The sequence below is a fragment of the Platalea leucorodia genome (genome assembly GCF_965183815.1).
Source record: "Platalea leucorodia genome assembly, chromosome: 7".
NCBI classification, from domain to species: domain Eukaryota; kingdom Metazoa; phylum Chordata; class Aves; order Pelecaniformes; family Threskiornithidae; genus Platalea; species Platalea leucorodia.
The window spans coordinates 5,329,200-5,401,288 of record NC_138829.1 but is presented as its reverse complement, the minus strand read 5'-3'; the positions used below and the strand labels follow the sequence as shown (position 1 = coordinate 5,401,288).

Here is a 72,089-nt window from a genome sequence, read left to right as displayed (position 1 = left end):
TACGCACAACCAGCAGCCACACTCCCTTCAGCACGCATCAAGCCAGGATAAATCATTCTGGCTGTGCCCATCTCCTCTCTTCATTCCTGCCCCAAGTTCAAAACAGTCCCCTGTTTCTGTTCCCATTTGATGTCCCCAGTCTCAAACCCAGAGAGTGCACCAAGGGAAGCTCATGCAAAGATCCGTCTCAAAAAGCAGAGCGTGCTGCAAAGAGGAGATTCTGTCTTTCACTGCAGAGATGAAGTCAGGGTGGACAGATGTCCACAAAGCCTCCAAATGTTGGGATGGTTATACCAGCCAAATGCAGCCTTGAAGATGTTCATCCTTCGCAGAATGTTTCTGCTTCCCACAGTCTAGGTAATTTTGGGATATTTTCCTAAGCTGGGCCAGGTGATTGCTGCTCTCATTGCAAATGTTTTGGAAATGAGTTTCACGAGCAGTCTGGCTCTGGGTTGCTCGCCTGGTAATTGGGGCACACTTTTTTTTTCCACTTGATACAAAGCCCAAATAAGCCAGCTGTGCAGGTCAGCAGGAATTTGTGTTTCTTCTTTTTTTTCTCTCCTCCTGTTTTGTTGTAGTACTGGAGGCACTGGTTAAAAATAACTATGTAAACCCACTGCGGGAAGCGAATGTCCCTCACTCAGCACTTCCAGACAAGCCTCTAGCACGCTCTATCCAAAAGCATTCACCAAAGCTGCATGCGCTTTGGGGTCAACCCACTGGCCACCATTCAGCACCGGGTGTTGGTAGGGCAGCACACAGGCAGGCAGAGCAGTGCTGTGCACCCTTGGGTGTCCTAGGAGCGAGGCCCCCCTGGGATAGGGGACTCAGGGTGGGAACCTGCCATCATGACCCGTGTCTCTCCTACCAGCCGATCCCATTGCTCCCTGTCCTTTGACTAACAGCAGTCATCGGATAATTAGTCTCCTTAGGTGGATGCTAACCCTGGTGAACACCTTGAGCCCCCCGGATGAGTTCTCAAGGTTGGAGAGGAATTTGGGATAGAGTCAAGAAATCAGGATGGGCTTTCCAAGACCTAGAAGGCCAGCCTAAGCACCTTCCTCCTCTGTGACTGGTGTGCCAATGGTCAGTTAGCCAAACTACCCAGCAGGAGAGAGCTGGTCCTCAGGGCTTCACCCCTGGGACAACTCACACAGGAGAAAAACAGCACCCCTAGAAATGCAGGGCTTCAAATTAAGAAGGTGACCAAGAATCACCAAATTCCTTCCTAGGCATTGGCTTTATTTCACTGCTGCTTGAAGGACCTGTTGGTGGAATTTCAAACCCATTTCTGTATTTGTGTCAGGTTGATCACACTCATTGCAATCAGGATTTATCTGAATTTGAACAAGGATTGTTGTGAGCCGTGGTAAGGAAAGATCACTTCTGCAGGCTGTCATCTTGCTCACAGAAAAGTAAGTTTAAAAAACTACAATCAGCATCAAGTGGATTGCTTGGGAAATAATTTTTGTTCCAAAATGTAATCATCTATATTGGATATGATGTTTATTTGTTTAAAAGAAAATAAAAATGGAGTTTGGGAGCTCTCATGTCTATAAAAAGACTACTTTTCCTGGCATTTATAAATATTAATATGGAACGCTAGTGAAGAACAATACATAATAATAATGAGAATCACCAAATCCCATCATTTTTGACATTGTCATATCAACAGCTTAAGGATTAGCAGGTGAACTTTAAACATATTTCTTCCAAATAATAATAATAACAGTAATGATAATAACATCAGACTGAAAAAAAAACCTTACTGCATTATATATTCTTGATGGCTTTCTTCTTCTAATAGCGTTTACAGGATCATTGCTTTGAATGGTTGGATGACATGCTTAAAAAATTAACCTGAAGAAGGGGGAGGTCTTCTTATCTCTTTCCATTCTTGCAAAGCTTTGCTTAGCCTCGTCTTTGTTTCCCACTAACCCCTGACATTGACAGAGTCAAAGGCCTATCAACTAATACCCTAATTTCAGGAGGATTTTATATATACATATATCTATGCGTGTCTGCAAATGTTTTGTGCACATGTGTACGTATATGCATGAAATGAAGCAGTGTTTTAAAAGATAAAGTTGCACCAGGTGTCAATTTTCACACCTCTTACTAAATACGCATGGTAAAAAAACGATGCCACAATTTCATTGAAAATCCAAGCTATTGAGATCTAATCACTGCTTAAGCTGTGGCTTTATTCAAATCTGGATCACCAATAGGGCTCGGGATGTAAATGAAGTGCAAAGAGAAATAAAGCAAAGGAAAAAAGAATCTGTGATAGTCCTTTCCTTCAGCCATTTGATTCTCAAGTCCTTATCAGTCAATTAATGCATACTAAAACTTTAGTGGCAGCCTCAGTTTAACAGACCTAATAGCTACAGCAAGTCCCAAGCATTAGCCAAACAAAACACACTTTCAGCAGCCTTAATATGAGACTGAAAAAAGGTCAAAATAGACAGGCTTTACAGAATAAATCCTGAAGATCCATTCTAATTTCCACTCAAGGATCTTTTAAGCAGTTCTTGGATGCTCTTTATGGTACTTTGATCCAAGCATAGTTTCATTAAAACTTTGTGGCTTGGTATTTTTAAACCTGATAGCTTCACTAAACTAGTTCTCAAAATGTTAGCTAAGCCGCTATGCATAAAACTACTTTACTGTCATGGTGTCTTCTAATATCACCTAAGTACAGGCTGTTGCAATTTTGAAAATGAACCTTTTCTACATTCACTAGATCTCAGCTTGGGAATTTTTGCTTTCGCACTTGAAGGCTGTCTCGCAGTATAAAGGGAAGGTGCTGCCTTACCCCCTTCCTCTCCCCCTCCTTGAAACCTAAAACTAAAATTAGCTGCTGTACCTTATTTGTTCTGGAAGCAAGTTACACAGTACTTTTATCCACTGTGGTTTCCAATTGCAGGATTAACACTGGATGCTAAAAAAACACCCCAGAAAAATAACAAAACATTAAATGGTGGTTTAAAATCCAGTTTAATGATGGCAGGATAAATTCCCTAAAGATCCAGGAAAACAAATGTTACTTCCCACCTTCATAACGTGGCATGTTAATAAATCTGATTTAACTGCCACAGATAAAAAACCCCGTGTCTCCAGAGATTGTCCTTTGCTCCCCTGAAAATGAAGATGGCTGAAAGGTTAGGCGACAATTTTCTTCCTTTTGCCTGGCGTTCACAAAAGCCTTGATTTCTCGAGGAGCTTTTGTGGTGAGTTTGCATTACAGTAGTTAAGAGAATTACAGAAAGATGGCTTTAGAAGAGGCTGGGCTGAGTTTTTGAGAGAAAATATAAACAAAGGATTATTTTCAAAAATAATAATAAAATGGAGGAGATGGGCTTCACACAGGCATCCTGTCCAGCCCTGCTCTGAGCTGAGCCAAGGGCCAAACTCCCACTAACTTTCACGGGAGCAGTCTGGCCGGTACTGGGAAAAAACAGCAAAACTTGCAAGGGAGCCCAAAAAACTCCTCTGGGCTGTTGGGTGGGAGACTGCTTCCACGCATGGTGGACTTCTAAAGCCAAGGTGGATGTTTAAGGCCAAAACAGGAGCTTATTTGTATAATCATACGTGGAAGTGCAACTTCTGTTATCTGGGTAGTCACTCCCCGTCCCGCATGGGTACAAAATATCACACTGAATTGGGCCTGATGCTGGTTTTAACCACAACCTGGTGGCTCTCTAGGGCTGCCCCATCCAGGGTCTGAGCCCAGGATCCCACCATCTAACCTCACCTCTGTCCCCAACACCGCCAGCAAAGGAGGCAGAAGCGAGCATGAAACCTTTTGGCATCCAAAAACTCATGAGATATCACAGGTTTGGGAAAAAGCCTGTCCCATCAACCACTTCTTAGGCAAGGGTTGCTTTTGACTATGTTATGGAAAAGACCGCCAAATCTTTACTCTTTAATTCCCTCAGATGCTCTCTCAAAAAACCCTGTGAATTCCCGATTTTACGAGCAGCCGCTGCCCGGTGGGTTGGGATGAGACTGTCCCACTTCTCCCTGGGTCCCCATCACCTGGCAGAAACGGATTGGTTGTTTTCACGGCTTCACACACCTCCGACGGGTCAGCAGAAAATCCTGTCAACTGAACGTCTGACAAAAGCGTCCTGATGTCAGGTATAAAGAATGCCACCTACAGCTTAATGTCTGCAAAAAAACCCTCCGACTTCGGGCAAACAATGAACGTTTTTGTCTTCTTAATGCCCAGTATGCAATCGAGTGGAAATGCTACTTCCATCCTTAATCTACAAATGAAATTAAAGTTGTTGAAAGACACATGATAAACCAGGATCCTTTGTTTCTTACAGAAGAGGGGAAAAAATTGAAACCACTAAATATTTTAGCAGATTTACTAAATTTCCAATTAAATCTGGAATTATGGCAGAGCCTGTATCTCCCTCTCACTCCACCACACACATTTTCTATTTGAATAAAGTAGGTTAGACGCAGCGCTCCCTCCACCCACCCACCAGAGCAGGAATATTAATGAAGCAGATCCGTCGCTGTAGCGCTGGGCCAGCGGGGATGCTCGGGCATCCCTGGGCCCGAGCGTGTGGGAAGGGCTGGTTTATAGGGGAACAGCCTCGGCTATCCAGAGGGAATGGGATATGCTAGGCAAGAGCACCCTCTGCCCGCTGGCAGGAGGGTCTGGCTCTATTAACATGCCCCCCATCCCTCCCCCTTCTTCCCTTTGCTGAGGAAAGGTCACGGGAAGCAGCTTACACAAGCCAGATGAGGTGGAGACCAAATCAGAACCAAGATTATATGTCAGGGACTTAAAGGCAGGAGCGGAAGAACAGCGTGCAACGCTGGTGCATGCTTCCCGCCTCTCATCCCACAAAGAATCAGTCGTGTCGAAAGTAAGGATAATGGGCATCCCCTTGCTCCTGGGTTTCCAGTGCATGTGGCCAAGTTGGCTCAGACTTGGCCAAAAAGGTTTGAGAGACACGGATGCGCTTATAGCTCTTCCAATCTGGTCCAGTCCTGTTTGAAATGGAAGGGAAAACGGATGTGGTGGTTGGCCCTCGCGGGAGACACAACCTCACTGTCCCCTCGCCTCCTTGGGGGAAAGGTGGGGATTTCGCCCCACCACAACAAGGGACAGGCAGACCCGCAGGGAGTCGCTGACCCTGAAGCCTAGACCAAAGAAAAGGTAACACCAGCTGTAAGAACAGGGTCAGGTCTGTACTGGGTCAGGTCTTGGGTCCAGCTGGTGTGTTGTCCCCCCTCCCACACCAGCCACGCTTCAGAAATGAGGTGAGGGAAGAAGCACAAAGCAAACTTCCCCGGCCACGTCCCTCAGCTCCCAGGAATTAGTGCTTTAGAGATGCCTTGAGCTCGGCTTTTGCATTTAAGACCATCCCCTCTATGTTTTGGCTCCACGTCCCCTCTGACATCTGTGGGGATGTAAACGCAGAGACGTCCAAACACCGAAGAGGCCAGGGAGACTCTCACCAGGAGCACTGCCTGCGGCGAGTGACACCCACTGCATGGGTACCACTCACAGGCACAAAGCTCTGCTCCACTCCTGCATCCTTGGACATCCCTTCCCATCTGCAGGGACAGCTGATGGATTTCCTCCAGGCTAATGCTACGGCAACATGCCTCAATGGAAAGCAACATGCAATTTTGGAAAATGTTTCCTGTCACCTGGTGAAAGCTGTGCTCCGGAGGAGACCAGAGCATTTACCCACCCACCCCTGGCTTTCTCCTCTGTTTCTCAGCCTCCAGGATGAACCAGGACACGCCACTCGCTTCTCCGAGGCGTTCGGAGCTGGGTTGTGCAGCTGCCTGCTCAGCGCACACCTTCACCATGACCCTGGGCAGCTCTCAGCACAACAAGCCTTCCTCAGAGGCACTGGGAGGCAGTTGCGTGGGACAGGAGAGGCTCACAAAATTTGCCTTTGCCTCATCGCTGACCACAGATCACTTACCTTTCTTGTGCATTAGCTCAGACTTTCCCTCCCTGGACTCTCTGTGCATCGCTCCCTCCCGCTCGATCTCTGTTCTGGTCGCTTGTCGCAGTGCTCGGGGCAGGCCCCTCCTCTTTCGTCTACTCTTGGGCACCATCTTGCACAGGAGAAGGTAGCTTCTCGGTGCCACTAAAACCAAATAACAGAGAGGAAGATTCTTTTTTTGCCTTGTGTAGCAGCTAAGCCCATGCAAAGTTAGTACAAGGCTTTGCCATGGCACAGAGCAGTTGAGAATAAGGCCAAAGAAATCAGCAATTGCGCTTATTTTCTCCTCTTAAAAACAGCTCAGTTGGTCCATTGCAACTTATTCCTGCTGCCTCTATTCATATCTTTTCTTCTAGGCAGCTGCCAATTGATGCTGCACGTTTGCTTTGAGTGGAATATACCAGCAGGCCTGAGCTCTGAAATGTTGTTTCGGTCATATTTCAATATTTAGCTTATACACATGTCTGTATAAGGCCTGGTTTTTCACAACCTTGTACGCCAAGAGAGCTAAACAGTGTTATATGCTTGTGGTCAGAAAATGCAAATTGCAGCTGCAGAAGGGTTTGCCACCTTGTGTGGGATTTCTTACACTGCAGATGCCCGCGCCTGAGCTGGGAACCTGGGCTCCCTCCAGCGCTGACCGAGAGAAGGGGACCCCCGACCATGCGCTCCCCCCGATCTCCCTGGTATCGCTGCATTGGGATGGGACGGATCACCCCGCGCTGTGCCGGCTGGGATGCAGCCTGGTCCCCTTCCAGGAGAGCCTCCCCTGGGCTGCTGGGGAGAAAGAAGGCTGAGCTGCAAAGGGGGTCCTGTGAGGGGGGATTTGGAGAGGTGCCTTCGTACCCCGCTGTTCGCACCCTGGAGATCCAGTGAGGAGGCAGGTCAGGATACGTCCCATTTTCCATGAGACATCAGTAAAGCTGAAACAGAGGCAACCGTAGGAAATTCAAGGGAAACCTGCAGAGATGTGAAGTTACTATTGCAGGGAGGTGCTGACCTTCCAGAGTCACCTTCCAACCCGAGCTGGGCATGGATGGAAACCATGGAAGGGTTCCCATCCTGTACCTCAGGGTCAGGGCCGGAGCGAGAGGGCAGCGACGTGTAGGGGTCCCAGCAGACAGGAGCGGTAAGGCAGTTTGGGGGAGCGTGGGCCAGTAATGACAGCTCAGAGACAACTCCTGTTAGCAAAGTCCTCATCCTCTCCACCATCTCCCTGCATCATGCTTGTGACCTTGGAGAAGACCATAAGGCAAGTAAACTCATTTTTATTCTTCTTATATTTTTGTATTTCTCTGCTGTAGTAATAAAGAACTGGGAAACAAGGGCCTCAAATCTTGTTTGCAGTGGTAGGTAAAGGTATATAAAACATTTTGAATAGCCACTAGCTAAATCAAAAATAGACCTAGGACACTAAAACCATTGCTGTATTCATGTTGATTTCAGGACATCTTAGCCACAAGAAATGCATCAGAAATGTACAAAAAAAAAAGCAAGCCAACATGTAATTATTACGATTTTATATTTTCAGAATTTAGGTCTGAAAATTCAGAGGTGGATTTTTTTTTTTTAATACCAAAATGTATAACTTCTCATTTTGAACATGGATAGTTTCCATTTTAAAATGGACCTATTAGGAAGAAAGCTGTGAAACCAAAAGGCTCAAATAATCCTTCAGATGAGGCAAATCATTTCACTGCTGGACGAAGGAAATGTTTCAACAACAGAAAAGATAACCTAGTCTAATCTGACTGCCCTCCAAACCCAATAATTTCCATAATTCCTTGTGGGAATTCCTCCTTGTCATTGCCATCTAAATGGTAGAAATACCCACTACCATCAACCTGACCTGGATACCTCGGTGGGAAGTGGACAGCCCCGGACACCAGGACATTCACCTTGGCTAATGCTGGAGGAAGAGCTGCAGAGGAAAGGTCTCCGACGGAGGACGCGGACAGGCTAATGAGAGCCCTTTGCCGGAGCAAGGGTCCCAGTGCCATGAGCTTGTGGAGGGCAAACAGCCTCTTCTTACCAAGGGACGAGGACACAAAACCTGCTTCTAATGGGTTCAGTCAATCTCCATGGCTTTTACTCCCTCTAAGAGGAAAAGTAATTACCTGCCAGTGGGCTTGCGGGGAAGGCACTCCTGCAAATTTCCAACATATTGGATGAAACTCCACCAAAGGGAAGGGCAAGAGCAGCTTTCCCTCCTCCTCCTCAGGCCCCGCACCTCCAATTTTGGGGGTCTCGGGTCGGTCACAACAGAATAGCAGCACCCATTGCTTTCCTGCCTTATTAGAGCTGTGGGTTTCCACTTCTCACCAGTCTCAAGCTTGGTAGAAGGTGTGGGAGGCAGTTGGGGTCTGAGGGACAACCTTGCCAACCCAACAACGATTGCACAATGGCTTGGGATTGCAAGAGTTCTTGACATCTTGTAGAGATCTCCAAGTAGATCTCGAACCCCAGCCTGGATTGGGGGACTCAGTAATGTCTGTCCCTAAAATCAGAGTCAACAGAGGTCAAGGACAACTTGCTCCTGCAGGTCTTGTAGGCACTACCACGGGTTGTGTGATTAAACAGCAGCACTGAGTTTGCAAAGCTGTCAATCCCATACCTTTCATCAGCACTTAATTCACACACACACAAAAAAAAAAAAAAAAAAAAAAAAAAAAAAAAAAAACCACCATACCAGCCCTTAAAAGCTTTGGAGCTGCATTTCTCATGGCTGCAATAATACTTACTTACAATATGGACTCTAGCTGCTTTTTATGTAACTGCCGCTCTTAATCAGCTCAGTATTAGCAGCTCTAACCTGCTCTTGCTTGATTTATTTTATTTTATTTCTAAAACAAACATAGATTTACAATCTCTCTGATTTCCCAGCTTTTATGCCACTCCACTGAGGCGCTTTAAACATCTCATTTATCTCCCATACGTTGGGAAATTACAACCCCCTCCTCTCCAAAACAAACAAGCAAGCAAAAAAACCTCCAGCTAAAATCTACACAGTTGGAAAGTGTTGATTTAAACAATAACCCTGAAACAAGATAGGGAGAGACTAGAACATGAAAACAGACTTTTTTTTTTTCCTTGCACAGATTGAGCTTTGAGGTTTTTTGCATCAAATGTTGACTTGTTCCAAGACAGCATCTATTTGTATGTTGTGAAACTGGAAGGAAGCAACGTGAAATATATTTTTTTCAGTCGTCTGAGAAAGACTGCGCTGTTGCATTTGTTCTAGTACACGTTTCCCTCTCCTTCCCTTCCTGCCCACTTCATCCGTACTTGTGCAAAGGGGGCTGGAAGCAGTGGGAATAATCTGAAGTATCGGGCTTTCCAAACGAGGTTTGGATGGGAAGCACGTTAGCATTTTTTCTGATCTGTATCATTTATCAAAAAAATTCTTCCCTAATCAGACAGATGATTTAAGGGTTATGCGTGTTCCTGTTTGAGGTGTTTGCTGAATACAAAGGGCTGTACTTAAGAAGAATATCTACCCATTTTGCGCTAGCGAAAGCAATGCTGTGCACCAATGTCCTAGTCCGTTTTGCTAATTGCATAATTCATTGAACAAAAATAATGGTTTAGTTTTTTTTTTTAATTTTTGTTCTTTTAGACTTTTCTTACGTCTTTTCCCCATCTCTCTCCTGCCTAATGCAATCATAGATTCTTTATGCTGTAGTATGCGAAACTGATGGGAAACTTTCTCTTCCCAATTGCTATTTTGTTACATATAAACAAACAACTCTTATTTTTCCATAAATAAAAGGGATAATATTCCCCTCCTTATAACTGTCTTCAACCTTATTTTTTTCACTCTGTAACGACATTTTTATTTACCCACAGAAAACCACGCAAAAGTACTGCTGGAAGAACATGATACTACAAGATACATCACCTCCCTATTAGCAATCAAGGTTTGAATTTTTAATTCAAGATAACATCCAAACACTGAACCAGTTCACTGTACTTTAACGAGCAAACCCAGCAATTTAACGAAACATAAAGCGGGCGAAACATGAAAGTCTCCTATGTATTGATGGAGGGGGGGAATAGTTATAAATCTAAACCCTCCATTCCAGACCACATCCCCAAATGTAAATAAGCGCACAAGCATGTTGCTACATATTTTGACAGAAATAATTACAAACAGCCTTATCAGCGGCGGCGAATTCGGCAACGCACACATCATTTATCCGTTGTGCCCTCTGCTGGATAGAGCACACAAGGCAAGCAATATTATTTCCAATTAATTTTTGGCATCATCACTTGGCATCTGCTTTAGGAATGCAAAGCGTGAAATTTGTAGTAGCAGGTTTAATATTTGATCCAGCCAAAAATATTTTTGCTACAAGGACTTACCTTTGGTAGTGTTTTCCTCCCCGCTCCCCCCTCCTCCGCTCCATGTTGTTTCGTTGCCACCGAGCCTTGTTTACGGTCCAAACGAAAAAATCTGCCACCGAACGCCATACGTGGCAGGAATAATTTCATGCTGTGCAAAATTTGTTTCATTTCACATCCTGTAAGAATAATTACTTAGCATAATGCCACTTAAGCTGTATTTCTAGCTGCAAACATTAAGGAAATGGTAAAAAGCTAGATCCCGGTTGGGAGAAAAAAGGGTATTTAGGGGTCACTGGGGTTTCTTAAAACTAGTCACTTTTAACACCAGGGAGAGCAAGGAGAATTCAAATGCTATAAATGATGTCACTGAATTTAAAAACACAATAAAAGCCAATATTTTCAATGATATTCGAGGTCACCCATGTGCTGGGGCACAGGGATAGGACACTGCCTTCAGAAACACAGGACAGAACACCTGGGCCATATTGCCCACGTTTCTCCTATTTCCCATGTTTTCTGTAACTGAGTTTATTTAAAGGTGACAATTACCCAAACAGTCCTAAATAAAATAGCAACTGAAGAAGCTGGATCCTCCTCATGTCATGTCATTGACTCTAATTTTTATGTGATGGAAAATAGGACTCAGTAGGTTTGGAGGAGAGTCGATGTGATGGATGAGCAGGGTGTATTGACCAAATACCAGCATAAGTTGTGCAAAAAATACCTTAGCACTTCGGGGCAGTGTGATACACCGTGCCAAAGGAGGCTCCGACCTCCCTCCTGGGCCCCACAAGAGAGAAAAATCCTCTTTCATATATAGTCAGAATTATTCATGGTTCGCTCTTACCTTCTAGAAAACCAAACTGCAGCCTTCAATCAAATGCAAGATTGGCATCATCTAATTGAATTAGTTCAACGAAGTTTAAGGATCAAAATTATGATTGTGGATTTTTAAAAAAATCCAGTTTTCTTTATGCCAAACCACAGCTTGCAATCAAGTAGCAAATTCTTACCTTTTCTTTCCCAAATGTTGGCAGAAATAAGCGCTTACAGAGAACTTCTCTGCAGAAGTACTTCATCCCCCTTGGTTTTTAATGAGCAATGGCAACGCTCATGTACGCCAAGTATCCAGGCTGACCTTCATCTTCCTCGAAGCCACTGTGTCTCTTCCTCACTCACCAGCAAACCCCACTTTTGCCATAGTTTGACCAACAAGGATTTACTGACAAAATTCACTGATAACCAGTATGTTTGTTCAACCTGACGAAAGGCGAAATCTCAGATTGGTTAGAAGCAGGCAGTGAAGGATCGCTGGATGGATGGAGGCTGTCAATCACAGCGCACCATCTCCAACCAGCCCCCCGCCGACACAAATTCCCCCAGCTCCACTCATCTGAATAAAGTTATTCCAATTTATACTCATCCCTTGTTTTCACTCTGTTTTGAACAAGCCTTTATTGAAATGTCAAGTTTGAATATACCAGGAGTGTGAAGAGGCAGCAAGGGAGAAATAATACATTTTAGGAAAAAAATAGCCACAATTTGGCCATGCAAGTCCTTCTTGTGGCCTGAAACAGGCAGCAGATCCTCCCTGGGGAGGCTTTATGAGCAGCAGAGTTCTTCAGGTGCCGTTTTTTTAAGTGGCTTTACTGCTAAATCAAAGGCCATGACAAAAAAGGCCCCCAAATCCATCCAAAACCATACTCCTCTTAGGTGTTTTTTCCCCAAAGTTCAGCAAGCTGCTGCTGTATCTGACTGGCAGTGATGTGTTACAACTCTAAAATATCCAAGAGCACTCAAACATTCCTGTAGAAGGGACAACGCATGGAGGACGTGGTGCTACCAGTGCCCTCCATCCTTGTTGTGTGGCTCTTTGTGGCCACGGAGCCGGGCAGTGTCTCACAGCCACCTGGCAGGGGCAACACCGTGAGCGCTCGCTCTGGCTTCGTTGGGCAGATCCAAACCAAACAGCCTTTTGGGGGGTACTGAACATGGTGTCTTCCTTCCCTACCGCGACCAGTGCAGGAGCTTTAGCCACCTGTTTGCTCACATAGCGCAGTGCCAAGCTCCCCGGAAAGGTGGCTCCGGCTCCAGCAGGGGTGGGCTTTGCTGGGGTACACACATTGGCATCCCAGTGGAAGATGGGGCACCTTGTTTCACGAGTACCCCAGATGCAGAGGCTGGGGAACACATCAATAGGATATTGTGCTCTAAAATCCCCAGCTCAATGTCTTCCAGGCTGAGGTGGCCCACGATGTTGTCATTTATCATGCATTCACAACTTGGCAAAAGTCTTATTCTTTATTTACAGAATGCAATGGGGGACTTAGGGAGAGAGGGCAATAGGTATGTTCAAAATAATGCAGCATTTACCAACATTAAAAAACAATTCACGCGAGAACATCCAAGTGCCTCCAAACTGAAATATTTCCCGTCTATAAATCCCATCACCAAACCCAGGGATGACTCGAGGGCAGCCAGAATCATCCCTGGGCATATGCAAACCTCAGCACTGCCCCGCTCGACCTTCGAGCAGTTGCAAACTGTCAAGGACAAGGATGCCACCTTACAAATCATCTCCCAAGCTGCTTGCAGGAAGCCTGGCCCATGAGCAGGTTTTGGGAACGCACACGTACACGTGTAAGACACGTGGATTTCAACGGCGTTTCAGGATGGATCGCCCTGCACGGCGTCTGGCTCCATGACTCTCTTTTACAGAGCAAATATAAGTTGCCAACATCCTCATGAAGGACAAGCCCAACGATTTAGCAGTTGCCTCTTTTTTTTTAATATATATATGTTTTTTTTAAACACCGCATTGAATCGCAGTGGGATTTTGGGGTTTTGTTTGAATGGTGAGGCAAGAATTTGCTGATCCTCCCCGTGGCAAAGTTACTTTCTAGTCAGTGAAAGTTCTTGGCCCGCGATGAAAAGTCTTTGCCAATTAGCGCTCAACAACTTCAATTCATCCCTCCTGGTTCAAGATGAGTAGGAACCTAATAAGGCTGCGATAAAAGGGCAAAAGGCACCGAGGACCCAAAGGGGATTAATGGGCTCTTCCATTTATTTGTCTTCCTAACAGCTGAACTGTTACAAGTATTGACGGTCTTCAAACGCCCGGGCGCCGGGGTCTCCAATGGCCATCTCCAGCTCCGCGGCCCCGAGGGGCGAGGGCTTCCCCCTGGGCGATGCCAAAACCAACAAAGCCCCAGGGATCAGGTAATGAAACTTCAGCTTTTCCCCCCTCCCCTCTTTGAGATTTATTTACTGGCAGCTGACAAGGGGCAAATTCAGCTGGAATTGTGTAGTCAAGGCCCTGTCAAGCCTTCAGAGGCACCCTTATGTCGAATCACCTTCCTGACTGGCATGTCGCTGAAAAGCCCTCGGCGCTGGTCCTTAACAGCTCCCGACAGCACAAAGGACACTCCAGACAGATGCCTACATGGCATCCTGCAGCATTTTAAAAGAGAATTAGTGGTTTTAATTATGGTCGTCGTATGAAAGGAAACCATGCAAGCTCGGCAGGAGACCTTTGATCAAACCCTTTTGCTAGCACAATGCCGCGGAACTGTGACTATTCCTAGCAAGGGGCCTTTTCTCGCTGAATGACTCACCAGTGATCTTTGAATGCAGACAAGTTCCTCGCCCTCCCTCTTCATTAGCGAGCATTTCTATACAGGCCCTATATAGCGCGCGGAGTCTCGGAGCTATACAATGGGGGGGAAAAAAGAATCCCTACAGATTCTGGCCTCTACTTAGGAAGTGCTGAAGGACTCTGAGTGACTTTATTCATTAAAACAGGTTGCTATTAATTAACTGTCATAATAAAATAAAGAACTATTATTTGCATTTCTTAGTGCGCTCCCTTTAGTAATATGTATAAAAGATGCTTGTAACAAAAATGAATTTATAAGGGAGGAAAAACCCTCAGAAGTCTTTTTTTTCCTCCCCCCCTTCATTTTTTTTTTTAAGGTCTAGGCAGCAGGAGCCTGACTAATTATTAGGACCCGTTTTGCAAGAGAACAAATAGAGGTAAAACACAAATATGAAAGTAATTAGGAAAATGCAAAATCCTGTTTACTTGGCAACCGATTCATGCAACTGAGACTAACGAAGAGCAAATCAGCTTTGCTTGTTTGATAAACTTAAGGGTGCCACCTAAGAGGAGCTGATAAAAATTAAACTTCTGCCAGCATCCCTCAGCACGGCCTTTTAGCGAACAGGCTCAGAAATATCCACGCAACTGCTTCGTGTGCAAGCGCCAGCAAATCTCATTTGAACAGATTCAGGGGGAGGAATTTTCTGTCTTCCGTCTCTGTTAAATATTTTCCCCTTCGCGATCGGCCATTGGTGATATCTCGGAGCTGAACACCCAGCCCAGACACCCGTATCACATGTGCACACGATTCATACCGACATGGTGCGCGGGAATGCCACGGTTGCAACCAGTTCTGCTTCGCTCCATAAAAAAGCATCCCGTTTCCACTGCTCTTCGCACCTGGGAAGGCTTTTGCCGGTGGGAAAGTTCTCCTTGCAGTTTGCGTCGCTGCTTGTTACAATATACGACGATACGTTACTCGACGCGGGCTGCAGGCTGGGATACTTTTGTCCAGCCCCTCTTTTCCCCCAAGTAGATAGTGGAATCCACAAAAGCTTCCAATTATTTCAAGACTATGCAGCTAAGGAGGGGCATCTACTAAAGATAAAGAAAACCCTCAGCTCAGTATATTTGCTTGAATGGATTTTCAATAATGCAGGTAACAAAAGCATTCAAAAATTGGATTCCTAATGCTTTTCTGTGAGGCTGAAGGACTGATTTTGAGAAGGGAGAAGAAAGCCAGCCCTGAGAAAGCTGCACGGAGGAATGTATGATATTCCCCCGCTCTGTACAAACACTTCTGCGGGGACTGAGGAAAAGGAAGAGATTTAAGTGAGGCACGGTCGCCCTGAAATGTAGTCAATTACAACACAAAGGGTTAAAATGACGCCCCTGAACTGCTCCTCTTCCTTCTCTCCCCTCCACTTTGTGGCTTTGCAACCCAGAAGCCGTAGTTTTCTTTCTTTTTATTGCTCATTTCTCATCTGCTGTTTGTACAGGAATCGTTTAGAGAAGTAACGGGGGGAATTGCTATGGAAATCGTACTATGAAAATAAATCAGACTGAGAGGGAGAAAAAGAAAGGATGTTATTTTGCAACTGGAGTTAGAGATTCCTAGACGGCAGCTTGATTTTTATACAGGCAGCATTCAGTGAAAGTCAATCTGGGAAAACTCAGCACTTGGAGAGAACGACAAAGAAGTATTCTATGCTTTTAAAGGGATCTATTAGGATTAGTTGCCACACGAGCCTAAATCTGCACCCCAAACTACAGCCCAACAGAGCATCCACATGCAACAGCCCTCGCTCCTGCGCACACCCTGACCTGCTCCTCCAAGCCTCTGGGAAGCTTCCAGAGGTGCCACTCGGTAACATGACCTTTAAAGAAGTACTTCTTTCTTCTCTGAAAATTTTACTAGTCCAAATGAAATCCTGGCCTGGCAGCAATTTGTCTCCTATAAAACACTGGGCTGAGATCTCACAGAACCGCAGAACAAAGTATGAAAATTTAGATGAACACAACTTTCCAATAATAATAACAGAGTTTTGGGTCTGTTTTAAGCATTTGAAGCACATGTTAATTGACAACATTTTGAAAAACATGTTTTATGTCTTTTTTTTGAAAAAGAAAAAAATTTATGTCTTTTTTTTTGAAAACAAGTAGCTGAGCCCTTGTTAACCAAGTTGCTTGGCTTTTGGGGTAGATTGAAAAGCAGGATGGATTCACGCTCTGTTCTGTTGGTTAAAGCTCCTGACATCTCTAAAATTGCAGTTCTGGCATCCCCAGTACCTGCGAGGACGTGGCAGAGCAGAAGAGCATTATGGGCTCGTGCAGAAAGAGGCCACAGCACCGATGCCACGAGCCATGGGGAGAGCAGCGTCCCAGGGGAGCTGCTCTCGTGTCCCCGGTGCAGGACGCCAGCACCGCGGTCCCTCTGCCCCAGGTGGAAGCAGCGCAGGAGATGCCACGCTGCTGCCTACGGCCACGGTGCTCTGCAGGAGAAAATACACAACTTACTTGCTCGCTATTGGAAAACTAGAGCAATAAAGTCTATCCCAACATAAAATCCCAGTGTAATGAAAACAAACATCCGTGCAAAGCAAGGGAGGCAGAAAGAGCTGGGTTGGTCTCTACTCACCATCCCGTGCCCGGAGAACATCGTGCCAGGAGAACATCGTGTCTGCAGCACCCCGGGCACGCGAACAGCCAGGGGACAGAGCACATCTGAAACAGCGAATGATCATGTTCCCATAAAGGGCACCGTCCCACACGCTTGTCCTGATGGAAACCTACCTAACCACGCTGCCCTGTGACCATAAAACCACACGGACACAGCACAGCTACAGAAAAATGTCTGTCGAAAACCTCTTGGCTCAGTAACAGAAACATTTAAAGGCTAAATACATTTTTTGCATCTATAAAGGATGCTGCTTTCATAAACAAAATTAAAAGCTCTTCACAGTACAACAGATTCATAGGTTTCCTTTAAAAGAAAACTCTCCTTTTTGAAACCCAGTATTTTATTTAGCGATGAGCTTTTCCCCCACACACACAAAACAACACAAACAGTTCATTTGGCAACAGCAATCAAAGACCAAACGACAGTACGTTCCTGTGGAGGCAATCACGCTTGATTTCTTCTCTGCTGCCATTTCTGTCATCTTTTAAAACCATTCTCAGGTTGTCAAGGACTAATTCAGATTTTAAGTCCTGACTTTAACATTTCAGCACTTCAGCAGGCGGGCGGAGGACCGGGCGCTACCCAGCTCCTCGCCTCGGATTTTCTTTCCTTTTCCTCAGCCCCTGCAGCTCTTTCTTCAGGTGCTCCACAGCCTGCAGAATATCCTGCTGCTGGGGATCGTCCTCCGCTTTCTCGGCATACAGAAGGAAATGCTTCACAGTTTCGGAGAGCAACACTTCGGGATCCACATCCACCCGATGGAGACGCAACATCCTCTCGCAGGCGATGGCGTAGTTTTTGTGCCAGTTCACCGGGTGATTTGGATGAGAGTTGACAATTTCTTTGTATGACTGTTAAAGGGACAAGAAAAAAAGGGGGGGGGCACAAATTAATTGAACGAAGGGGACCAACAGCTCTTAACAGTGCTTCAAAACTGCTCGTAAAGGAACAGATGCTATTTAGATGTCCAAGTCCAGAGTGGGAGCATTTCTGTAACTCGCTCCGAGTTTGCTATGCGATGCGCGATAGCGTGAATCAGAAATCCGAGGGGGGCTGAAATGTTTCCCTTCCTACAGCAGCTGTTTGTTTAGAAACGTTACAGATGATCGTGATAACCCCACCGCACATCACGCGCTTCCCCAAGAGAGGTGTACACCAGGCCGGGGGAAAAAAGAGATTTAACTGCTGCACCTGGAAAGACATTTACTCAGTATTTCAGGAGATCAGGATGTCTTCCACAGGACTTAAGCAGACTGTTGACTTGAGTGGGAATATTCATAAGCTCAACAGCAGGCATGCACCCAAGAACTTTGCAGAACAGTTTGCTGCAAAGAAGATGGAGACTCCCTTTTTACAAGGAGTCCCATGGTGAGGACAAGGGGTAACAGGTACCAGTTACGCCCAGGGAGATTCCGACTGGACACGAGAGGTAAATTTTTCACAATGAGAACAGTCAATCATTGCAATTACCTCCCCAGGGAAGGGGTTGACTCCGCTACGCTGAACACATTTAAGACTCAGCTGGACATGGTGCTGGGCCATCTCATCTAGATTGTGCTAGAAAGGTTGGACCAGATGATCCTCGAGGTCCCTTCCAACCTGGTATTCTATGATTCTATGGTTCTATGAACAGCAAAAATCACAGCAAAACGGGCAAGAGTTGAAAGGAAACTATTTGTTGACTCTTTCCTGGGGTACGAAACACTCCTCCTCTCTGCTGACACACACTGATCATTTTGTGCATCTCTTGGCAGTCCAGTATTTCCAGAGATACCTACACCAGCTTATGGGTGTTATTCTTTGGTGCGAAATGCAGCAGAATTAATTTGCAGTGAGAGGACCGTCGGATTTTACTCTTGCTGGCTCAGATGCATGGCTGTGTAATGACAGAGGGGACAAGTGCATAGAGTGACTTCAGGACAAGCAATCTCTTGTCATGGGTTTGGAGCCCAGCACAGACAACATAATTATAGCAAAAGCAGGGTGTCGACTGGTTAGCTTTTGGCATCCTCCGTGACCAAGGGGGCAAGTGGGAATGGATAAAATCCCTGAACAAATCTCTTTGAATCTGCTATGCTCCCAGTTTGGATGAAGAAGGTAGAATGCAGATTACAGGACCTATATGGAAACACCGTATTTCTGTGGAGTCCAGAAATTAAAAAAAATGAAAAAAAAAAAAGGATGGAGACTGCAGGGAGCATTCATAACCAAAATACATGACTTACGGCGTACGCAAATGTGTAAAGTTGTGATTTCATTTCTGCAGTCACACTGGCAGTTTCTGCAAGGTCAAATACAAAGAAAGCTGTTTTCATCCTAGAAAAACAAGAAAAAATTCCATACAATAACTGCTTAACCTAACCAGCTCACATCACATGGTTATACACATCTTCAACACGTCCATGTATGGGACAGTGCACCAGCATCTCCATTTGAGTCGTCAGTGATAGAAATTTCTCTCCATGACGTATTTTCTCACCCTGTGTCCCAACTACCCTCTGCTCCTTCGAGATAATTGGAGCAGAACCTTTTGGTGAACAAAACAACCACTTTCCTGAAGGATTTGCCAGAGGCCATGCACGCTTCATTTCATTCTGCCAACCTTTTCCTTCTAAAGCTTGGCCCATTTAGGTCCAATAAGGCCATGCACCATCAAGCTGCCCGCTTTGGTGTGTATTTCCATGCCAGTGAGTTGGCATTGCCCGCCGGCTGTTGGAAGAGAGCAAAGGAGCATCACCTGGCTTGCCACATCTCCTCGTTGGCGACAGCTTCCCAGGAAGAGGGCTCGAAACTAAATTGGAATGAGAATAAAATTCAGCCATCCGATCCATCTCACTGTGTTTCACCCACCGCGCAATGAACCCTTCCAACCCAGGCAGCTACAGACCTCCCAGGCAGAAGAAAACCCGTCACGAAGCCTATGGCTTTGACAGCAGGGAATTCAGCTGATCTCATTCCTAAAACTTTATTCCTCTCTCTCCGTAGAAGGAGCCCCTGGTATTGCAGGTGTTTCACAGCATCCTAGATATCCTCAAAGTGAGAGATGCTTTTTACCATCCGTCACAGTTCAGTCTATGACGTTTAAAGCTTCGGATGTCCCAAGTCCTCAATGTTTTTTGGCTCCTGATCAAGTTTTAAGATCAGAATTGGACCTGTTATTTGACTAGAAACATCCTCTCTATTTTTAACACTAATAAAAATACCACTTGCAGATCTATTGTATGTTCCAGAACACAAAACTTTATGATTACGGCTCATGTTTAATTTCTCTAACACTGCAATGGATGTGGTTATGCTGCTGGCAGACGAATGATGAGCAGGAAGGAGGAGCCGCGCCTCTGCCTCGTACCTGCCGTAGTCTTCGGTCCAGTTATAGAGATTTCTTGTAAGATGAATCCACTCTCCTGGGTCAAAGACAACATCGGAAGGAACCAACTTTTCACACGTACCCCATGGCCAGAGCGAATAGCTCCTTCTCCAGGTTGAGTCCCCTTCGTGAAGACCTATGCAGACAAACACTTCCTTACTGCCAAAAAAAAAAAACAGAGAGAGCAGTCGTGAAGCCATGCCAGAGACCGTGGGCCACCCCGCGTGCTTGAGCAAACCACGCACCCCACGCCAGAGGACAGGTCTGAAGCACCACAACATTTTCCGCCGCATGGATGCCTGTCCAGACCATTTCACGTCGCAAAGGGGATGTCTCTGGGTCAGTCTGCAGAACAGCTCTCCCGCTGCAAGCCAACACCCCATCTGGCATTGCACATCTTGTGCAGCCAGCACAGGAGACACATCCTCTCCCCTATGTTGGACTTCACAAACATGCCAGAAGCCATCGGAGAAGCCCGTTTCTTCCCGACGGCACCTGGCAATGTTCTTCTGCCTACCCACACTCGCAAGGCTCACCCTGGCTAGTCTAAATGCAGATGCTATTCTTATTCATGTGAGTATCTAATCCTTTCTCCACTCTTACTAAGCTATTTTTATATGATGATTATTCCTGGAATACATTCATTCTATGCTAATCAGCTGGCCACAATGTTCATGAAGGAGAAGCAGCAGCAATTTGCTCTCCAACCATCGTCATTTTGAGTACACGGGAATATTCCTTTTTTTGTGATGAACTGTATCAACAACAACAACAAAAATAATCAGTAAATACTCTGATCACCTTCTTATTTTCCCTTCCTAAAAACCAAACCAACCTCAAAACAAGCAACATTATATCCGGACGGAGTTACTTCTGCATAGGTATTTGCTTTAATTGCAAAAATAATCTCACCATCGGGGAGGAAGTCAGTGGAGAAAATTGGTCTTTTGGATGCAGTACCAAGCTGTTCCATAAACAATTTCAAGAAAAAAAGGTCGAAGATTTTAGGAAAGCTGTTACATCATATGAAAGAAATGCTTACTGTTTATTTACTTTGAGGAAACGATGGAGATTAAAAGCAAGTGTCCCATCGGGTAATACTCCTTCCACAGGATTCCACCGGTTCCCAGGAAAATAAACGCCAGGTAAATGCTTTGCCAGCTTGGGTAAATACCATTCATAAGTCATCATCTATCACCGAAAATATAAGCAAAATTAAAACAAGAAACAAAGTTTTCATCCATTTTACGTCCAGAAGTTGCAGAAAATTATTTCTGCAGGAGGAATGACTCCATTTGCTCAGCGAGGTCACCTCCCATTTTGAGCAATTGCCTGGGACCACACCATCAGACCGGGTCACCGGTGGTTTCTGATCAGAGGCACGCGGTCCTCCCTCTTGAGGGGGCAAAGGAAACACAAAATAACTACTGCTGCGAAGAGACAACAAGGTTTTGGTTTGGTTAAATACGAGGCCTTGGGTTTTGGGTTTCTTGGTGAGTCACAAACCCTGGCTGCACAGCCAAGTGCAAGGACTGACGTGGCAGTGGAAGCGTCAGTGTCCCCTTCTGTAAGGGTTTTTTTTCTTCTCCCATTTCTCAGGAAAAAAGGAAAGAGTGTAACCACCACCCAGGGACACACAGCACCTCCATTTTATTGTAATAGCTAGAGGCAGAAGCTGCAAAACCACCTTTGGGGGACCAAGATAACACAAGGGATGCAGGGAACGAGCCTCAGCATGGTAAAGCCCTTGGGAGAAACCCCAAAGCTGCATCGCCCACGGGGCAACTGCTGACCTGCTGCTCTCCAGGCTGCTCCCAGCAGCCTTCTGCTGCCCCAACATCTGTATTTTGGGGCAACCGCAGAAAACAGCAGGGATAAAGCTTCCTCAGCAAGGCAAACATCAGCCCTGTGCCACATCTGGATATCTGCTGTGATGAAGGACTTGGGCTGCCCCTTCTCCCTACCCACTATTGCCTCCCTCTCGGCTTTTTGGGCTTGATGGGGCCTGCACACCACGCTCCATCCCAGAGCTACCCACAACCCTTTAAAAAAAATCAATTTTATTTCCACATCATGAGTTTTATTTGAACAAAGAGACCCCCTCGAGTAGAGAAAGGAACAACTGAACTTTTGCTTCCCATTTTTACATCTGCCTGTTGCCTCTTTTAACATTACTTTCTGAACATACCTCCTGGTCCACTAAGGTGATATCTGGCCTCATCCCTTCGCAATAATGAACGTAACGAAGAGCATTGCCGGGTAAGTCTCCTCTTAGCAAGATCACTGCACCCGTCGGCATAGAGGACAGCAGATTCCTTGCGAACTTATCAACAACATAGTTGTTGCTCTGATCACAAGCGCTTGGGAGAACAGATAAAAATGAGTATCTTAAAAACAGGTATTTGTATGGCTTTGCACATCTTCAGAGCAATTTTATGCAATAGGCATCAACAGGTGAAGTCCTTTGCCCTGGTCAGATCTTGCTGTAAAGCATCATCTCCATTTACAGAGAAACCAAGATAGAGAATGAAGCATTTCGACTACAGTCCCCCAGCAACCAGCACCAGAGACAGGAGCTGCTACAGTTTTGCCAAAATACACATTCACTGCATGCCTTCACCTTAATTCTGATTTTTTTCTTGGGCTAAACCTGAAGACTTGCAGTTGGAGCTGGAAGTGCCAGTACAGCGACGGTTCTGTAAAGCATTTGAAATCCTCCCCATCCTTTTAATGCTTTTAATTAAGCACTAAAAAGCCAAGTTTTTGTAACATCAGGCAGAAGTAGGTGTACATTACCTGAGATTAGATCCTTTTTGTTACACAATCACGTGTTGCACATGCTGCAGGTACGGACTCAAGAAGAGGACACTCCATGACATGGCTCAGGACATGAGCTATGACTGGCTCACCTATGGACCAGCCTTTGGGAAAAGATGTGTGCGAAGGAAGGATTCCCGAGTATGAACTTCTGCATGTTCTACACTTCACCAGTTGGTCAACCCCTGCCTGAGCACCCCTACTACTACACTGATTCCTACCCAAGCCACTGCAGTCTTTGGTGTGGTGATGGGATAAGGAAGGCCTGCACTACATGTAACTCTTCAAAAATTAAAAAAACCAAGAAAAAACCCAGGGCACAAGGTTTCCAGGAGCAAAGCAAGGGAATGAGGTGACTGTTCAGGTGAAGTGAATTCTGCAAACCTTCTTAGGAAATAAACCACAGATTTACGAGTTTCTTTCATTAGAAGTTTACATATCCATAGTTTTCTTCCTTCAACATACACAACACCCCCATTTACAGCCTGGAGCTGGTGCTTGGTGATTTTTAGGGAGATCAAACAAGGGGGTCCCACAGGCTGTGGCCATGCAAGCTTAGGTGGGATGTGAAAAGTCCCTTTCCCACTTCAAGACAAGGACAGAAACCCCAGCAGCAGGGTGGGGGGTTTACAGGAGCACCCCAACCGCACGGCACCCCGCAGCCCTGCGAGGCTGCAGCGAGACGCGCGCCCGGGGGATTTATTACCTGTAATTTGCCCAAACTTGAGAAGCAACGAGAGCGAGAGCAGAAAGCCACTCCAGCCACGGCAGCGCCCGGCTGCCCTCCGGCACGGCGCTGCCGACCGAGGTGAGCGCGGCCAGCCCCAGCCCGGCCAGCACAGCCACCGCCGCGTTGCTCTGCAGCCAGAATCGCTCCACCTATGAAACAAAATCCCAGAGATCCTGTGTCTGTTTCCCCAGCTATAAGGAAACAGAATATGCAGCTGTATTTTTGCACCTTACGCAGCTCCAAGTACAACCACCTGCTCCTGATTAGGTGGCTTCTTCTAAAAGTTAACACCCCAGAGCAATTTTTGGAGGGCAACTTACCACGCCCAGAAACAGAGGTTTTGTAATATCCAAATTTGCTCTCCAAGCGAAGAAAAGGGAATAAAGACAGAGCATTCCAGCAAAGAGCCAGATCACGGATGATCTCTGCTGCTTTGTCCTACAAAAAAAAAATAACGTAGCGCTCTAGAGGCATGATGAAAAAGGAGATGAAAGCTCTATGTGCTTGAAAACCTCTATCTCTCTGCATACTTAAATGCATTTAATACAAGGAGCTGATGAGCCTTTCCTTACCTTTGCAATTCATGAAACTTCTGTTTTCAATGCAGAAAACCATCAGGATTTCAAGATTTTTAAGCTTGCCATCTACAAAGCCACAGGGTTGCCAGGAGCAGGGATATTTTACCCTTAATTAATAGATGACCGCAGCCCATTGCTGAAATTTTTGCACCAGCAAGCAGAAGGCAAAGAAAGGTGCCCATGCAGACAGTAAGAAAGTGCACGTCAGAGCAAATATTCTCCTCCAACTTACGGCAGTGCTGTGCTCACACAGGCCACGAGTGCCAGGGCGAGGACGGGAAGGGAGAGCTCCGACTTCATCTGCGCCAGCTGAAAACTGCGGAGAAATTGGTGCATGGATGCGTCACCCCCAAATCGCCCCTTGCACTCAATTAAAGTGTCGAGAGAAGCAGGGAATAAGCACAACATAACATATTCCCATTCTGCTGTGATTAAGTCTACCAGAAACGGGAACAAGCTTTACATGTCAGGATTTTGAATGAAAAATCACTGGGGAGGGGGATCCAGTGTTTTTCCTTCAATGGGGAAGACAGACGGACATGCATGCTGTCCCTGTGCCGGACACACACGGCCCCAGCTCTGGACAAAGCCGAGGAAAGGCAAGACAGGAGCCACTTTGGCCAAAATGACAGCAGCAGCAACAGGCTTCTCTCCACTAAACGTCAAGATTTTACTCACGCCAGCATCTCTCTCATACTGGATCCTGTCTCGGACTTGGCCTAGATTAAAAAGAAAGAAAACCTATGAGAAACCCACACGCTGATCGCCGTATCACCGGGGCAAGGAAAAGTCTTTTCATTTTCTGGTTGTAGAGCCCTGAGCACACAGGGCTCTTCAAAACCCCTTCAGGCGGTACCCCAAGGTGGTCACAGGGAACAGCAATTGCTTAAACAACAAAAAGACAGCAAACTCTACCGAAACCTTCATTGCAAGATTTTCTCCCACATTCATGCCACTGTGCAGGGTTTACCACCTGGATAAGCATTTTTTCAAGGTTCTACCAAGCCATTACCCTGTCACTCAAGCACATCACATGGTTTAGCTACGATCTCCACTATATCATAGAATCATTTGGGTTGGAAAAGACCCTTAAGATCATCGAGTCCAACCGTTAACCCAGCACTGCCAAGCCCACCACTAAACCATGGCCCTCAGCACCACATCTCCCTGGCTTTTAAATACCTCCAGGCATGGGGGCTCCATCACTTCCCTGGGCAGCCTGTGCCAGCGCCTGACAGCCCTTTCGGTGAAGAAGTTTGTCCTAATATCCAACCTAAACCTGCCCTGGCGCAGCTTGAGGCCATCTTCTCTCGTCCTATATCTGCAGGGTGCAATTGTTTTCTGGGACGTCCTCCCACAGCCTGAGACAAGCACGTGGGCCTCAATTCCTGCTTGCTTACCAGACTCGCCCCTGTCCCCTCTGCCCTGACGGAGGCAGAGCTGTATGAGATTTATATGAGATATATGAGAATTTTTATTGCAGAGACTTGCAATCCATGGCACAAGTCTGGGAAAGAAGACATGCTTGGTGGAGATGAGGAATTACCTTCATAGGTTCTTGTTGGAAAAGTGGTGGCTACCAGATAAAAGATAAGGTAAACGGATCCAGGAGGTCTGGAAGGAATATTTAATCTCAATAAAAATGGAATAGTTAATTGCATTCAAGATTTAATTAAAAAATAGAAGTGTTAGAGGATGGACAGCCAGCCCACAGCTCCACCATCGCTACCTCTCTGTTTCTTGCCAAGCCCCACCTTGCTGGCAGCTGACGGCTTCTGGCCCCAGACACATCCCTCGCAGGAGATGACCTTTATGATCCTTGGCTTCCAGGTGGAACCCTCTCCCGAATCTTTTCTCTGATTTTTTTTTGACCCTGCCTGCCCTTGAAATGGAGCCATGGGACGCAAGGGCTGTCTGTCCATCCAGGCAGGGCTCTGGCATTAGCCCAACTGGCGTCGCGACCAAACGCTTGGATTTTGCTGCATTTATTGCTCCTGCTTCAGACAAGTTCATCGTAAATGTGATTTGTGGTGTAGGATTACACGCAGTCCATCCTAAGCCTCCTGAACATCAACTTGAATTCATCACATTTGATGGAGAAAGGAGTTAAGGGATTTGCATGCCTTGGTATTGCTCTGCCCAATGGAGCCTCATTCACAGGAGACGTCTGGGAATAGGACAACAGGGAAAATCTCAGAAGTCCTTCAGAGGGTGGATCTTATCCCAGGAGTTTTGGAAAGATTAAGTGGCAGCAGCAGGAATTATCAAGTCTTTTGCCTCAAATCCTACAGCCACCCGGCTCTCCGAGAAGGCTGTAATGGAACGGCAACGCTGCTCGCTGCATCACACCAGCTGGATGTGGGGGCTTAATCTCTGACGACATGGGGCTTCAGGACCCCAAGGAGTGACACAATACATAAACCGTACCTTTTTCTTTTTTTTCCCCTAGTGGTGCGATTTCCCAGCCCTCTGCACTGAAATTTCCGACGCAGGACGGACAGAAGGGGTGCTGGGCGCTTGCTTTCCTTGGGTGGCCAGAGCCAAACATCTAAGGCAGGGCTGGAGGAGGCAGGTGCAAACCCTACATTCTGCAAGCAACCAGGCAATACCTCCCTCCCTTGGCAAGAGCACAGACCTCAATAACCCAAATCAGAGGTTTCTGAGACCCCTCGAACCTACCCGTCATTTAAATTCAATGTTAGTAAGAAGTAAGTTAAAAGGAATCTTTTTAAAGGTACAGCAATGAAAACTGCTTGCGACCTCTTCAAATAGCTGAGTTTAAAATAAAAAAAATAAGACAATTATTTGTCTTAAAACAAGAAAAACACAAAATTGATGTCACCATCTCCCTCTAGCACAGTTTGGTCTTTGGGCTCTTAAAAATACGAGACACCTATATAGCTCCCAGTAAATAATGCAGCTCACCCCGTAAAGGCAAAGACAATTATTTCTTTGCTTTCCCAGCCGCGTGATCCATTCCCAGAAAACCTGACAGATCAGAACGTCAAAATCAGAAATAAATTTTTAAAAAAGAAAACATTTTCCGTTTCTTCCCCTGCAAGCCATTAATCGTCACAAATAGAAAGGTTCTGCTATCGCATAAGTTAAAAGAAAGTCATTCAGAAAACGACCCTTATTTACCAGATTGAATGTCCCATATTCTTCCCTGAGAAAGTGGGTCAAAAATCCTTGAAAAGTTGTCTGGTCTCCCCATGTCCAACGGGCTCGATTGAGGTAGGACGAAGCCGGCAGATAGAGATAAGGCAGCAAACCAGCCAAGAAGCATAAACCCAACTTCAGCAAATGGCCTAGGGACAATTCCTGCACCAAAATATGTCATATTGCATAACAATGTTTATTTTAGTTTAATCACGCTGGAACTTCAAGAACAGATAAAGAAAAAACATCAAATATTATTTACACAGAGCTGATCTCTCAATTTATAGTAAGTCCCTACAAAATGCTATGTTAAACCTTATGATTTTGTGGATTACTAGGAAACTGCATCAAACTGATCTCCTTTGCATGGCAGGGTGAAATTTAAGTGAAGCAAATAATATTAGCTAGGACTCATGAGTATCATACTCATTGCATCTTTCACATTTAAATCATGGCATGACATGCATAGATGGCTGAAGCACTGCAAGGCTGAGATAACCCACTTTGCAGCGATTAAGAGTTGGCTGGTATTCCATCTGGCAAAAAAAAAAAAAAAATATGCTGCTCCAGTACAACTACACACATCATCACCATCATCAGGAGTCAGTTTTGCCGTTTACTTTATCGTGATTACACTGGCTAAATTGGATAGGCCAACTTTTGGGGTGGGATTTTCAAGACTGCCTAAGGGGTCAGGAAGACGAGACTTTCAAAGGGACTTCTGTGCCTAACTCCTTTAAGTGCTTTGGGAAATCTCACCCTAGAATATTGCACGCTTGCTTTATCGTTAGCCACCGCCCTGTCAATCAAAGCACTTCTTCAGCAGTTGGGGTTATGGGGAAGAGGCACCATTCAGAGTGATGATCTACGGAGCAGAAAAAGGAGCTTGGTAATGGTGGTGGCCAGAGTTCCTTCAGAAGCAAGCTGGCTCTTTTTTACTTAAAACAGCAGTTTTCCATCAAATATCCTTCTTATAGGTGGTTTTCTGCAGCAGGCACTACTGGGCTGTCTAAAGTATTTCCCAGGAATATTATATTGGCACAGGATTGTCCTTGCTGGAAATCAGAGGTCTCTCTGGACCTCCCTGGTTAAAAAAAAAAAAAAACAGCTCTGATTAAAGAACACAAATATATTGCAGAAGTGAGCCTTCATTGTGTTAAAGGAAAGTCAGAAAGGGGGTTGCTGGAGACGCTGAACAGATTTTGGATCCATTTAGTCTGAGTTGCATCTTCTCTCTTGCAGCTCGCATGCTTCACTCCAGGCTTAGTTATATCCCGGGCTGTTACTCAGAACCACACTTGATTTATCAGGTTGAGGGTGGAAAAATACAGGCAGGACTGGCTCAGCAGCAACCTGCCCAACTGCCACCTTGACAGGGGCAAAGGAGAGACAGGGGAGTAGGTGGAGGCTTCTCAGGGCCACCTGCAAAGTGATCAGAGCATCTGCGTTGTTGAGACGTGCAGCCGTTTTCAGGGCAAAGTAGAGTTTCTACAACACGTCTGCATCCAGCCTGATGCATTGCCTCACAGATCACCTGCAGAAGACAAGAGCATTGCAGGGACCCTGAACGTCACCCAGGAGCCTCATCCAGACAGGTGCGCATCACCTTCATAAGCCAGGCATGCCAAAAGGGGTTTTCACCTTCTTACACAATGAGCAAGTTTAATAAAGAGGTGTAAAAGGAGGGACATCTTCACCACAGGATCTCTGGTAGGAGATGAAAGGGACATATTTGGCTGGATCAGAGGCTCGCTGTTTTGCTGAAGGTCACCCTTCCTTTAGTCTTCTCCAGCTGGCACGAGCCAGGCGCTCTTCACCTGAGGGCTGATCACTCTTAGGACTCTCAAGTCCCGGCTGCATCAGAGCTGGAGGCCACTGAGCCTGGCACATCCCAAGGAGATGCCGAAGAGGACTTCTCCCTAGAGACAAGCCTCTGCACCCTTCCTGCCGTGCTGCTTATTCCGGCTGCACCTTCAACTATCAACAGCAGTCGCAAGATGCTCTGCAACAAGTGGACATGGCTTTTGTTTGCTACCACCATCAACATCCAGAAACTCATCTCCAGGCAAGTTGATGGGATGAGAAAGCCAGTGCCATCAGCCAGAAGAAGCAGTGCTCAGACTGCAGATGCCTGTGACTTCTCACCAACAGATATTTATCTGCTTTCCTGTTTGGTAGGGCATTGAACATGCTCTTATTTCCTACATGCTGAGCAGTTTTTAGCTCCGAGTATCGGTCTGGTGGCTGGGTACTTGCGAGCAGCTGGGGCAGAGTGCTCCTCTGCCAGGAGACACGGGCAGGTCGCAGATTGCTGCTGTGAGCAAAGCCCCTAAATCGTGATCGGCGGCCCTGGTGTCAGACTGATGGACTGTAACTTCAGTGGGTTATGACCGACTAGTTTAGACAGACCATCGACTGTCCCTGTTTGCACATCGACATAAAAGTGGCACAAGTGCTTGGAAAGAGGAGTTACTCACTGCCTTACAAAAACAGATGTATGGGCCAGCAAAATACGTACCGTCTTCCTGAAAAGCCGGGAGAGAACCCAAGGCACAATGCAAGCGATATAAAGCACTATCGTGTGCTGATTGCACAAACTGAGCCCGCAGCAAAAGGCACCAAGTTTAGAGATCTGAAAGGGAAAAAAACCACATTCGCAATTACTCTTTATAGTTTGCAAAAACATCCAGAGACCAGAAGAGTTTTAGTGCAGCCCATAGCACGCTTACAGGAGAAAGGCAAATACATCGGTGAGCACTGGTCAATCATTACACAGGTAACACAGGCTATTTTTGATTATTTACAGGGAGATTTCATTTGTTTAACAGAAAATGTTATTTAAGAAGCATCCAGCGCAACGGCTATGTCTCCATGTATACAGAGATCATCTGTAGCACGATCATGTCGTAATGATGCAAAAGGGTCCAGTTCCCGAACCCCTGCGGCACAGGGGAGATTGCCCAGCAGTCAACTCCGAACGATGCAAAGTTTTCAGAAGCCATACCCTAAAATAATGCCATTATGTACAGAGACCTCATTTTATATAACAGGAATGATTTTTTCCTCTTCTTCAGGCATATAGGGCTAAAGTCAGGGCTACACAAACTTCCTAAGCAAAGGGAATTAAATGTGATACCCATCATTAGTCAAAAAGCTCATTTTCAAGCATCTTTGAAAGAGTTTTCTGATAAAACGGGTAATGTATCCAGACTATGCAGCACGGTGCAGGGTATTTCTGGTACTCATTGAGGATTATTCACAGGTTCGTTATTGGTACCATGGCCATCCCTGGCTGATGCTAAGGAAGGTCTCTCTCTGCCCCACGCCACCGTATCCTCTGCTCTGTCCCAACACCATCAGACCAGTGCTGAGTCCTCATCGTTCAGTGGGGGAGGACGAGGCTACAAGAGCAACTCCATATAGAAACCTTGGGTCAGTGCCACGTACACCACTGGCCACAGCTCCTCCTCTGAATTTGCCTCCTCCTCCACCATCGCTGGCCACTTGGTCCATGTTACAACCTGAAGCCAAGCCCTGGGGCAGCTCCTCGGTGGGCAAAAAGCCCCCAGATGTTGTCGGAGAGGAGCTGACAGCCCATCCTCACCTCCCCAGCCATCCCCAAGGAGGGCAGCACTTCTACCTATCATCAGAGCATCGCTCCTGCTTATCTCAGCCACCGGTGAGGATGGCATGCGAGGTGCAAACTTGCCTTGGTGTGGTGATGGCATCACCTGGTAATTTTTAATTGACTGCCCAGCATTCAACGTTGAACGCTGCCTTGCCATGGAAACACCTGCCATAACTTCTGAAAAACATTTTCAGAGTTTCAGAGCTGCCCTGCGGGACTCAGAACAACCTCAGTGATTTTTCAAGTATATTGATGAACTTCAAGCACATCCCCGAAGATGTCTGCACGACCATCTGATTTATGAAAAGCGCTGTGAGCTTGCTGTTGGTAGCCTGGCTTCTTCAAGGCATGGGATGCCAGACACCCAAAAACCATTGAAACAAGCTCCTTTACTGCTTCTGAAAATCCCATTGGAAATTGGGCACGTGAAACATGGAAGCAGGTTGGAAAATGCCCAACTCCATATTTGCGGAGTTTAGGTTGTAGGGATCTTGGGATAGTGCTCATCAGAAAAGAAAAAAAAAAAATCCCGTGGTGAAACAAGATCTCTATAACCACTGATAAAACATGTTATTTGAGAACTCGCGAAGCTGAGTAAACTACCACTGCGGACTCCTGAAATTCTAGCCTAGGCCGACAAAAATCCTTTTATTCACACAATTTACAGGAGTCACAGCAGGCAAGTCTGTGAGAAGAGAAGAGATCAGATGTTCAGGCCAATAGAAGTAGAAAGAACAAGACTGCTGAGTAAAAATATCATTTGGCTGCCTAGTCTGTTTATAAAGTAGAGAATATAGCATGAAATTTAAAGTCTCTGTATTTAACAATGCCATTATTTTAGGGGCACGTTTAATTTCGAAAGAAGAACTGATTGAAAATTTCGTCGTTTCTGTTTTTCAGTAGAAACCTGGGTTTCTGACTAGATGAAGTTTTCTGTAAGATATATCTATTTACCCCCAGGAAAAATATCAGCTCTGAAAATAAAAACTTGAACACCCACAGCCTAGTCTGAGTCTTTGATGCAGGAAACTAAACTTTGCACTACAACATTTAGATGAAAATGATTTTGCTCTTCCTTTGCCGCCCTATGCGTATTAAACAACCCAACCCCAAACCCATCCAACAGGTCCCAACTCAACCCTTACGCAAAGCGGGCTGGTTTTTCCATGTCTGGCACTTTTGAACATCCAGGTAGGACAGGGACCAATACCACCCAGCACAGGTGCTGAACCCAGTCCCAAAATTTGGCCTTCTTTATTTAAACAAAACTAATCAACACTAAATGAATAGGAAATTAAACAGACGCGTGATAACTAATTGAAAAAAAATAAAGAACTATTCACTTTGCTTGAGATGTTTTACCTTTGATCTCTCTTTTGCAGTGGATGCCTCCTCAAAATGCACGGTGAGAGCCATCAGCAGCCCCACAAACAGATTGTTTAAGCTAAAAACCTCCGCCGCGATGGACCACTGCCATGTTAGACGAGAAAATGAAAACACCCCCGCAGCAAGGATTCCTCCAGCATATGAGCCAGAAAGCCTGCAAACACAGATAACATGAAATCTTCTTTTCCAACAAAAAAGCCTACTTTATTGTCCTTTTTTTAATTTTTTTTTTAAACATACTGTAGCAGCAGAAATGATGACTGCCACCCAGCACCCTGCCAAAACATTATATGGTTAATATCTTCCTAATAATTTCTTTGCACTGAATTGCAATTAGTAAGAGCAGGCGTTAGCCAGCCCGTCTATTTGCAAGCCACCCAACACCAAAGAGTCGGCTTCTTCTCGCAAGCGCCATGAAAACTTCCAGGATTGAATTTGGTTCAGAAACCCCGATGAGCGATGGCCAGCGGGTCACGGTACGCCGAGCCAGGGAGTCACGCCTCTAACGGGATACTCTCCGCTGGAGGAGACGCCAGCAAGGGTGCAGCCTTAAATTCATCAAGGCACTGAATAAAGAGTGGATTAGAGCTATTCATGATGGACAGCATTAGCAGAGCTTTCCTGGGGGGGTGTTCAGTGTCTCGGGGGTGGGTGAGGATTGCGGCGCCCGTGGTCACGGCAGGGAGAGGTGCCCACCAGGGTCAGGAGCGGGGAAGATGGGTGTCAGCTCCAGCAAGCAGGAGAGCGCGGAGGAAGCGGGTGAAGCACCCGCCGTTGGAATGGCCACGAGCCTGAAAGCCGGGCACCTCTGCGACTCCCGGATGGGATTATGGCACACACTCCCCACGGAGCCGCTTGCCCAACTCAGCTGGATGCTGCAACTGGCGCAGGGAGCCCACAAGGTGGGATTTAACCCAGGAAAACTATTATGCCTGTTCTGCAATAGCGGCTCTTCCCACCCGGTCGCATCGGGGGCAGCTCTGGCTCTCGCTGCTTGGAAGATCGCCCCTTCGGGAAGTCACCCTGAAAAGATGCCATGTAGGGCACCACAACCAGCTCAATTATGCCTTATCCAAAGACATAAATAGTTGCAGCTATGGTCAAAGCTCCTCTCCAGAAATTCACCATCCTGCTGTAAGACTAAGCCAGGCTCTACCACAAATTGGGTATTTTTCTAGTCCCACCCCAGGTGCACACACTTCTATTTAGTCCTAACATTTCCAGCAGGTTTAAAGCAAAATTACTGTAAGAAAGGCAACTTCTTCATCAAGCCACGCCTGTAATTTCCTCCTAAATACTGCCCATATCCTCTAGCACAGCTAAAGTCCCCACGTGGTTTGTTCTGCCCATCGGGGATCAGAGAGTGGACATTGATGTAGGACTTGCTCATGGGGTTCCTCACATAAGTCTGAGATAAATGGAGACCAAGGACACAAAACCTACAGCCTCTACGAACAGAGCTGAGGGAGCTGCTGGCACAGCACTCCCTGGCAAGGGTTCCTCTCCTTGGTTATGCTTTCTTTCCACCTTCCCGAAACGACCTCAGTACACTGAAAAGCCAACCGATGTCTGTAGATGTCAAAGAAGGACTTGTGCAGGCAGAACGGGAACTTTTAATCCATTAAAAATGGGAAGCAGGGTTCATGGGGAGGAGAGGACTGGGATGAGGGCTTGGAAAGACCAGGTCTCTATTCCTCCTCCTCCTGCCACCGACACTGGACGTCCTGGGTGGTCTGGGACAAGCCACTCTGCTGCTATTGCCCCAGTTATTTGCGAAATAGGACTAAAGATTTTTATCTCCTTTGTAAAGCATTTTCAGATCTGCAGCTGCAGGAGGTAGCCGGAGGGTGAGAAGCAAGGCAGTTCGGTTAATACTGGGGAAAAAAGAAACCAACTCTCAGGTGTCCAAGGCCAGAGCGAAACAAGCTCAGGGTGACACAAAGCTTCAGCATCAAGATTGTAAGAAGGAGTCTTGAAAAATCAATGGAAGGGGAAAAAACCTGAAAATTCCCAACTGACAGCAGGTGAGACTGTTTCAGACCAAATCTGTGTCTGCAAAGCGCCCTGTAAGAAGAAAGGAGAACATGGGACCTCTTCTGTAGGAAGTCAGGCAAACTTTGAAGTACCTACCCTTGCCAGCTGAAAAGCCCAGGCACGCATCCCTGACCCTGCCATACAGGTCGCTCCAATCCAGCCCTTCTACACAATAATTGTATCAGAGGATTATTTTTTCATGGTGAACACCAAGGTCTATAAAATGAGTTGTTACATCCTTATCTAAGTCCACAGGGTAGCGAGCCCTCGTTCCAAAGTGAGGCTCCCAGCCCGCAAAGTCATCGGTGCAAGAACTGCAACGTGGATTTCCACATCCCACCCCCTTTGCCCACTCTCACTCCAGCCTGCTCAAGCCACCATAGCTGCAAGATCAGCAGGGGGGGCCATGAATTCACCAAATTCACCCATGCTAAAGGCCCCTGAAGACCAGCTGTGTTTTCAGTAGCATCAAGACAGATTTGAGGCTGAATCTGATGGCACTGGGTGACTCCGATGCAGCCCTGGTGATTTGGTTCACACAAGTGTATCTGTCTGTCGCATCATAACAGGAAAACAAGTCTAAGGACTTGTTCATAGTCGTTAAAGTGACTAATGATGCCCCATGCCTTCCACATCTCCCTTGTGCTCACAAATGCATCACCACCATGGTGGACTCTTCCAACATCTAAACTTCACTGCGGTTCAACACAGGTCCGGGTATTCAGCATGAAATTCTCCAAGGCAAGACCTGTCACCCACTGCATTAATATCACGTTTCAAAATCACACAATTGCACATAGAAAAGGCGTGCACAGGCATAAACGCTGCTCTGTCGGTTTTGCTACCGAGGCAGCCCAGCAGCCCTGAGTCCATCGCTTCCAAGGGAGAGGTGGGACACACATGACCTGTCTGGCAAGGTTTTCAGCCTCAAGGGCTTTGGTTGTGCTCTCCTCCTCCCTGTTACTAGAAAGATGTGGCACCCGAATAGAGAAAGGAAAGATGCAATGGAGTTTGCAGGAATCAAGTCAGGAGCGGTGTCTGCTCCTAAAGAAAAATCCCAGGAAAGGGCAGCAGGGCCATGTGTATTTAAAAACTGAGAGATCCCCCGATACACAAACCCCACTACACAGCATCTCTTAAGTTTTGACTGAACCCTTTAAACAGCACAAACTTCTAGTTACAAAGAAACAAGTTTGTAAATCCCTTTGAAATTCTTGCAGGGAAATAAGGTAAAAAAAGGTAAAACAACTTTCCCAGAAACCTTGGGATGAAAAGCAGCACTTTCGGCAAACAGCCCAATCATTTACCAATTCTCCTTGTCTTTCCCAGAAAAGACTCGAGCGTATCATTAGAGCTCAAATGAGATGAAAAGAAATCCCGTCCTCTTGATAAAAAGTCTCAAACCTGCGATTCAAGTTTTATGAAATAAGGCTTAAGCAAAAGCTACTCGACCCAAAGCTTAAAGACTTATCCCAGCTATGTGGGGCAGGGGACACCTCTGCTCACTGTCCAGCACAGGGTCAGGATCCAGCACAGATCTGTTTGTCAGCAGAGCCGGCGTTGCCTTGAGTTTCCTATGAAACTCATGGGAAAGCCAGGCTGCTAAGCTTACTTTGTAAAAGCATGTTGCACGCATGGAGCACTAAGCTCCTGCAAGTATACTACATGCTAAAAAACCAAATGGGAACGTGCTGTGTTCTTGAAGAACATCAAGACAGTAGCTTTGCAAAATGCAAGCTGGAGACCAAGAGTTTTTTGCAGATTCTTTTACCAGCAATGGAAGTGATGGATTTAAGAGTCTGCTGATTTAGAAGGAAACGCTCTTGGAAGTGGAAGCGATCAGAGCAGGTATCTCCAGATAAGGATGAAGACCACCTGGCACAAAACCCCCCAACACATCCAGCAGGTCTACCCAACGCAACAGTTCATGGTGCAAAGTAGCACCAGCAGGACAAGCAGAAATGAATCCCACACAACTATGTCAGCATGATGGTGGGGCCAAATTAAACCAACCCTGCCTTGCGGCTGGGCTAACATGGTCATAGAGCTCATTTTGATCAACATGAGGATCTCCATGCAGCACTGCACTCTGCCATTGGGCAGCCTCTTGGACTTCTCCAGCATGGAGTGACACTGTGCTGTGTCTCTCTTGCCTTAGCACCAAGACGGCCCCCAAACCCACACAGTTGTTTTTTTTTCCTGAAAACACCTTTTAGTTGCTTAACACTGTCTCTCCTTTTGACAGCACATCAGGGCTCCAGAGCAGAGAGCAGCAGAGATTTATCCTCACTTGACTTCTCCTCATGCTTCTGTCTTCAAACACAACATTTTTCAAATACAGTTGAGGTGCTACGAAAACCATGGCAAAGACCCATGACAGCTGGATCCTCGACTGGCCTCATGTAAAAGCGACATCTAGGAGGGCTTTATCCCATTGCTTCTGGGGAGCAGGGAGGGTAGCCTCCTCCTCACCCAAAGCCAGCATGTTTCCCCCAGTCTTTGGAAGCGGTATGAGAAAGAACAGATGACTGGAACAAGAGGATCAATGGGTTGCCAACAACAAAGCCATGGCAATGGTCATTACCATCCGGTGTTCATCTGTCAACACAGTGTAGGCATAAAGCTACCTTGCAGCAACTCCCTCAAGAAGAGAGGCTTTACAAAGAGCAAAAGGTGGGCAATAGCCTACGAAGGGACTGTCTCTTGGAGAAGAAGGCTGGGTCACCTAGAAGAAAGCATTTGAAGTAGTAATACCCTGCCGTTGGAACGGCCTCAGCACACAGAAATCAGCTCATGAAAGAAGAAAAGATCTGCAGCCAACGCGACAGTGGGAAAGTCTTCATAACTTCTCCCGGGGGTATTACAGCTCTACCACCACCAGGCCCACTTCGAGAAGGATTGAAGCACCGAGCTTGAATAAAAGCTGCCTTCTAGGCTTGTTTATCTTATGTGGAGGAAAAGCCAAGGGAACAGCTCGCATTTTTGATTTTGCAAAATAACTCATTTGGGGCAAGACCTGCTCAAAGCACATGGAGCACTTCATCAAAACAAGCAAGAAGAAGGTACCTTCCTATCGGTCGACCAACTGTAATCTTCTGAACATGGGCAGAAATTCCCATCATCTGAAAACGCACTCAGAAGGGGCAGAAGCAGTCAGCAAAGGAGAGGTCACACAGTCCTTTGTCAGAAATATTTTCCCATGGCATCCCGAAACATAAAAGGAAAGGACTAAAAAAATAATTATTATTTTGTTTTCCTTTTCAGGCACCAAAGTGAAGGAATGTGCGGCTGGGCCTCAGCTCCAAGGACGCAGGCAGCAGAAACTTGCTTTAATCAGGAATATTTTAGCTGCAGGTTTTTATTCAGAGTTTGCAGGAACAATCGGGAAAACTGAAATTAGGTATTTTAATTTGTTTTTGCAATTATAGTTCTTAGCTTCTCATTTGTTGGCAATCACTAGAACATCAGTTTGCAATTTAAAATTTAGCCTCTCTTCTAAGTTTGGTAAGACTTACAAGAGCACAGGTTACACCTATACACATTTAACAAAGAACCCCATCAGCGTTTTTACTTTTTATTTAGAAAATAATGGCAGACATTTTATACCTAATAATTTGCAAAAACTTCTTAAATGATTGGTGTAAAGCTCTATATGGATGGGAATTGGAATTTAATTAAAATGTTTTTGTTACATGCAATCTCCAGTGCACTGGATTCATAAAGAAGAAAAGTAAGATAATCGGAACATTTTATATTTGAAGCTGATGTATTAAACACTGGAAAAACCTATCTGTACCTCGTGAAATAAGCTGATTACTTCTGCCTCCTGTTCCTCCAAAACTTTACAGGTAGCAGATCTCAGCCTTCCATGATCTCAGCCACGCATTTTTTTTTTTTTTAACTCCGTGGAATAAGAAAAAAACTCTCCCATTTTTTAAAATCTCCAGTAATAAACTAATTAATGGATTTTTTTTTTTTCATTTCAGTCTCTCCCTGCACCTGCAGATGATGACCCTGATGTCGGCGGTTCCCTGTAGACCTGCGCAGGCTCCAGGTACATCACCAGCAACCTCTGCCTCTGCAGCGCTGTGACTTCGCTTCGCAGTAGCAAAGATACAGCCCTTCAATGTCTTTTTATTTCACTGCATAACAGACTAGCGTGTTAAAGATTTAACATTTCAAATTTAACTTGAGAGGTTTCACTTGTTTGATTTATAAAAAACCACTTTTTTTGATGTACGCTAAAAAAGAATGGGACTCAGAAGACTGAATAAGCAAGCTTTCTATAGATACATCTTAAGGGAGTATGTGCATCGGTGCTGAAATAGAAGAACTATTTAAAAATAAAATACAAATAAAAATCCAAACATGAGTTTAGGACCTAAGTAATAATAATTATCCCAAAAAACCCCAATCCCTCTGGGTTTGCCTGTCTCAGTCACAAACACTCAATGGACAAAAGGCGGTTTCTCTTGCTCTCAGCACTGAAGAGCCAGCGCAGGTACCACTGGGAATAGCAAACCAGATTTTATTCTTCCTCAAGGACCTGGAGCTCAATAGCCACTTAAGCCTGCCCGCAGCCTCCGCTCCCGGCGCTGGAGGAGGAGGAGGAGGCAGGAGAGCGCGGCTTGGCTCGTTGATCCTGGTTGAGTCTTCATGGCCACAAGGAGAGAATAGAAACCAAGCAAATGGGCAGGACCACCATAAAAATAACCCCAAAATGGGCACTTTGGTTACAACTGACTGCTGTCCTTCGCGTCAAATGGGGTTTCAGCATCACGCAACTTCAGCGTTCCCACGGACCCACGATATCTCGAGGTCGGGGCGAACAGGCAGCATCCTCACCACCCTCCCCATGCATTCAGTGCTACTTCTGCTCAATACACCCTCACATCCAGCTAGGGACCGCCACCACTTATTCAGCCTTTTTAAAAATTCTTTTACTGAAACACCGCAAGTTGAAGAGGCGATGCTCCAGCCTGGATAAGGAGTATTGAGCTAGTGAGGATTTTGGCTAAGGGGAGCTGGTCCTTGCATCCTCTTGCATACGTCCTCCTAGATGGGATGTGTCCAGTAAGGACACCACCTCTGTAGGGTAATACTGAGCCCCTTCCTGTCCCATTGGTAAGTACAGGTCCATAAATGTCACCAGCATGTGCAAGAGGCATCTTGCATGCCCCCCCTTGGGTGCCGGGGCCGTGCCACCTCAGCTCCTCTCACCAGGAGGACCAAGCTGTGGTGAGGTGCCCCAGGCTGGTGGCAGGGACCTCGGTGGGCCTGGACACCAGGGATGGGAAGAGTCCCTGCAAGGTATCGGCATGGGAGCGAGGAACGGGATTTCCCGACCTCAAACCTCGCACGTTCCCAGGCACCCGGCACCACGCCGGAGCGGAGCCTGCCTGCAGCAGTCCCCTTCCCAAGAAAGTCTGGTAATTAAATTCAACGCCTCCATGCCAAGCTATCCCAGAACAGTTCAACGAGTAGCACAACTCACAACAGATCGATAAAATGCATATACAGCTGGGCTACTTAATAAATACCGCCCCATACTCACACCTTTCTAATAGTGAGTTGTAAAAACTCTGCTTCCAGCTATTAAAAATGAGAAATTCTCTTGTGGTGTCTTTGCAAGCAGAAAGGATGTATTAGTTAGACCCATTATTTGATTCACAATCCTTAGAAAATAGGTACGCCTTTATCCCGGGCGCCTGTAATAACCGGTGCCTACTTCCAGCAGCCAAAAACCCCAACCCTCGGCAGGAACCGACTTTAGCTATTTAAATGTTTTATAAGTTTTTTTTTTGTAATTGCAGAAACTTTTCCTAATCTGACATTTGTTAAAACCCCTTATTAGAAATTATGCAGCTGCAGAAAAAAAAAAAAAAAGGGGGGGTGAAAAAAAATAGAATAAAATATAAAATAAAATAAAAATGAGCTGGCTTCACAATTACCAAGTCAGCCCATGCAGCCCTTCGCTATTGTAGGGAATGGCATAAACCCCCCGGCGGCCTATCAGCTCCCTGGCAGGCAGGGGGCTGCGCTATTCAAAGCGAGAGATACAAGCTGCAGGGCAAAAACCTGGCAGCTCCCATCTGACCCCCCAATCCCCGGCTGGTGACAGCTCCAAGCTCCATGGCAAATTAGCCCTTCTCACATTACAATTGCAGGAGACAGATTCCATTAGCGGTATCTGAAATTGAGTGGAGAGCTGCTCCGTTATCAGACTTGACTCATAAGCGCCGCTATTAATCAGAGCTATGATAGCATTTATATATTTCAAGCTATCTGCCGCCGCTGTGATATTCTGCTACAAAGGGTTGATGGGACTTAGGGAAGGGAACAATGGAGCTTTCTGGGAAAAGCAGAGTAAATCAAGAAAGTCTGTGACTTCCGCACATTCTGAAGGGATTGCGGTTTACATAAATTTTCTCCCAATTGGAGATTGAGCTCTTCCTCATCTTACACATGGGATTTAGTTGTCACTCAATGGTAACAGCTGTGAAAAGGTGAAGCGGCCCACCGCTCAGAATATTGCCTCCGCTTTTAAAGCAATTAACCCATGAACAGGAGGATACCTGGTGATATCAAAGGGATTAAGCCAAGCAGTGCATTATTAACATTTCCTTGAACTAATTCTAACTCTGACTAGCTGTCAGAAAAGACTCTTCAGTCTTTAAAAAAAGAAAAAAAAGAGAGTTTTTTGCCCTGCTTTCTGCCCCCCTCCCCTTCAAAACGAAGCAGAGTTATTGCAGCCTAATGTGCCTACTTTAGAGCAAAATGCAAATGAACTCATTTGGTAATGTCTTCCAACAGCCTGAACTCAGTGCTGGTTTATTATGGGGACAAGGGGGGAAAAAAAAATTATATATGTATATATATGTGTGTATATATATATATATATATGATCAATTAGCCAGAGGTCACGGTAGATATTCTCCTAAAAGCCAATTAATACTTGAGTCCCTTCCTTTCTTCTCTGCCTCCTGAAACTTCGTAAGTACTTGTTACTAAGACCGGCTGCTTTTGAAATGGTCTTTGCGCTGTGCTACAACGGCGATAATCTACGATAATCTGTCATCTGGAAAAATCCAAATACACCCTGTAAGGAGATTCCCCCTTCCTTAAAGCCCAATATTTTAATTGCCCACGACGGTCAAGCTGGCACCGGCACGCCAGGCGGGAGCGGTCCTCTCTCATCCCTCCATCTTCCCCAAACCGTGCCCCAAAAAAAGGAGCCAAACTGTTTGGGGATGACTCCTGCTCCAGCAAACCTGCACACCCCAGGGACACAGAGTTTTTCCCCACCCGTCGCAGGCAGCAGACAACTCTTCCCAGCACCCGTTAGTTTTAAGTGACCATCAGCCATGAGGTCCCTCTGGAGATGGCCACGAAGGTGACCCATCCTCCTGCTGCTCCAACACGCCTGGTCCTTCCCACCAGAGCTCCAGGACACGCATCACTGGAGCAAGACACCTCAGAGCCGTCAGGATGGTCAAGTGCCATTTCCAAAACATGTCGATGATTTCAAAATGATCAAATCATTTTGATGATTTCATTATACAACATGCCTACCGCTCCTTTTTGTTGGCGGTGGGAGAAGAGTTGGCTCCAGTTTTCATATACATCCACAGTGTGTTGCTTGGAAGGTTTGGGGGGCAGGGAATATATATTTTTTTATATATATATATATATATATATATGCACGTATTAGTCCAAAACTTAACATGATACCCAAAACAACAAACCGAAGAGACATGAACTGCTTAATTTAATGCAACATCTTCTCCCTTTTCAAAAACCCCTGTGCAACTCAGCCAGAATAAAGCCAGCAAAAACTTACCAGAAGTACTTGGGCAACGACACCACCTACTCTGCTCCTGCCCCTGCAATAAATTAGCTTTGGATATTTAGATACAGCAAAGCAGCCAAGCTATGAAAGGTATACACTGAAAAAAAAAATATGTACTTAGAGCAGGGGAAAGCATCCTATTTCTCTTTGCAGCAGAGAATGCAAAGAATGCATCATCTGTGCAGAAAACGATACTTTGGCAATCATATTATAAGAAGATAATTGGTTTACTTTGTAAACTTGCTATGCTTTGCCTCCCACAGTAAAACAAATAAATAGTTGTTTAAAGAAACAATCCTATAGCCGCACTTGCTGCGTCCTAAAAACATAAAGCAGCTCCCCCCTCCTTCAAAGCAAAGATGAATTACTTGCCTCAGTTACAAGCAGTCCAAGAAAACTCTTTGTAAATGCTATTTTACGATAATTACAAGCAATTTATTAAGACTGTGCAGAGGGGGAAAAAAACCCATATTTGAGAACTAATTCAAAGGAGTAAACCGCTCGTTCGGCGATAGTCTGGATTACTGACAAAAGGGCTTTTTGCATCAACGCGATTCGACATAACTTTGTTTTAAGAAGCACAATCCGGGCTTAAAAAAAAAAATAATATAATGAAATGAATAATATAATATAATGAATAAACAAAGAAGAACTTGGGGTTGGTTCCTATCAACCCCGGCAGCGTCTGTGCGGAGCATCCCGCCAGCCATCACCTGGCAGAGGAGAAATCTGTCGAAGGAATAAATTCGATCCTAATCCCGCACACGCCGGAGCATCCCAACCACCACCCAGCCGCGGAGGGAACCGCGACGCTTTCCTTAAGCAGTAAAAGGAATTGTCCCAACCTGCCAAGGAATAAACTCGGGAAATGCCTCTTCAACAAAAAAAAAAAAGAGTCAACGGGGAAAAAAAGGGAGAGATTTCCCGTACGGGGATGCTGGGAGGCATAGAAAAACCCCGCGAGGGTAAACAGCCACCCTGCCCGGCTGGTGGGGAGAAAAGAAAGGTTTTAGAGGTTAAGTTCAGGTCAGACGACAAATGAAATTGTAACAACCCAACTGACATTGTATAATGTCTTCTTCCACTCGATCAATAGGGCAGCGTCAGCCCCATTACCATAGAGATGGCTTCCTCCCCGCTGAAGGGTGGCTATTGTTTGAGGAGAGAGATTTGCCACTTGAACCGTGGTGCTCCCGAAGGATGTGTACTTCATCAATTATTTGTATTCCTAACATCTACATATCTTCATATTAGCATCCACACTTCATGCGGCAAGAGGAGCAGGTGCTTATTTTTCCTCTGGTACCTCGCAGGGGTCACCCCATCAGCTAAATTTTAATTAAAACACAAAAATGCGGGGGGATTTGATAGACCGGTTTAGATCCTTTGTGAGAAGGGGCAAGCCCGGTTAAAACCAAAGCGCGTCGCCTTCGGATAGTTACGGCTTTCACGCAGATGGTGCCAGCAGACACTTTCGGAAAGATTTTTTTTTTTTTTTGGTAAAAGTAGATGGCAATAGAAAGAAAAAACTTTTCTTGCTAAATGAATGTCGTAAAAAAGAAACCAATTTTAAGGTGCTTAAAGGGAAAACTATAACATCATAATTTGGAAATAAAACTGACCCACAATACCTTACAATTCATTTCCAAAAAAATCAATCGCTGCTAGGCTGAATAATTGATTCTGTCAGTGCCTTGTATCTATGAAATAATTTTCTGTAAGTCCTAATAGCTTCTACCATCTCTCAGTTCCAGGTTTTCCATTCTTTTGTGCAAGTTTTAAATTCGACAGAAGCAACATCTTCTAAATCCAATTAAACAACAACAACAAAAAAATAAACCTCTCAAAGTGTAAAAATAATTCCCAAATTTAGCCTGCCATTTCTCTCCTGTATTCTTACTTCTCTAAAGCAACGGTCGCATCATTTCATATGCACAAAATGGGCACGTAAGGAACTGTCACATTGGCGTTAAAACTAAAAAGCGGGGCAGATCTTCACAGTAACGGTAATAACGGGAATAACCGTAATAAAAAAAAAAATCAGAATCCAATATTCAAAACCTTTAGCAACTCCTTGCAGGGGTTTTGAATATAATCAAAACGAGTTGTGCTCTGGCGCTGTGCACGGGAGGGCAGCGCCACTTCCAGCTCCCCAAATACGCTGTAAAATACAGGATATTAAATTAAATAACACCGACTTAATTACACGTATTACCCAACAGGAAAAGCAATCACTTTAAATGCCTATAGAAATATTTAGGAATTACTTCGGCAATTCCAGCAGGTGTGCTTTGGAGCTGATGCACTGCTACGTGAAAGGTGATGTGCGAAAAGCAACTCCTCTTCAGCAGAGGAAGATGCACCCGGACAGACGGACCCTGGGGACCGAAGTTGAAGTGAGCTCAGGGCTCCTGGGCTGTGCAGGATTTGTGTCCCCCCCCATTTATTCCTGGTTTTATTTCTAGGTTGCACTCGCTCTCTGGGAAGGTTTCCCCGAGGGGCGACGCGGCTCTGGAAACGGGTGGGAGAAAAGGGCTTTTGTCAAAATAATCTTGCCCCGTCTCCTCCCGAAGCGCCCCGCTATCATTTCAGATTTCCCTGTTTGCAGCCCAGAAACGTGCCCTATTTTCCCTGCAAAAGAACATCAGAAATTGTTTGTACGGGGTTGCGATAATCCTCTCAAATATGGGTCAGGCTGAGGTTAAGAGCAGCCAGAACTCGCACATCAAAGATGAGCGGGGTTAACAAAATCCCCGACCACGTGCGCATCCCGATTGTTCCCTTTTCTCCCGAGGTTAGGGGTCCGGAGAGAACGGACGGGGCTCCGGCCGGCCCCCGCCGCAGACGGCAGCACCTACGCCGGGGGAAGGCGGCCGGCGGCCGACGCTCGCCCCGGTCCTTGGGTACCACCGGCAGGCAACTGCCCATCCGCCTCCGCCGGGAGCTGCAATTAAACCAAGTTCACGGTTTCCCGATAGGTGAAGCTCATCCTGTTAATTTAAACAGACCATCTGCATCTTTCGAGAACGACAAACTTCATTAGTTCTGGTTAGTTAAACCGAGCGGTGATTTGTGATAATGAGCCTGAACAACCTGTCACGTCTGTGTGAGGGAAAGGGCGCACTTTTTATTATTACTATTATTATTATTTAACAGAAAGAAAAGAAAAGAAAAAAAAAAAGAGGGACCTTTTGTGCAGGAAAGAAGGTCAAATTCAGATTAAACCGCTGTTAGGTTAATCAGAGGAACTAATTACAGCTGGAAAGGGAGGGGGGAAGCGCTAGTCCGAAGGCCAGAGGGGAACGGAGGGAACCTTCGGCGACGTCCCGAGCCGCCGGGGAAGCGCCCTGCCAGCATCACGCCAACGAAAAAACATCCCCCATGACTTTACCTGAAAACCGTGTAAAAAAGCAAAGAGGCGGCAGCTGCTCCCAACAAGCCGCAGAGGAGATTGACTCGGTAGGCGGGGGAGCCGACGGGCAGCAGCCCCGTCGCCAGTTTGGCCAGCAGCGTGAACAAGGGGTAGCCGGGAGGGTGGGCGACCTACGGACAGATCGATACGGGGGTTGAAAAAGGGTGAAATCCTCTGAAATCGGACGGAGAGCAGCGCGCCGGGGGCCCGCGGCAGGAGCCGGGGGATCCCCGAGCGGCGGCGCTCCCCGACCCATCCTTTGGTACCAATTTTGAACTCCGCAAATATTTTTCCTTAGTGGATTTGGCTCCACGCCTCGTCCATAATAATGAGGCGGCGAGAAAAGGAGGTGCCACGTTTCATTAGCGTGCCTTAAAGGGCTCCTTGTTTGGGTTCACAGTATATTAGGGTCATTCAAAAGGCTGGTTGTTGGGGGGTTTTTTTTGGTTTTTTTGGTTTTTGTTTTTTTTTAAAAAGCAGCTTCTCAACTTTTTTATTGGTTACCAAGTTGAAAGACCACACTGCTATCGGATTACCACCGCGCTGACAGTCCTAAGGTCTTGCCTAAAGGGATCATGCACCATAATAAAGTTTATTAAATAATAAAACTTATTAAAATTGTTAACCCGATTTATTTTATTCTCCCCAGCTTATACAAAATTTGGGTTGATAATAAGCCAGCTACTGTATATACAGTAAAGCCTTTGCTTTATAATTTAGTTTAATTGGATTTAAAACTTGAAGTAAATTGTCGCGTGCTGTACTTATAAGTTAGTAAAAACTGTGGTTTGAAAATAAATTAATCTACTTTACTCCATGCTTAATTAAACTTCCTTAATTCCTAAAACTGTTAATGAGAGCATTGATTAAACAATAAAACTAATACTTACTCCAAGCTCATATGCGGCTGTGATCAGCTCCCCTGTGAAAAAATAATGTAAAACCAATAATTACTATTAGGAAATGACACTCCTCCAAAGTTTTCAAAATCCAAATGCTTGCATTGGGGTTTTGCATTAATTTGACTGGATAAAACTGTAAATCTGTAGAGATTTAACAGCATGAAATTTTCTAAGAATATTTTCTCCCTCTGATGTCATTGCACAAAATATCTTTTGTATGTTTTCGCGAGACTTTTATGAAGAGATAAGTGAAAGTATAGGTAGGCTCGGGTAAAGAATGGCCCGAGATATTCAAAACGCAGACATTTGTGCGTGTGTATTTTTAATTTAAAACCAACTGACTCAATGACTTTCAAGCACTACAGTTTGCAATGCTTAAGCTGCATTGTCTCTTAAACAACCCGGTTGTTTCTCATTAAAAAACCCCACCGCTTTCTAGCTTTAAAGAAGGAAAATATAATCATTGATCGTGCAAATCTGCATCCACGTATTTGGGAACGCTGCTCTCCCTCCATGCTAAAGCAATTCTTGCAGCATCTGCTTGGCAAGTAACGCTTTACCTGTGAGGGGATGCTGCATCCAGCAGCCGTTCCCATTACAAACACCATTTAGATTTTGCATTTCGTTTGTATTTTACGCCAGGACAAACAGCTGCCACAAAAAGATCCACGTTAGCGTAATAGTTAATAATACTTGGCATTTTTAGAGCACTTGACGCTGAAGCATTTTGCAACGCTCCCGAACGGCGTATATTAAATATATTCAATAGGCACAACACATTCAGGGATGAAGGGCACAACCAAGGGGCGACAAAATTAAAAATTACGGCTGGTTTTCCTTCTTTCCTTCAAATTTCGTGATCCAATGTTGCGAAGCCTGGTCTCACTGGTCCTGCTAATTTTGCAGGTGCCAAGGTCGCGGTAGCTTTGTCCCATCATTAGAAGGTAAAGATGCAAAACGAAGGGCGCTGTTGGCTTTAAATGCTAAATTCACAATATTTTAACTTCTGTACATTATTACTTCCTTACCAGCCAACGCAAAGGAGGACGATTGTATAAATGGCACCTTTAAATCTTGACATCAAATTAAACAACGTATTTTAAAAGGAAGATGCAAGTCAACCCACTACTGCTGTTTGCCACCGCTGTAAAATCGCAGCTCTCGCCCCACGCCAGCCCGGGGGACGGCCCGGCGGCTTTCTGCACAACAGCCTCTCAGATGGGGATTTTACTGCGCTTGCAAACACCGGCTATTTTTATTGCTGCTCTATTTTAGGAAAGTTTCAACCTATTGCAAGACAGCCCCAAAAAAATAGGATTCAACGGGAACATCATCCATCCTGAGCTGAGCCCTTTAGCGTTCAGCAGCTCCGATGTTTCCAGGGTATGGCGAGGCTGGGAAGCAAGTGATCCCCCCCCTGCACGCAGCAAAAAATGATGTTAATAAAGGAAATCCTAAATTCGGCGTCGCGGGGGCTCCCCAGCGTGCCGGCACGCGCTAACGGCGGGTGCCCATCGCCCGTCGCATCGTGAGGATGCCGCTCCCGAGCCAGGCGTGGCTTCACCTTCACTGAAGTCCTTCTGGGACACAGCAATACGTGCATCTAAAACGGCACTAAAGATTAAGTTCATGCATGTTGCGATCATATTGGTTCGTATCACGGGCAAGAATAACCCCAAAGCAATACAGACACAAACCAACCAGAAAGCTGCCCCCCCAAAAAAAAAAGAAAAAATCCTGGTGGATGCCATTGCCAAGCTTTGAAAGCCAACAGCACAACTTTGCCTCCTAAGAATTAAGGGGGAAAAAAAAAGTAAGAAAACCTGCAAAAAAAAAGCTCCCAGGCTGCAGGCCTGTTGAATTCCACTGGGAAAACCAAAAGGAGCGCATAACACCCACCCCTTCGGGTAAGGTTAATTCTCCATCTCCCACCCACGTGCCTGGGCATCACTTACAGCCTCTATGGGCTATGTCAGTGAAGATACGGGCTACGTAAGTGAAGATACGGGCTATATTAAGTGCAGAGCACTCTTACTAAATAACAAAACACACAGAGGAAGACTACAGCATCCACAAACTTGACTTCAATATATTTCTCGTGAGAGAAAACAACCCGTGGTGTCTTCACACGCCAGCTCAAATTGAAGAGTTTATTCCTGCGTCATCTTGGTGCATATGTTTCTGACCGTCCGGCTTGATTCCCCAGTAAAGGCGCTCAGGCAATGGGCCCAACGCTGCCTGAAAACTGATTTATCCCCAGCAAGGTCGGGAGCTGATGTCTGAAACATCAGAGGGAAGGTTTGGGTTGGTTTTTTTTTTCCTTTTAACCTAAGTTTATTTGAGCCCTTTTTAAGCTGTTTTAACATCTGTGGATGTTTCCGAATTAGCTCAAAAATTCATTCTCTCATTTCTTTATTATAACACTAACACGAGAAAGCTGCCAATGAAAACACCTATTGCCTTTTACACTTTGGGATTACTGCAAACTTCAGGAACAATTAAAAATACACTGATAGCTTAAAAAAAAAAAAAATAATAATAGGCTCCCTGCCTGAAAGCAGATACAGCAAATCCTTAAGCACCTCTTTACTCACACAAGTAGCTTCAGTGCTTTTGATGGCGTAAGTTTGAGCCCCGTGCTCAGGCGCGGGCAAGTTAATCGCCTGGAGCGGGGCGGTGCGGGGACCTCCCAGGGGACGCGGGCCAGGCGGCAGCGCCGAGGCATCCCGTGGGCTGCTCGGGCCCCGAGAAACCAGGGGAATAACCCCCGAGAAGTCTTAACGTGATGGGGTGGCCGCTGGCTGGACAGGCACAGGAGGACAGCGGGGACGAGCCCGTCTCCGTTCAGCTCCAGTAAACACATCCAACTCAGGCAGCAGTTTTAGAAGAAAATGCAATAAAAAAAAAATATATACGTGCATTTCAATACATGCAGTTGCTGTGCTAGGAAGAACACGGATGCCTCTACATATTATGGAAAGAGCAATCCCCCCTCCTGCCTCCAAAATGGGATAAAATAACCACGATAACCCAGGGAAAGTGGGGTGAGCCCTTGCCTGGGCCGCTCGGCCGCTCGCTGTACCTACCGGGATAGCTCCCATCGAGCAAGGAACGGATCCCAGCATCGATTCGTCACCGCATCCCACTTTGTAAAGGATGCTAATGGTTATTTGCATCCCAGAGGCAAAACCCGAGCTCAAGTGCAATTAAAAACCAGGTTCCCGCGGCTTCGCGCAGCCTGAACGGCTCGGAGCACAGGCACCCTGCGCCTCCACAGACACGCGTTTCCCATCAGGGAGCACTTTAAAAGACAAAATGGTAATAACTGTAAATATATCGATCATCACATAGGAACTGATACAAGCAGCAGGAGCAAAGCCAGCCCTGTTACAAACTAGGGAGCAGAAGCAAAAGCCATCAGGGTGACCGCTGGCCAGCCCAGCCAGGGCACGTTCGTGTGCCTGGTCCGCAGCGCGGGGTGCAAGCTCTGTGGAGAAGGGATTTACAAAGAAATTCTTTCAATACAGCTCTGACAACAGGGTCCCTCTGATCCAAACACGGGAAAATGGACAACACAAGGTTGCACCAGGGTCCATCTACACGCCAGAATCCCTGCTCCGAGAGCGAGCTAACCAGGCCCAGCCTGCGGTAATGAAAACGCAGCTCTGTCCTGTTGTCTTTAAACCAAATACCCCCTCACTCGAATCACTCCTGCAAAGAGCTAGGCTGAATACACATTGCCTTAAACCCCACTAGACAAAACCATCCTGCTTTTACCAAGTAGCACTGTCTTTCACATAACTCTAAACAAAAACTAATAGCCAATTTTAAAGAGTTGTAGATAAAATATGTATCTCTCTCTCTACACACATACTGAAGCTGTAAAATATACGCATCTTTTAAAAGCCCACTTATTTATAAGGAATTTTATGCACTGCTTGGATCCGAAACCAACGATGGCCAAGAGGCACAGAGTGAAACAGACCCACTCAACACTGCTCTGGGATACGAAAGAAGGAAAGTATGCCAGGTATCTACTCCATCAAAACAAAAACCAAAGCATCACCTACAAAATCCAAGCCCTCCTATCCCCAAATCACACCTGCACACGCGCTAGGGAAGGAAGGCGGTTTTTAAGCATGACCAGATTAAACCAGCCGAACCACAGAAGGACCAAACAGGAGAATTTTGTCCCACCTGGTGGGATGGGTAGCACGAAACACAAAACATTGGGTAGTTTGTTACTGTCGGCAACTCGCACTTCCAGACAGGCGGATCCAGAGGTTTCACTGCCGCATTGGCTGCGGTTGCACAGGCCAGAGAACGGGACGGCCCGAGCAGCGACAGCACATCTGGCAGGACGGCACATCTGCCTTCTGACGCCACCAGCTGTCCCCAGGGCTCCTGACTAAATCCTGTGCTGAAAGGCTCAGATGGAGGCAAACTATTCGCTGCAAAGCAAAGCGGGGAGAGGATCGGGCCAACACCAGAGGGGTCCAGCCCCGAGGGGTGACCACGCTGCTCGGATGAGCCCCTGGAGGGGTGACGGCGATGCACCTGGCTCGGTGGGGCCAGCAGCCCAGGGAGGGCTGGCAACGCCCCAGCTCCGGGGGTGCGCACTTCAATATAGGGTGTCCGTGACGCAGCAGCCTGTGGGGAAAGTGCGCCTACGGGGAGGCTGCAACGCACCAACCCCAGTGGGGCCAGCACCCCATAGAGTGACAGCAATGCACCAGACCCTATGCAGCAAGCAACCCTATGGGGTGATAGCGATGCACCAGCCCCTACAGGGTGGGGGGTGCCACCCTATGGGGTGATGCAACCATCTGGGGTGACAGCAATGCACAAGCCCTTATGGAGTGAGCAGCTCTATGGGGTGACAGCGATGCACCAGCTCCTATAGAGGAGAAACCCTATCGGGTAACAACAACCCTATGGGGTGACAATGATGCACCAGCTCCTATAGGGGAGAAACCCTATGGGGTAACAACAACCCTATGGGGTGACAGTGATGCACCAGTCCCTATGGGGAAGAAACCCTACAGGGTGACAGCAACCCTATGGGGCGACAGTGATGCACCGGCCCCTATGGGGGAGAAACCCTATGGGGTGACAGCAACCCTCTGGGGTGACAGCAATGCACAAGACCCTATAGAGTGAGCAACCCTATGGGGTGACAGCGATGCACCAGCCCCTATAGGAGAGAAACCCTATGGGGTGACTGCAATGCACCAGCCCCTATAGGATGAGCATCCCTATACGGTGACCGCGATGCACCCGCCCCTACGCGGTGCGGGTCCCTACGGTGCCACCTCCCCGGTGGGGTGACCCCACGCCCCGGCCCCGCGGGGTGCCCCGCCGCCCCTCCCCCGCTCGCGGGCGGGCTGGCGGCGCTGGGTACGTTACCCGCATCCCCGCCGGGCAGGGCGGGCGGCAGCGTGGCCGTGTAGAGAGCCGCCACGGCAGCGCCCAGCGCCCCGGCGGCCACGGCCCCGGCCCCGGCCCCGGCCCCGGCCCCGGCCCCGGCCCCGGCCCCGGCCCCGGCGCCCATGTGCGCCGCCGCGCCCGCGTCTTCCGGGTTCGCCCGCGCGGGGCGGGCGGGCCGTCCCACTCCACCGCCCCGCGGGGGGAGCGGCAACCCGCCGCCCGCCTCTCCGCTCCTCCCCGGGCCGCCTCCCGGGACCGCCCGTGGTCAACAGTTCTCAAGTAAAAAACAGGTAAGGCCGTGGGCCCGGTGGGGCGAGTCGGCGGTGGGGCGAGTAGCGCGGCCTCCCGCCCTCCCCCCATCCCCCCTGCCGAGAGGAGTTGGTACAGCCGGAGAGGGCGGGGCCGCTCGGTGAGGGCGGTGGTGCGGCAGGGCGGGACCACCGCGCGGGGAGGGGGGAGAGGGACGAAACCACCGCGGAGCGGCGGGGGGGGACGACGGGGGAACCTGCCCCCGCGGCCTCCTGAAACACCAACTTTTGAATTTATCAATGATAGCCAAGAAAAGGCTTGAAGGTGTCAGCGCACAGAATATTAAAGGCAGCAAATAGCGTCCCAAGACCTGTTGATAGAAGAACTAGATCGCATGCACGGAAATCGTGATGGGATGGTGCAAAAGCACCAATTCTCCGTACCTGGAGAACGGAGCCGGATTAGAGAGCGGCTCTTGAACACAAATGAAAAAAGGTGTGGAAGAGGGTAACGAGGGTAATAAACAGCCGTATGGACTAGATCTGAGTGGAGACGTTGGGAGAGGAGGTTTGCGTGTATTGACAAGAAGAGGAGGATGAGGGGTCGACACGAGCGAAAGCCCCGCGTCGCGTGGAGGAGCTGGTGCCGAGGGACCAGAACTGTCGAATTGATAAGGTTGGGAAAGACCTTGAAGGTCATCAAGTCCAACCATTAACCCAGCACGGCCAAGCTCACCGCTTTTGAAACAGCCGGGACAAAAACCCCAAAAGGGCTCGAGCCGAAACCGAGAACGGTGTTACGGGAATTTAGGGAAGGTTTTTCACACGCCCCAGCCGGTGCGGACAGAGGCGGCAGGAGAAGTGGATGGGGTTGCTCGAAGGAGCTGGCATTTGAGGGTATCGACGCCGGCCGAGGAGCGGCCGAGCCCGCGGGGCCGCCTTCCACCCAGAAGGCAACCGCTGGCCTCGGTGGTGGCCAAGTCCGCCCCGATGTGCGCAGCTCCTTGGCAGGTTTCTGGCGTTGTTGGCTGAGGTTCATCGGGGAGAAGAAGAAGACGGGTTGCAATCCTCTGCCAGCCGTCGTCACTGTGGCAATGCCGGGGGTCGTTGTTCCCGCACCCGTTGGGGCTGCTCAAACGCCATTTTAGCGGCAAAGTGCGCGGTCTGTGTGTGAAAGCAGGCTGGCGGCGAGGCTCTTTAGCCGAAGCGTGGCTTTTTTCTGTGCGGTATTTTTCTTTCTTTGTGTGTAACTTGGAAAAGGCATCCAAAGACAAATGTTAACTATGGCTGATTACAATTACATTGATGGGGGAGGTAGCAATTTAAAGGCGAATATCGAAATGAGGAAGAATGGCTGGTAATAATATGCTAAGGACAAACTATTCTTTAATTGTCCTGCAAGTTGTTTTATATCTTTGTCATGCAGAAACTGGAACTTTTAGGGTGCCAGTGACAAAGTACTGTGCTGTAACATGGAAGGGCAGGCTCACAACAGCCTTTATCTTATTGAATAACTGCCGCCGTTTCAAAGGCCAGGATTACAGACACACTTTTTGTCGGCACAAACGCCTTGGAGAGTGCATTTCCATTTTTCTTCTGTAAGCAGAAATCTATTAATTCATGAGATTTGACTGCCGCTTCTTCGCCAGGCATAACCCAGGGGTCCAACCAAGGCAAGAAGGACATGCGGACCCTCTTTTTTTGTTTGGTCAAAGCCAGGCAGATATTTTTTAACTGTTTTCATTTGTGCTCTGGAAGCTGAGAGTTGTCCAAACCCAGGTTAGATTCACCTCGCCACAGGGCAACGCACAGCAGCCCTCCGGGCTTTCTCAAAGCCTTGAGGATGGGCTCAACAACAATAAAACCAAAGTATTGCTTAGGAAAAAAAAAAAAATCAACATAGTAAGGCAAGTGGAAAGCATTTGAAAGATGGCCTTGTGCTACACGTATTGATTTATTACCAAAAAAAGAATCCCTGGAACTTGTAGCACGAGAGCATACTCTAGTGGCAACTGAGCAAAGAAAGTGCTCGTGGGTTGTGCAGCGTCTGGGTGGTGAGATGCCTCCCACCTTTCAGCGCCAGGCTCATTTCTTCTATCTCCTCCGGCTCCGTGCTCTGCGCTCGGCCCGACGGGAAATACCCAAGGCAGGCAGAGAAAATAAACAGGGACTCCTAAAGTAATTTAAAAACACAGCTTGAGAACATATCTCCCCCAAAATGGCTGTGTACTTAGAGAGTTGTCTTTTCAGCAGGCTCTGTTGCAGATTTTCTCCTGAGAGACGCAGTTTAGAGGAGGCAGGAGATAGGAAAAGGGAGAATAATACTTAAAGCAAATTCTGTTCACCCATGGCAGTGTCATTACAAACTTGAATGAGCACAGTTATTGCAAATAAATAAAAACAATAGACCAGAACCAGTTTTACATAAGAAAATACTGAAATACTGTTCAATTAGTCCTAAGCTTTAGTTAAACCTTTTCTTTTGCCCATCAGGTGATAAGGTTAATACAGAAAGCACTCAACGGCTGTACTTGTGTAACAACAGTCAGCATCCATTTAATGAACTTACGTGTATACACATTTAGCAAAGCTTCAATATTGTCAGCGCTGGGCTGGCGCAGAATTTTAATGGCAAAGTAGCCAGCCTGGTCTTCATCGTAAACAACATCCCCAGGGAAGTAAGCGTGTCCTCATGGGGACCATTAACAATACAAATAAGCACGGCTTCTATATTTAAACAAGAAGTTGGGCAGTATTTCCACTGACGATATATGCCTGCCTGCAAAGCACGAAAAGGAAGATTAACACTACTTTTATTTGTTCTTAAGTGGCTTGAATAAGCTGCATTTTATGACTTCTTGGGGTTTTTTTTGGGGGGGGGGGGGAAGACCAGGCTCGTATCCCGCGTTTACAGCAACATGACTGCAGTAGCTAGACATGGTGCAGAGGGAACTTCCAAGCGGAATAAAGTGGAAAAAAAGGATGCTTGGTCCAGCGAGCATCGCTCCGGCCCTGATCGCGGGGCTCTCGCTGCCCACGTTCAGTATTGCTGAAGTGAGCGGCCTCCGGCCGCACCCAGCCGGGCTGTGAGCGTGGCCCAGGACGGGCCACCAAGGACAGGCTGGGATGTGGCCGGTCACCCAAAGCACCTGGGGACCTGTGCGCCTGGCTACACCACAGAGGTGGCTCCTTGTATTAGCTGAACCCATCCAAATTCAAAGGAAAGGTAAAGGTCTCCCAGATGTTGTTACAGTCACGGCCATTTCTTGCAAAGCTGGGCAGGGGGGAGGTGCCCAAATCAGGGTGTGCAGGGGGAGGAAGGAGGAACGCGGCTGTAACCGGGGCTGTCGGCACCGCCTGGCCGCCGGCATCGTGCCGCCTGTCGCCTGGCGTGGGGAAGGGGACCCAGGGGTGGTTGTGGTCGGAGGGCTGGGAGAACGTGGGACCTCAGATCCATGGGAAAAGAGACTTGGTTCCACCACTCACAGGACAGCTGGTTCGTTATTTCAAAAATCAGTTTCATTTTCTTCCCCAAATAAAAAAATAGACTGAGCTAATTTCGCTGTGCAGATCTTGTTTCCCACGGTTTTGCAACTTTGTAAGACAGGCTTTATTGTCTTGCCAAAGACCTCCAGTCCCTGCCTCCACCGGTCTTCGTGGCCGTCCAGCTGATTTTCTGAGACAGTGAGCAGTCATAGATCCCATTTGTCTCAGCTGGTTTTCCCAGAACTCTGACAATCAGCTCTATGTTTTCACACCTGATTTCCTTAAACTAATGTTATTTATTTGTCCGCATGCCTTCCTGGGAGACTCAGATCTGGTGTCGGATCTGCACGGTGACGCCGCAAACGTGTTAGAGACCATCTTCTCACGAGCGCGGCTGATGCACTACGTGAGGGCCCCGTTCCCTTCATCCCTGGACTGCTGAACTACTCTGTGATTAGTATTTTGCCAGAAGGGAACACTTTTTACCACCGTGAAACACATTTAAATTCTTTTTATCCTTCTTTTAATTATAGGTGTAGGACATCAATTGCCGTCCTGTGCCTTGGTGGCCAAACTCACAGCCTGGCCCAAGAAATGCCCAAACACCGCGCATCATAGCTGAAGACCTGCAACAGCAGACAGTGCTTCAGGAATCTCCAGTGGTTCAAACTCTCCTTTCTCCACCTACCTTTGCAGTTCCAGTAAAACTCATCAGGTGATAACTCATTTAGGTAAGATTTTGTCACATTACATCCAGTCCTCTCTGTTTCATTCCTATTTATTAAGCTGTGATCAGACTGTATCAGCTGAGGGTCACGCTCAGGGAATTTGAGCAAAGGATGAGTGTCAAGCAGGACAAGAATTGCACCCTCCATAATAACTCTTCTTACCTGGGTTTACCCGTGCCTTCTTACCTGGCCCTGCCATATCTTCATTGTGTTCGCGCATTGAACAAATCCCCGATGCTGCTACCGGTGGTTAAGCTACCACAGGTTGTCTTTTAATCTAGTTGGAAACTGATGGAGCTCCAGAGTCAGTTCAGAAAGCTGTGTTCTCCCATAAGGTTGTTGTCTTAGTCTCGTTATGGTAAAGTTATAGTAGGAACCTTTTCTCCTCCAAGCTATTCTGCAGAGATGAGGTTACTGGCCAGGACTGTCATGTGTTGATACATGGCCAAAATTAACTTTTGAAGATGCTGAACAGCAGCAGGTAGTGTAAAACAGCCAGAGAGAAGGTGATCTAAGAGGCGCTTCAGCCAAGGACTCCCTTCTTTTGATCAACAGACTGCTCCACAAAGAAGAGCTTGATGTCCCATCGCCAGGCATGTGCCTCCTAGGAGAAAGCCTTATGTATCTGCAGAGCTAGGACTGTGCTTAGAACCAGTCTCTGGAGGCATATAGCCCTGCCTGCTCCTACAACTGCAAGTTAGAGCTGCTGCAACTTTGAACTCCGGGGAGACAAGGCTGCTAAGCCTTCAAGAGAAGGGACTTGCAAGGGACTCCCGTTTTCCCCATGTACGAGCAGCCCAGCCGATGTGGGGCCTGTTAGAGGTGTGTCAGCACGCAGGACATGCCATTTCTGGGGTAGTTTGTCTTACCTGGAGAGCTCTAATGTAATCAGTCCAAATTTTGGAGGAGAGAGGGCTGGAGGGTTAGCCCATGGGCAGGATTTTGAGTTTGTTAGGCTGAGTGGACTGGTTTGCTTTTCCTAGGCCGACTAGGGGCAGATCTCTGCATCAGCCCTCTTAGTCCTTGCTCCAGTGGGTGGCAAGTCCTAGAGGTGGCATTTTTATTACACAGGAGCAAAACACAATAATTTTTCTCTTACGTTCTCAGTAATGGCTGAACCATTTAGGAATAAGTCTCCTGTAAAATTCAGGCTGGGACAGTGAGATTCTCCATAGCTTCAAAAAACAAACCTTTGCCAAACCTCACCCACATTTCCTTCAGTATGCTGGTGGCTGAGAGGAGTATGTCCGAGCTCAGCAGCTACGTATCTGTGGGTGGCAGCAGCATCCCCACAGCGCAGACGGACCTCTGCCCTCTGGACATGCTCTTCCAAGCAAAGCTCCTGAACGTGCTCCGTCCACTTGTTTCAAGGTCTGTACAGGTCCTGCAGTTGTTCTCCTTAGAGGTCAGGAAGCACAAAACCAGAATTGAGATATTTTGGCTCCATCTCCATTTCCTGTAGAAGGCCAGGCTAGGAAACAGATTAAATGGATTACATTAAATCCAGATTAAATCCTGGCGTATACCCAGACCTGACTTGCCCATTCACATTGCCAGTTGCTCAGTGTCCATGTGGCCAGAGCATTGCATGAACAGTCCATGTTCGAGCTAGTTGCCTTGTGGAAGACGTTGTAGGAAGGACCCCAAATTCCATTTAATATTCTGGACTACAGCTGTGGGACATCACCATGAGGACACCATGGCCCAACAGCAGAAGACCAGATGAGAGAAGCAGGCTCTGCCCAAGCTTTTTACATCACAAGTAAGGGAACAACTGAGCACATGTTAAAAGCCAACCTGGGCTCCTCTCCTGGCGTGCCCCGAAGCTTGCTTCAAGCTCACATCTGAACATCAGCTGGTAACCTTATAGGATGGCCGTAAGCTGATCTGGGATATGGGCCCAGGTTCAAATACAATCTAGATCTCCCTCACAGGTGCTGTCAGAGCTTTCCCTGCTGAGGCTGAAGCAGAGGGATGCAGCAGCTTCTGTATGTCGAGCTCTTAAGAGTTAGAAAACACCAGCACAAAACTTCAGTATGCCCCTCTAGGGCGTGAGTGTTACAACAGCCTGTACCCAGCTGCCTATGGCTGGATATTGTTTTGTTTTGTTTTTTCCACAGGTCATGCCCCACTTGATGCCTAGGACAGATGGTAATTTGGAGATAAATCAGGGAACATTTTCATAATCAAAGGAGCTGATGAAGATGAAGTGGGACAGTTGGACTGGTCAGAAAATCAGTTGGTCACAGCTGGACATTCAGACAGAAAACTTCCAATCTGGCACTGCCTAATCTCAGATATGAGGTAGGGTGATCTTGCCCTGAGCATCTTTTTAACACCAAATAGCTGTTGACAATTACATGAAAACAATATTTAACATAAAGCAAGTTGCCAAGGTCTCTGCAGAATATAACGATGTTTCCTAAAACTGTTATTTCAAGGGTGGATAAAAAGAGGTGATGTGTACGTAGGGCAGATCCCGAGACCTTCAACACCTTCATGTTACATTAATGGAAGGGGAACAGGTTCTACAGCCTCCTCCCCTCCTCTCTTGCATCTAAGGGCCCAGGACAGGTGACTACAGTGTTACGTGGTCAGTAGTCACTACCAAGTCTGCTTTGATGTTAATGCGCCTGATGGTGCCACCGCTTATAATTTAGAAGCCTCAGACTTCTCCTCCTCCTCTGCTTTCTGCGGCCTGGTATTTTCAGGCTCCTCACAAGTCAGAATGAGAAAAATGCATCTCATTTCTCAAAGGCCAGAACTGCTGGTGCAGAAAATAGCTAAGTGCTAGGGACTGAGCTCTGCTTCTGCCTTCACTGGGATAAATCCAGCATCCCTCACTGCCTCCAGCTGATTTACTCCCCATTTGGTGTAGCCAAAAGCAGAATTTGCCTCTTGCTGTTTTTCAATGGTGTTAAGGCCTTTAAAGAAAATCCTACAAAAAGATTTAGGCGCAAACAAAATCTCCTGCTTTCCACAAATGTGTCTGAACTTACACTGCGAAAGGAAACGCAGAGGAACTGAAGCCTCTTGCAGAGGACGGGGGACTCTCTCGCAGGGTCAGCTGTGCATATATTTACACATGATATTAGCAGGAAAAAAGGCAAAATGGGTGCATCGTGACCCAAGGTGGTCCAAATGTTCTGTGCTATCGTTACTGCTGGGGTCAAAGGCGTTGCCGGTTGGTGACTTGATAAGCATGATGAGCTAACAAGCGACAGCTTAATCAGCACAGATAATTCTTCTGCAATACATGAGGTAATTGCACCCTTTTTTCTGATTTTTAGGAACCTTGTGGATTTTTTCACTCACAAATATGAGATAATGCCATACAACTTGACCTTCCCAAACAAAGCTTTTGCAGAAAGGAGTGTAATACCCACCGGTTGTTCATGAATACAGCTATCGGCTTATCTAGACTGTTTTTTTGTCCACTGCAGCTGACCGACTGAAAAGAACACCAGGAAAACTGCAAGAAAACCCTTTAAAATTCATTTCATTTTTGTACACATGGATAAAACCCATCACGTTCTGGGTTTAGGGAGTCGCTCCTGTTATTTTCTGGGAGACACCAGGGGCAGGATGGAGGCGTCTGCAGGGTCTCATCTTTCGTCTTCCCAGGAAGGACCCAGCTCCGCAGCACTTCTAGGGAAGGAGGCTCTCCACTAAACACCATAAGCCTTGCATAACCCATCTCTTCGCCTGGCACCTCCTTCCCCTGCCCTGGCCAAAATCACACCTCAAGAAGCTGCCGGTAAGGCCCCCCCGAAACAGCCGTTCTGCCTAGAGGCTGGAGACAAAGAGATGCCATTCAGACAGCCCCGCGGTGTTAAAAAAGACCGTAGCAGAGGAGGAGGAAGGCAGGACAGTCTGCGAACTCCAGGGTGGCCGCCTCGAGCCACCACGTTAGTCCTGCACTCCAGACAAGATGTGTCAGAAGTCCAGATTGGAGGGTGGGGGATGTCCTGTCTCCCACCTCCTTTGGCTCGCTTGAATTTCTCCCATCTTGGGCTGGCTGGAATTAAAATAAAGTCAGGACCGTGTGCTGCCAAATTCCCTCGGTTGCGGTCGAATAGGAATGGCTGCCCACCTCCGCCCCTCGCTCATTTGTTTGTGCCTGTAATAACTGGATTTCCCAGCTGGTCTCCCAGCCCAGGACCTGCTTAACTCCAGTGAGCAAACACGAGTAGGGGAATTTGGTCCAAGCAGGCAGGTGCAGTGGCTGGATAGCTTGTGGCTTTCCCTTCTGCTGCGAAACAACAGTTACTGCACATATGTTGCAAAGATAAGCATTGTTTGCCATCAGTAGAGGAAAAGCCAGAGGCTCGCCGCAAGTTGGGTGGCTTGCTGTCGAAGAGATGCGAGAGCGAAAGGTGTGTGTGAAAATACGGGAGGATGCTCTCTCAGCAGCCGAGGAATAAAAGACGAAGCATTTTGGCTTCGGCTTCTTGCAAACAGGGAGTGCATCTGCCCTGGAGATAGCGGCTGCAGAGCTACGTCTGTGTCCAGCACGGACGGGAGCATTTCTGGAGCGTTAGGCTCAGGTTAGGCTTCCCAAGGAGACTTGTTAAAACATAGGAGAGGTCTAAAAATTGCTGTAAGCACCAGTAGGGGTGCAAAAAACCCCTTCGCAGTTCCATTTAGCAATCTACGGCTTAGCAGAGAGGAGGGTAGGCGGTAACTTGACCGTGGTCTGTAAGTACCCCATGAGGAGAAGATTTCTGACGCTGGAAGGCTGATTAATCGAGCGGACAAAGGCAAAGTGAGCCTGAAGTGCTAAAAGCTGCAATTAGATAAACTACACCTAGAAGTAAGGTGAGTGGTCCTGAGTGAAGGGAATTAAACGCTGGAGAAATTTGCCTGGGGTGGCAAGTCCTAGTTCACTCCTCTGCGTGGTGATGGCCACACACACCGCTTTCTCCTCTTGATGTTCCCTGTTTCTTTTCTAGCTGCCCTTTGTCTTTTCCAGGGGATGCAGGGGACGTTAGGGCTTGAGATGACTTAAATGTCCCTCAGACTATGCTTGGAGGCAGAGACAATAACAAACAGCCCAACAGAAGGTCCAGGCCAGTGGCGTTCAGTGTTTACCCACTGGGATACCCCAGTTCCCAGACCAGCCAGGAGGACTTGGCTTTCCACTAAAGCATTTCCTTTAAGGATGGACATTCCAGATCTCTTCCCCTGTCCCATGCAATGTTTCTGAGGGACTAAGACAGGCAGAGTGTCCGGCCCCATATACAACAGATGATCCGTACGTACAACCAGTGCCACCAGTGGCACTGGCCTTATTCCACCCCATAAAGCAGCATCCTTTCCTGAAGTCCATGGAGCTCCAGAAGGCCAAGCCTGGGAGGAGAATAAGACCTCCTGTTTCTAACAGCCTCTAATCCCTGCCCTCCATAATCAGTTTTAAAATGGCCATCAAATCTTCCCTCTGCCTCTAATTGAAAAAGTGATGTCAGCAGTAATCTGCTGCCCCAATTTATCTCCGTATATTTGGGCAGTTTGGGCTAATGCATTGTTTCATAAACATATGTTTTAACGCAGCCGTGTGCGCACACACACAAAGAGAAAGCTCCGAACATGCTGCACTAGTTATGGAGACTAATGCCTTAAATATTACTTTTAATACTAATGTCAGATTATTAAAAACATAATCCATTCTCCTGATTGGACCCAATGTAAGCAGGAGGATAAGAGGGCTTCTATCCATGCATTAACACATTTCATGGAGTGTAAAGCCACTTTCTTCCTCTTAAAACATAAGGTCAGGAACTAATAGAATCTGTACTTCAAGTGGGGTTTTTTTAAAACATATTACATAGAAAGTTTAGTGAAAGTTAATCTGTCGATAAGTGTTGGCTCTGTGGGTAAACAAGAAGTAAATGTAATTCACATGCAATTTTTTCCTGTTAAAAACCTATCTGTGCACTTTAAAACATTTATGTTTAAATAGAACAGAGACCAGCACTAAGAAGCACTCAGCCCAAAGCAGCTTTATGTAAATGTGTCGTAAGGGACTAAAATAAAGTAAGCTACCCAAATCTCCCAAAGATAAAGGGAGAAGGGCTCTGACCCCGTGTGAATTCTCCCCTCATCCCAACCACGTGCCGTTCCTGGGCTTCGTTGCCTTTCCCCCTTCTCACGCCCCTCTCCGTGGCAGTGTTCCCCGTCTCCCTCCGGGCTCCCCGCCACGTCTGCTTCGTGCCCGGCCAGCGCTGGGGCTCGGGGATGGGTTGGCAGTGGCGGGGCAGCGTTCTTGGCACCCTGGTCCCGACCAGCGGGTCTGTCACCTCTCCATCACATTCAGCCCCTGCCAGCCTCTTCCTCGCCAGCCGCAGGACCTCCTCAGCCACACGTTCCCACTGTGGTCATTTCCAAAACCAGACCCCTTCTCCCATTTCCTATACCCAGCCTCTGGAGAGCAATTTGGAAAGCCCAAACTGGGCGCCAAAGCAAAGACAATATCCACAAAGGGCTGATTTTTGCACAGGACCTGCAAATTTGGTGAAACCATCATTTTTAAGCAGCCTCAGCTCTCTGACGTTGGCGGAGGCCAGGCGGCTGACCCTGCCGCAACCCATTTAATCGCTTATCTGGGACTTTGGGGGGGCTGGCAGGTGATTCAGAGAGCAGGCTTTGGAGAGCAGAGCCGGGGTGACGGTCCTCCCCGGGGGAAGGCACACAGCCAGCTGCGCGGCTCTGCCTTCTTCTTGCTCCAACATCTTCTGGGCTGCTCCACCACCACCCTGTTTAAAACAGGAACCATTTGTGTCCCCTAAAATGGAACTAAGAGTCGCTGCGGGGGGTGCTGGCTGCCAAGGGAGAGAGATGAGAGGGCAGCGGGAGAAGCAGGAGGTGGAAGCTTGCGCTGGCAGGCGCCAGGACTTGGCCCCTGTGCTCCCAGCCACATGCCAGAGATTTAAGCTTCATAAACAGGCTCCAGCCACCAGAAAGAGATTGATGACATATGGATTTCATACATTCAGCAAATGAAAGAAAAGCTCTCTACGGCTGCATGGGATTAGCAGAATTTATGTGCTGTTCCTTATAGCAAGGGTCCTGGAGGAGGGCTGCATCGCTGAGACGCCGGTGAGGGCATGCATTCAAATCTTTGCACCATCACTACAAGTCACTTAGGGTCTCAGTGGCATTGGAGAGGGCTGACACCCTCCGAGAGCCAGGCAGGAGGTGTAGGGAGGGCATGGCATGGCTGGGGCCACCCACAGGAAAGAAATAGGGATGGGGACCTGGAGGGAATTCAGGTCCAAGTGGGTCCAGACCCTCCCTATGATGGAGACAAGGACTTCCCCTCCTTGTCTGTCTGTCTGTCAGTGGCACACGTTGCAAGTGGTCTTTCAGGCAGGTGCCCAAAGGTAGCTGGTATGTGGCACAGGTCCCTGACTGCAGCACGGGGATACTGGTGGCATGGGGGCTATGTGGTGCTATGTTCATGGCCATGTGGCCTCTTCTCAGTTGCCAAAATGAAGGTAGTGAGGAAAGGCAAAGTGTTTGCTTGTATGACTGCAAGCTGTGCTGGGACTCAGGGGATTCAGGGGGTCTCCCGGGCTCTCTCTCTTATTTAGGATCCCGCTGTCCCATCCCTACACAGCATCATGCAAAAACACAGGGAGGTGGCTCTCCATGTACGGGGACGGGACCAGAAGCTGTGTGGCTGCAGCAAAGGGGATGAAGGTCCACCCAGGCTGGCACAGCCTGCTTCATTCAGGGCTTAAATACACTGCGTGGAGCCTAGAGAAGAAATACCGGTGCAGAGTGTTGGAGGAAGGGACAGAGAGAGAAGAATAAAAGCCAATATTTTGGCTTTCATCCAGTTCCAAGGAAATGTGGAACAAAGTGATTTGGCATTTCTCACCCTGTCATACAATTTAGGCAACACTTGCCGGTATGGTAATAAGTTGCTGATGGTGTTTTCAACCCAGGAACCTTGGGCTGCTACAAGTCCTTTGGCCAACTAGTCTAGTTCCACCAAAATCAAACAGCAGGACTTTTCACTTAAGAGATTCAGTTTCCAGAAAAAAACCCTTTACTTTCAGATATCCTCAGGACACAACTGTTGACCCTGTCAAACATCATGCACCCGTTCATGAGCAAAGTCACCAAAGAAGGAAGAAAAAAAAGTAAAAGAAAAGCTAGGGTGCTGGACAGTGAGACCCAGCCACCGTGTGGCCATGTTATTTTGGTAAAACAGTAAGACAACACTTTGAAACAAATGGAAGTTGGTTTGTGAGTCTGATGGTGGTACAGAGCAGGAGGGAGCTGCTATCTAAACCCCTTACGTGGCTTGTGTCCTTAGCAGAAGCTGAGCACGCCTCAGGGGATCAAAAATCCCTACAAATGGGAATTCCTTGGCCATCTATAAGGCTATGATTTTGTCATGGCAGCCACAGGAGCCATGAATTTGAATTAACTCCATGAAATCTTACAAATGGATGGAGAAATACCTCTAATTCGGCAGATTCTTTCTTTCGTTTCCAAAAGATGGTGTCGTGCCATGAGCCGATGGCATTTCAAATCAGAGGAGAGATCACTCAGCAGGGAATTAGCTCTTGTAGCTGTGCCTGTGTCCAGGACATGCAGCTGAGTGGGGATGGGGAAGGGGTGGGGGAACACGACCAAGGTCAGAACGAGACGTGGAAGATTTGAGCACGAGCTCGCCTTGGGCAGAGCAACGTTTTGGCAATAGCAGATCAGTGACGGTGCTGGCTCTTAGCACCAATTAAAGAGAAAACAGAAATTGGAGCCCACGAAGGGTCAGTGGCGGGTCTGGCATTGCCAGCTGGGCAATGCCAGTGGTCACACCACTGTGTGCTTTTCTTTATTGGAAAATTTACCACGTTTGGCCAAATTCAGAGACTTCATGGGCTCAATTTCCAATTAAATACTTGAAACCCTCTTGAACCTTGGTGCCACTGAAGCGATGGCACTCCCGCTGTGTCCACTGCCCTCCGAGACGTCGGTCGGTAATCATCAGCAGTGCTCTGGTGAGACGGTGATGGGTATGAACTCACAGATGGCAGCTCCAGCTCAGGGTCACACCTCCACCAGCTTCTCTGCGGAGTAAATTAGCACCTCCTCGCGCTGTTAGTGAAAGATGTAGCTGTCTGTCTGTGCGCGTGTATGCGGCTCAGGCAGGTGTTCATGACAGATATTTTACCATTTAAAAGCACCTTTAAGCCAAGTGCCTCATTTGGTATCATTCCAGGGACTTTCCCCCCTCCTCTTATCTCCTCCATGACATAAGCTAAAATTTACTGCTCTCAACCTGTAGTCGCATCATCTGCTGGAAACTCCCTTCTTTACATTTAAGTATCTCTTAAGGAGCATCACCAGTGTGGCAAGCAACTGTGGGTTTCATTTTCAGCTTGCCTCTCTTTTGGGATTCCTGGCACCAGAGACAACATCACAACATCTATGCACCCTGATCTTTCAGCAAGATCTCCCCTATTCTTACACAGCCCAAATGGAGTGAAGATTTCCCTTAGGAGAGCAAGGTAAGGGCAGACAACAGCTTTATGTCTTATTTATTTCAGCAAGAGCTTCACAGCAAAGGCATTCCATCCCTAGGCGGGCGGAGTGGGGCTAGGCTGGTGGCGAGATGCCCCAAGGGAACATATTGCCCATCTGAAGGGAAAGTAAGGGGTTAAATAATGATGGATAAAACCATATCTAACTCCTGGGCAGCCAAGGGCACAGGAGTGGGTGTGCAGAAGGGAAAACTTAGCACTTAGCCCTTCTGGGAAGACCATAGAATCATAGAATCATAGAATCGTCAAGGTTGGAAAAGACCCTTACAATCATCGAGTCCAACCGTTAACCTATCACTGCCAAGCCCACCACTAAACCATGTCCTCAAGCACCACATCTACCCTTCTTTTAAATACCTCCAGGGATGGAGACTCAACCACTTCCCTGGGCAGCCTGTTCCAATGCTTGACCACCCGTTCGGTGAAGAAGTTTTTCCTAATGTCTAACCTAAACCTCCCCTGGCGCAGCTTGAGGCCGCTTCCTCTCGTCCTGTCACTCGTTACTAGGGAGAAGAGACCGACCTCCACCTCACTACAACCTCCTTTCAGGTAGTTGTAGAGAGCAATAAGGTCTCCCCTCAGCCTCCTCTTCTCCAGGCTAAACAACCCCAGCTCCCTCAGCCGCTCCTCACCAGACTTGTGCTCCAGACCCTTCACCAGCTTCGTTGCCCTTCTCTGGCCACGCTCCAGCACCTCGATGTCCTTCTTGGAGTGAGGGGCCCAACACTGAACACAGCACTCGAGGTGCAGCCTCACCAGTGCCCAGTACAGGAGCACTATCACCTCCCTGGTCCTGCTGGCCACCCGACTCCTGATACAGGCCAGGATGCCATTGGCCCTCTTGGCCACCTGGGCACACTGCTGGCTCATGTTCAGGCAGCTGTCAACCAACACCCCCAGGTCCTTTCCCGCTGGGCAGCTCCCAGCCGCTCCTCCCCACGCCTGCAGCCTTGCATGGGGTTGTTGTGCCCCAAGTGCAGGACCCGGCACTGAGCCTTGTTGAATCTCACACAGTTGGCCTCAGCCCGTTGATCCAGCCTGTCCAGATCCCTCTGCAGAGCCTTAAAAGGAGGGTTAAGAACCATGTAAACCTTATACTGACCCAGCAGGGTCTGCTTGTCCTTGTGCAGGAGCAGACATGTTAACACCTTGACCTGTGGATCAGTAGTGTGTCAGGACCAGGTCCTGTAAACAGGGAGGCTGGCTACGTTGCTGCCATCCCACCAAGCCTGCGGCTAGTATTTAGGAGGCAAGACTTGCATTGGGCGCTCTGCACAGTACATTCACCAGCCTGGAGGTCTCTGAGGTGGCATCACTGGGAGCTACCACGGAGGCAGCGCCATGGCTGCACTGTACTTCCCAGGAGTGTGGCAGTGTCCCCAACCACTGCGTTGTCCCCAGGGCCAATTCACCCTTTGCCTGTGGTCCTTCAGAAATGTCCTCACCCTGTTGCTCTCCTTCCATGACCGTGGCCTCCTCCAGCAGATACCTAGATCCTACCAGCTTTCATGACCCAACTCCCTAACTTATATCTTTCCTGCTTGGAAGGTCTTTCCCATCTGCCCCTACCGTGGAAGGAGTGAAAAGAAGAGAAGCAAAGACACTACCCAAGAGAGGAAGCAATTTTGGAAGGCTGTCAGGTGGGGCAGAAGGTGGACATTGCATTAAGGAGTGGTCTGGGTGACCATTACGCAACTAAATTATGGCAACTCGTTGGCACATGGCATAGGGAAGGAGGCAGCTCGTTTATCAAGCATGGGAGCAGCATGCTGGACAGTACGAGGCAAAGAGGCTAAAAATCACCTGAAAACACAGGCAGCTGAAGTTTAAAACATTAACAAATTTGGCGATGTCTCCTGTTTAGCAGATCAGTGAGTATTGAAACAAAATGGGGCCAGAAGCTAATTATGTGGAAATATTTCTATTTGCACGTTTCACTGGAAGGGAAAGCGGAGAGTGTAACTAGTATAGCTCCACAACTGACAGGAATATTAAGTTTTCTGCCTTTTTGCTACCACGGCTACCTTTCTCAGCATGCATTCTGTCCTAGTTCCTATTAAGGTGAGAGCAGAATCAAACTCATTAATTGTCTGCATTTTAGATATGATAAGAATTTAGTGGTTGGTGTTAATTAAACTACAAAACAACTCCTCTTGCTGCGGTGTGCATTCCAAGTCGGAGCAATTAATTCACTCACTTAAACTGATCAAGATTTAATTACCATCACTCTGTGCAATTACTCCATAATTAAAGTAATTTGGTTCATTCCACTCGCTGACAGTGTCATTGAACAGCCATTCATAGTACCAAAAGAAGTGATAATTAACTTAAAGAACAGCTCAAGGCAGTTTTACACAGACTTTTAGTTATTCCTAAATATACCTATATGGGAGAAAGAAGCCACATAATACAGGTGCTTCCCTAGTAAAGGGTTTCAGATATTTTGTGTTCCTTTTTTTTCAGCCAGCACACTGTAGCAGACTCAATTTTGGGTAAGGCTCTGTAGTTATCACCAGACAACGTGCCATTTTGTACAGGCAAGCACAATAAAACCTGGATCCCTCCAGCACTACAGATGTATCCTGCCTGTTCCTGGAGACTCCTCCTTAGGAAAGAAACAAAATCCTCAATAAAAAGCCCCCTCCACCCAGATAACGCTGCCAGCTATTAGATCTTATCGAGTATCTGGTGACAGAACAAGTCCCCAGTTGCTGGGACCGAGGGAAGGCAGAGGAGTCTCAGGGTTTTTAAATATCAATGTTCTTAGTCCCCAGGTTTGTTGACAATAGCTTGAAAGCTTGATGTAAACATACTCCTAAAACTGAGACAAGTGAAGACAAGTTAAAAAAAACAAGCATATGATTTTGAAGCTAATCTCGTGTTTGGAGAGTGGTGGAATCTGGCTCAAGAGGTTTTTTTAATTTGTAGGGTTGGAGACACTACAAATAAAACCTGGTGGCCTTAGAGCTCACCAAGAGCATCTCCATGAAACCTGACCTACCGCTGTTACCATCTATCAGCCCACCTGCTTCCTCCTTCGCTCTGTGCAGCATCTTCACCTCCCATGGGGTGTCAACACTTACAGCAGCTACAAGCACAGGCTGCCGGGGTGCTTCACTGGCTGCCCTTGGTCTGTCGCAGGAACATTGCTGGTGGCCACAAGGCCTAAATCAGTTACTCAACGTATTTTCAATGGCAACTACAGCAGATGCCTGCTTTACCTTGTGTAAGGCACTGAACTTAGAACAAATGCAAGGCTAGAGCACTCATTGTATATACCAATGTCATGTTTGAAATAATGTTAAATATCTCGTCTTGGTGCTCATGGCACATCTATTCAGAACTCAATTTCATGCTTATTTTATTCTAGAAAATTATTTTGCTGGTAGAATTATTCCTCAAGAATTGGAAGTGAATATTGTTGCCTGTTTTCAGAAGAGTGTAGGTACTCACAAGTACAAAGCTGATACCAGAAACCTCTGTGCTGAGCCACCTTCTAAGAGGTCAGACTTATTAGCCCAGTTTAATCTTTCCCCAGTAACCTCGTAAAATGCCCATGCCAAGCTCTCTGCAGGACAGGCAGAGAAAGAGGCAGACATATCCATCTGTCCTTACTTTTGAAGGACGCTGAGGCTGGAGTGGTACAGAAGACCTTCAACAGATTGTCCACCCATTTCAAAGCTAAGCCTTCTCAGCCCACGCACAGAAATTCAAAACATGACCTGTCACAACCATTTGGACATGAAGCACATGATATTTGTGCTGATTTTTTTTTCATCACCACAAAAGTGATGTTAATCTGGAGGATCATTTCAAACAAGTGGAAGAAGCACGCTAGCTGTCCAGTTTATGAGTATCAATTCAATTGCTGGTATCAGCTTTTGCCAAGATCTCTGCTGTCTCCATCCAGGCAGACACACAGGATAGATGTCACTTAATCTGAGCTATCTGAAAATTAGTGGTCCAGTTTTTGTTAAAAGTATAGATTCCCTCTTCTGGAAAGAGAGAAACACCTCTGGAGAGCAACTCCTGCCATTGTGAGGCGGGCTTAAGGTGGCTGGGATGCATCATCTCCTCGAAAAGCCCATCTTTCCTCACCAGCATCATGGGGAAGCCAGGCCACCTTGAGCTGACCGAGATGAATCCACCCCACGCTTTCATAGGACCATCTGTCCATGCTCAGGCTCATCCTATAGGAAACACAACATCCTCGGTTTTCTCCTCATATGCACATCTCATGGGTGCCCTTCACTGGGTGCAGAGAGGGGTGTTGAGGTGAGTGGTGGGGGTGGCACTACAAGATGTAGGATCTTCTCTTGTAGCCTGCACACATCTTCCTGGAGCAGCCTTTCCCTTGCAGGGGACCTCAAGTGTGTACATAACCCACTCCAAGAGCACAAGGCACAGGGAGCAGCATCAGGTTGGAGATCTTTCTTAGGAGAGGAGAGGAAAGGAGATGGACCTACACAGACCAGGAGAAAAACCATCAGGGGTCTACGATTGCATCTAAACCCAGGTAAACATTAGGTGTCCTTGATCTGATGGACAGCATGGACCCCAAACACACCGGACTCAACTGGTCATGAATCAGCCTGGAAAAATGAAGTTTTGTAATTGTCAGAGCTGGCTGATTGTGGTCAGAGCAGTGGGAGGAAAACAAGGTGGTTTAAGCAGAAGGTGAGCAGTTAATAAAGGGCATTAGGGTCCCTGGCTCCATGTAGCAGCAGGTCCCGTGTGGTCCCGCAGCCCTGCGACCCACTTTGAAGGTGGTGGGGGTCCTGCAACTCCTCTCTTGGTGCTTTTCCATCAGCCACTAAAGCTGCAATTCTCAGCAGTGCGAGACCTCCTCAGAAAGCTGAGCTGTGCCGTGAATTATTCCTACACCTGCACCATCCCTAAAGCAAAGCCTTTTGGTTGGGCTCCCAAATGCTTGTTAGCCTTCTGTGACTCAGCAGTGGCTAAGTTAATGTCAGCTCTACCCAGGGGAAAATCTTCAATATTTCTTTTTACTTAAAAAGAAAGACAAAAACCCCAAACATTATTTTTAAGCTCCTAAAAGAGCATTACAAAAGAATGAAGAGGAAGAAAAAAGAGACTATGTAAAGATTGCTTACCAGAGTCCTTTTACAATAGCCAGCCACACAACAGAAATAGGTGGACATTAATTCATGCTAACCTTGCACACCTAAATACCATTAATTCATCAAAACTAATAACATTAATTCCTTCAAAAATGAGATTAAAGACAGGCACCCCTTGCAGTCATAATCTGTGGCTGATGACACTAAAATGAAACCTCCAGTATACAAAGCTACCAGCAGAGCTTGCAGAATCTCATAAATTGCAGCTGGCAATACATAAATCCTCGGGACAATATACATTATTTTCCAGGGAGCAGGCGTTCGCACGCCAAACATCAGGCAAAAAGGAAAGCAAAGCCATATAACTTCTCTCCCAACACAGGAGCTGTTGTCAGAGAAGCATGATGTCGCTTGGACCAACGCTTACCTAAATCTGTCAGGTCAGAGCAGGATTTAGGACACACATCATGGGAACCACATTTGTTTTCGGTTTGCAAACCCAGCTAGCAGAAACAAAGCATAACTCAGAGCTGGAGGTGCCCTGATCTTCTGGCAATGGATACACGAGTTTGGGTACACCACCTGCCCTCGCTGGTGGCTATTTGAAAAGCTGGAAAAGGTCTTTAGCAGGACCTGCCAATGCCTCCAATAGGTGCTGAGATGGCGTTAGGGTGAATAAGGGCTCGACTATATGTTGCTTTCTCCCTGGGGCTGCATCCAAAGGCAGCTGTAAGTCAGCTAAAAGCTTTCCTTTTGATTTCAGTGGGTTTGGGCCATTGGCCTGATGGTGGATTGCGAAGTGGCACACTCTAAGGGCAGGCTTGGGCGGTGATGGGTGGGAAATATTAGATAAGGTTAGCACAACTCCTCCGTCTCAAAGCAAATGGAAGTCTGAGAGTTCAGCTCCCGCACTCAGGGTCAGAGCTAGCGCCAGGATTTGCATCTATCTATCTGCTCACTTTCCATGTCTTGTCCTCTGCCTCATCCTGTCCCCAGAGGCACGGAGGAAGGAGTGTGCTCCGCAGCCAGCTGCCGTGTCCTGCCCATCCCTTTCTCCCTCCTTTGCTTACTCCTTGGTGGAGACGTCCCTTTGTGCTTGTCAA

The 72,089-nt window shown here is 47.1% G+C and overlaps 1 protein-coding gene across 1 annotated transcript; it reads right to left on the bottom strand.

The window, feature by feature from the left end:
* Window positions 1–16,946: 16,946 nt before the first annotated feature.
* Window positions 16,947–52,016, bottom strand: TMEM260 (transmembrane protein 260; the record flags this gene model as incomplete). The annotated part of the gene is made up of 16 exons (XM_082317047.1): window positions 16,947–17,454; window positions 18,829–18,919; window positions 19,341–19,394; window positions 19,953–20,129; window positions 21,013–21,161; window positions 22,159–22,330; window positions 23,494–23,666; window positions 23,838–23,955; window positions 24,328–24,411; window positions 24,774–24,814; window positions 27,237–27,416; window positions 29,773–29,886; window positions 32,245–32,422; window positions 45,543–45,694; window positions 46,454–46,485; window positions 51,872–52,016. 16 exons carry the CDS (start codon window positions 52,014–52,016, stop codon window positions 17,182–17,184), a joined length of 2,133 nt encoding a protein of 710 aa, XP_082173173.1. The 3' UTR covers window positions 16,947–17,181.
* Window positions 52,017–72,089: the final 20,073 nt, after the last annotated feature.